The sequence below is a fragment of the Capricornis sumatraensis genome, chromosome 10 (assembly GCF_032405125.1).
Source record: "Capricornis sumatraensis isolate serow.1 chromosome 10, serow.2, whole genome shotgun sequence".
NCBI lineage: Eukaryota > Metazoa > Chordata > Mammalia > Artiodactyla > Bovidae > Capricornis > Capricornis sumatraensis.
In genome coordinates this window covers 3,193,195-3,265,283 of record NC_091078.1, presented here as the reverse complement: position 1 = coordinate 3,265,283, position 72,089 = coordinate 3,193,195, and the positions used below count along the sequence as shown (strand labels likewise).

The 72,089-nt window shown below is 43.3% G+C and overlaps 1 protein-coding gene across 1 annotated transcript; it reads right to left on the bottom strand.

The window, feature by feature from the left end:
* Positions 1–33,941: 33,941 nt before the first annotated feature.
* PTPN20 (protein tyrosine phosphatase non-receptor type 20) lies at positions 33,942–65,019 on the bottom strand. The gene is made up of 9 exons (XM_068982295.1): positions 65,014–65,019; positions 64,796–64,896; positions 60,911–61,023; positions 58,680–58,828; positions 55,901–55,991; positions 49,853–50,187; positions 45,065–45,280; positions 34,851–34,913; positions 33,942–34,007 (listed from the first exon to the last, which is right to left on the bottom strand). Exons 1-9 carry the CDS (start codon positions 65,017–65,019, stop codon positions 33,942–33,944), a joined length of 1,140 nt encoding a protein of 379 aa, XP_068838396.1.
* Between the last annotated feature and the right edge of the window lie 7,070 nt (positions 65,020–72,089).

Genomic DNA, 72,089 nt, shown 5'->3' with positions numbered 1-72,089 from the left:
CACAGGGATGGGAACTGGAGCGTCTAGGCCTGGGGTCTGTGACTGCATTCCCGTTACACCATTTGGAATTCTTTATGGACTGGAGAGCTTACAACAGCATCATCAAAACACGTTTTTGTGATTTTCCAATAGCCCTGATTCCTGCTACCATGTCCTGTTCCCATTTCCTGTTCCCATTTCCAGTCCACTGCCAAGCTTGGAGGACAAAAGCCAGCAAGCCTCAGAGCTCTCAAATGCTCACAGCAGTCCCTTCTCATGGAAGGAGTCTGGAGAATGGAAAACAGGATGTGAAAGACCCAGAAAATGCTAGACAAGGTTCTTAGTGAGCCAGCCTGTAACCAGACAAGCAGGAACTGTGCAGACACCATGCCTGCCAGATCAGTTTAAACAAGACCTCACTGTCCAGAACAGCCATGCCAGCCACCAAGGCCCCCTGCTTCACTCGTCCATCACATGCCCTGAGCCCCAAGCTGGTCCACTTTGACTGTGAAGCAGTGAACCTGACTGGAGGAACACCTGTTATCTCATTCCTCAGTTTACCTTGACTCCAGGCGCTGCCAACCGCTGGGACTTCACAGAGGTTGTGCGGGCGTGGCTGCTGTGTCCACGGCAGCTTGTCCCCTGGGCGCCACACAGCAGTCACTGTGGGAGCCCTTTCCCTGGCCTGAGACTTGGTGCTGAACCCTGGGCAAAGGGCGCTTCCCAGGTGGAGCAGTGGTAAGAAGTCTGCCTGCCAGTGCAGAAGAAGCAAGATGCGCAGGCTCAGTCCTTGTGTCGGGAGGATCCCCTGGAGTAGGAAAGGGCAATCCCCCCCTCCCCCGCCCGCAGTATTCTTGCTTGGAGAATCCCCGTGGACAGAGGAGCCTGGGGGGCTACAAAGAGGGGTCACAAAGAGTCAGACATGACTGGGTGACTAAGAACCTGAGACAGCACTTGGGCAAGGGAAGCCCTCCCCAGGGGATTGTCTCAGTCCACTCTCCCTCCTCCGGGTAACTCCAGGTGACTCCACCACAGAAGGATGCGTCGCCCCTGTGCTCCCTGCTTTTTCTTCCATAATGCTTGGGAGTTCACTTTGCCTCAGGATGGCACCTGGATCACACACCAGTGTGTCTGGAACATCGTCATGGAGGGGATGAATGTAGGTGAGGTTGGTGAAGAAGGCTGCAGGCTTGCACCGTTCCAACACCAGCTCTCCACATTGATGGGGTGCCTACAATTCAATTCATTTCTGAAGCCAACTGCCTGATGTCAGAGCAGACCCCACACGATAAGGACTTAGTCCCCCAGGACTTCCTCCACTGTCGATGCCAGCCCCAAGTTGGCAGGTGTCCTTAGGCTACCCGCACTTCTGCTCAGCAGGCCACACATTGGGGATTCTCATGAACCACTCCCCAGGTGTGATACTTTGCTAGAACAACACAGAGAACTTGGGAAAATCCTATGCTGACTAATAGTTTAGAGAGGCCACAAATGAACAACCAGCAGAAGAGCATAGGACAAGACCGGGGTGGGGGGGTGCAGGGGTGCCAGGGGTCCCTCCCAACACATCCACACGCTCACCAGCCCACAAACTCTTCAGGCTGCCTTGGTTCAGGATCTTTTCTTGGGGTTTCATCACATAGAGAGATTGAGCAAATCACTGCTCAGCCCCCCCATGCCCACCCTCCAGGGGTCAGAACTGATAGGACTGAAAGTTCTCAACGTCTAATCTCTTGCTTGGTCTTTCTGATGGCCATCCACCCCCCGCCCCCACCATCCTGAAACTGTCTTGAGGGCCCACCAGGATGCCACGTGTCTCTGAGACATAATGTCAGGTACAGTCAAGATGCTCTTTACAAATAACCAAAGACACTCCTATGCTCAGGAAATTCCAAAGGTTTTAGAGCTGTGTGCCAGGAACTGGGGGAAAAGTCCAAATGTACGTCCAAATTTATCTTACCTCAAGGCCCCAAAGACAAATGTAGTGGGGTTCCTTCCCTTGCAAGGTGACCTCCCAGGTCCTACCCACAGCCTGCACATTCCCACTCCTTGACCCCCTGACAAGGCCCATCCAAGGCAGAGGCAGGAGCCCCACTGTGGCTCACAGCTCAGACGCAGACTGCCCAGACTGCTGGGATGCTGGGGCGGGGCGCAGGCTGCAGAGGCAGGCAGGGGCCAGAGGGCCTGGGCCTTCGGGGCCTGGAGAGACGCGCTAAGGCGTCCCCACTTTAGATTCTACGTGGCAAGCAGCCCCGGGAGCAGAGGCGCTGCAAGTGCAGAAAGGCCTCTTTCCTGCTGCGTGGGGACCATTCCTTGTGGGAACACGGAGCATGGCTTCAGAGCAGGTTCCCACTGAAGCTCTCGTGAGTGGAACTGGGCAGCTGAAGCCTGAGAGATGTGATCCTGGAGGGATCACCGACTAGGGAAACGTCCCCCCATTCAGGCAGAACGGTGGGGAACAGAGGGAAGGGATTGCCGTGTTTCAGTCAGAAAGCCAGGCATAGCTGGACAAACACTGTCGGGGGTGCGCAGGCAGAGGGCACTCCGGGTATCCAGCATGGGGCTCTGTGACAGGCCCTGGGGACGCAGAAGTGGGAAAGGAAGGGTGGCAGCGGCAGCTTCCTTGCAGCCAGGCCGAGGATGAGGAAAAGGGATGCTGAGCCTGGGTGGACAGGGCCAGGGGAACAGAGACCCTCACACGGAGGCCTGAGCCGGGCTCTCGCCCTCCCCCAGGGCAGCACGTGATCTTCTGTTGGCCGAGTGAGCCTGGGCGGCCCCCTCCCCGCCCTTGCTATGCCGTCCCTTCCTGGGGTAAGGTGGCTTTGTCATCAGGTCTCTCGCAGGAGTTAGCCAGGCAGCGTGCCCTGCACACCTGGCTCAGATCAGGTGTCCCCTCCCCCGCCCCCAGCGGCACTTGCTCAGGCCGGGGCTGGGTCCTGGTCACCTCCCCATCCAGCCACCTTTGCTCATCTCAGGCAACTCAGGGGAAGCCTGGATTCCCTGACTAGGGGACTCCAGAGTCTTCAGAAACGCAGAGGGATCAGCCTGCCTCTCCCCCTGCCCCAGCCCCCACCCCCAAACTCCCCAAAAGCTCCTTCCCAGCTCCATCACCTCTGAGCCCAGTCTGCCCGTGTGTGTCCCACTGGAAAGGGTCCTGCCTGGCTAGACTCAGGACTTCAGAACTGTGTCAGGGGCTCGAAGGGCAGCCCACATGGCAGGAACTAGCAGCTGCGGGAACAAGCTGGGCAACCCCAGGCCATGCCCATGGCTTCTTCCCCTTCAAGAAAGAGGCCATCAGTGTTCGCTCATTCTGCTCTGGGCTCCCAAGCCCTACAGTCACCCCCACCCCAGCAGACAGAGGACGAGCAAAGCCCTGATTACACAAGCCCCTCCGCCATCTGGCCTCTGTCTTCTCTTGGTCCGCGACCCCTGATGCACCCACAACTTCCCTGCCCTGCCCCCAGCACAGCCCCCTCCACTGAGCCCGGGGCAGGACCAAGGTGGGCCCATAGCAAGGAATGAAGGCACTCCAGGTTTCCTTCGCCTCCCGGCTGTGTGGCCCTGGGCGGTTGCTGAACCTCTAAACCTCAGTGTCCTCACTGCACAGGTTATTTGTGAAGATCCAAGTCAGTATTGCATGAAAAGTGCTTTCACGGTGCAAATGAAGGCTTCCTTCCTCCCAGAAATTAACAAGTGCAGCGCTGGGAAGTGGAATATTAAGCCCATCCTCAAATAGAATTCGGGTGGGTCTGGTGGCAGCAATTTCCAGATGAGGCTCCTTTGCTGGCCACAGACTTCTGCCTGGGAGCGCAGCTGGGAGCGCAGATCTGGCGCGCAGCAGTCAGGACTCACCCGGCGCTGGCGCTGACCTGCGGCTGCGCAGGCAAGCAGCGCCACCTACTGGATGTAGCTGACGCCACCAATCAGTACGCAGTTTTACGGGGCGGGGGTCCTGTTGCGCCCTCCTATCCCACCTCTCACGCGTGACAGGCACACGTACACCACAGCGAACACTTACCACAGCCCTTACCCACACCTGCACCCACACACAGATGTTTCCCAGCCTCCCCGCTGCTGGGTCCCGCCTTGGGCCTGGCCATCAGCAGCTGTAAAACAATGCTTCCTTTTTCTATCCAAAACTGATTCTGGGACTTGTGGGGACAGCCAAACTGTCTGAAAGGGAAATGGGGTGAGGTCACACTCGCTACGGGCCTGGCGCTGCCAGGCTTCAGGCCGGAACGTAGGTGTCACCATCACACAGAAAGGACGACCTGCCCAAGCCGGCCCGTCCAGGGAGGGGCTCCAAACCCCGGGCCCTGAGCGGATGCCCGCTCCTCTGAGCTCCACAAACTACTGCATTTTGTAAAATGTTGCTACGGAGCCTGTAACTTCCTTCTGGAACTAATATTTTTATTTGTGCTTGGCCCAGCATTCTATTTTTGGTCCCAAGATGACTTTCTAAGTGACAACAGAACCCCAGTTCTCAATGCCCATTGCTAACCCTACGTTGTGCTCAGCCTCCTCCTGACAATGGGGTGTGAGTGTGTACATGTACATGTATGTGGTTTGGTAAGAGTGTGTGTGTGTGTGTGTGTGTGTGTGTGTGTGGTTTGTGTACCTCTGAATGTGTGTACATATGTGTACATGCAGTATTGTGATGAGTGTGTGGAGAGTGGGGTGGGGTTTGTGGCACAAAGGCTGCAGTCAGAGACGGGTGGGGTCAAATTGGCTCTGGGTATCCCATCTCCTTTGTGTAATTCCTCTCCTTGAACAGAAGGTGCCCCTAGTGACTTGCTTCTAATGAAGAGAATATGGGAAAATGATGTGATGTCACTTCCAAAATTGTTACAAAAAAGACTCTGGGTTCCATCCTGAGTGCCCACTCTTGCTTTCTCGCTTACTTGTTCTGAAGGAAGCCAGCTGCCAGGCCCTGAGCTATCTTATGGAGAGGCCTGTGTGACAAGGAACCTCTCAAGAAGGGCTTCAGCCAATAAACAGCATGTAAGTGAAGGGTGCCAGCGTCACTGGGCAAGCTTGGAGGCAGGCCCACCCCAGTCGAGCCTCGAGATGATACCGCAGCCCCCGGCAACACGTGAATGAAGCCTGTGAGAGACCTCAGCCAGGGGCCAGCCAAGCCACACTTGGATTCCTGCCCCACACAACTGTGAGGTGATAAATGTTGTTTAAGTTGCCAAATTTGGAGTAATTTGCTGTGCAGCCTTAGATAACTAACACCTGGACCTTTCCTTTGCCTTGCTGAGTGCCAGTTTCCCTGCTATAAAACAGGCATTGGATCAGAGGACACGTTTAGCACAGTGCCTGGCACGAAGCAGAGACTCAACAAAAGTTTCCTTTTTCCTTTCCACGCCGGAGCCTGGCTTGGTGTATCGCTCCCCCAAACAGTTTGAAGTGATGGAAAACCCTAAGTCAGACCCTGTTTGCAGGCTGGAGGCTGATAGAGAGCCCACCCCTTCCCAGCTGGCGGCCGGAGAGCAGATTGCCATCTCTGGACAATCAGGACCTGGCAGCCCAGCCACCCGGAGAGCAGATCTGATGGCATCAGCATGGGCCTCCCTCTGCTGAGTGGGGCTGTGGGTCGCCTCCAGCCACAGACGCCCTTGACCTCTGCCCTTACTGGAGGGAGCAGGACCCTCTCCAGGATGAGGAGAGGGCCGGGGCTCCAGCACTCTGACAGCTGCTGGGAGTCCTCTGGACCAGTTGCTAACCCAATAGCGGGCTGACTGCCTTTCTCCCAGGGAGCCCAGGGATGCACTCAGTCACCACCCACAGCTGTGGGAGGTGCGCCTGTCCAGCTGCTGCTGCCCCAGCTGCACTCAGGCACCTCCAAGCCCCTCCGTGTGTCCTCCTGGCTAGAGTGGGAGAGGGGGAGGAAGCCTCCCAGCTTCCACCTCTGCTGCTCTAAAGCAGCCCACTGGCACGCCGACTGCTGCCTCTCTGTGGGCATCCCGGGATCTGGCTCTCCAAAACAGGCCCTGGGAGCCATGTTCAAGGTGGGCTATTGGGCCTCCCCTTGTGTGAGCCTAGCCCAGCCCCTTTTCTCCTGGGGCCCCTAAGGTCAGATACACTAGTGCCACAGCTCTGCAAAGTGCGAGTCCCAGGCTCCCAGACTGGGCTTGTGCCAGCTTCATCCTTCCTCCTAACAAGAGGAGAAAGTGTCTGTCCTATCTTCTAGATGAGGCTCAGAGTCTTTGGCTAGGCCACACAGCATGGGTGGCCCCTCTTAAACACTCTTTGTTCCCCCAATTCTATGATACTCCTGGCACCTAGAGGCTGGGATTCTGCCCTCTCTCCTTGCATCTGGTCCTGGAATGGCTCAACCAAGAGAACAGGGCAGGAGCAATCCTGTGCCAGTTCTTCGGGTGGGCTGCAAGGAGCTGGTAGCCTCCACTTGTTGGAATGCTGCTCTTGGAACTCAGTCACCATGCTGTGAGGAAGGCTGAGTGGAAGCACAAGGAGGAACCAAGACCCCGGCCCTCAGCTGCAGCCCAGCCCCTGCCACCAGCCAGCACCTGCTCATCAGCCACAAAGTGAGACTCCTTTGAAGCTGACCCTTAGTCCCAAGTCAAGCTGCCCCTGCTGACACCTCCATGTGGAGTCCTGTCCCAGCCCGCCCTGCAGTGTCCAAGCTGAATAGACATCGGTCTTCAAGCCAGTAGGTTCAGGATGACTTTAAGTAACAGATACAGCAAGAAGTGGTGTGCAGAGCTCAGCTGACAGCAAGATCCAGGCTTCCGTAGATTCCCAGCATGGCAGGAATATCCCCAAAATCAAACTCCCCAGCTCACCAGGGGCCAGGAAACTCCTTTCTGGCCCAACCTGAGTGCATTTCACCTCCAAGCCCTGTGGAAAGGGTAGAAGGCCGAGGTGAGCCTGAATCCCCTTGCCCTATACAACCTCCGACCCTTGAGTGTGGGTAAGACTTGTGACTATGATGAAATATCCCTCCCTCGATGAAGTTACTTATATGGCAGAGGGACTTTACAGATGGCGTTGAGGCTGCTAATCAGGTGACAAGACAGGGAGACTTGGAGGGATCTTGTCAACCCTAACATAATCGCCTGGGACCTCTAAAATGTGGTTTTCTCTGGTTGATGGGAGACAAGGCGTTCAGAAGTCTGACATGTCAGGGGGCTTAGGCATGAAGGAGGGGCTCCCTTGCTGAGAGGGAGGAGCAGGGGGCCAGGACCTGAGGATGGTTACTGCAAGCTTAAAGCAGAACCCAGATCACGGCCAGCAAGAACACAGGGACCTCAGATGGAAATTCACAAAGACCTAAATCCTTCCAACAACCTGAGGGAACTGGGAAGCAGAATCCGCCAAGAGCCTCCAGATAAGATTCTGGCCCGCTGATTTCAGACTCATGGACCCTAGGCAGGTGACCCAGCAGAGCCCACCTACACTTCTGACATACAAGAACTAAGATATGATAACTGGGTGTTCAGTTGCTAAATTTGTAGCTTGTTACACAGCATAGATAACATGACCTCATTCCTTTAGCTTCCAGATTCTTCCTTCCCTGGAAGTATCCTTTCTTTCTTCATTGAAAACGGAGTGTCATGTAGGCCTTCAAGCATTGGCTGGGGTGGGGATCTACAGCCTGAACCAGGGCCCCTGAACCAGCTCTCAGTAGTAAGTGGTTCCACACATCAGTGGGTTCAAGCGTGGGCACAGGATGGAGCCCCTTAGTGTCCCAGGGTCAAGCCTCTATGGCCTGGCAGAACCTTGGGGGATGGTAGCATCAAGTCCACTGGCCTCCAGCTATCAGGCTCCCAGACTTCCTGTTTGGGTGACTAAGCCCAACCTTAATTAGCTGGGCTCTGATGACCTGGACACTCCCAATTCCCTCATTTCCAGGACAATAATAGCTCCCTGTTCAAACCAGACTTTCCTCCCAAAGGACCAATTTCAAACTCTTCGTATGGCTGATTTATTCTGCTCCCTGTCTAACTAATCCAGCCATGACTGGTCTTGTAAACCTTCTGTGAACCCAGCAGCATTCTGGTCTGAATCCACAAGAACATCTCACAGCATCAGGACACTGGCATATGGATGGGACTTAATGGGCTCAAAGCCTGTTCCTTTCCTCCCCTCCCCTTGCCAGTCTGTACTCCCAGTTAGCAGACCGCACCATGGTTCCCATGCCCATTTTCCAGATGGGAATCCTGAGGCTCAGAGCACTAACCCCGAACATGGCACTTAGCCTTCCGTCCGGAGGGGTTCCTAGTTACTTCACGTCAGTGCCATTACTTCTTAGCTTTTGAAGGACAGGGATTTTTGTTTTCTATTACCAAGAAAGCCATCTCCATCAGAAAGAAGTGCCAGCCTGGATGTCCACCAGATTTTTAAGAGAACTGCCCCAACAATGATTCCAAGGTGGTATATTTATTTATCAGATTATGCAAGGGGATAGTGTTTGGATTCTCTGTGTACTAACTGATTTTCTTATCTGTTTATATAGAAGTGAATTAAAATCTCCCATTATGGTTATAGCTTTGCACTTTTTATCATTCTGTTGGGTTTTGCCGTATGCATATTGATACAATGTTGGTTTAGATAGGCCAGGGCTATGCTATTCAAGAACATACAGCTCATAACTGCAGAGAATTCTTTTGAGGATAGTGAATCCCATTACCCCCAAATGCCATTTGCCTTAAATTCTATTGTATCTGTGCTTAATATTGCTTCACCATCATTATTTAGGTTTGCACATGCCTGATATATGTATTTTTTCTACCCCTTAATTTTCTGCATAATTTTATTCAGTTCTGTCGCTTGTAACAGCATATGGATGGATTTTAAAAAATTTTAACCTGATGGCATCTATCTTTTAATAAGTAAGTTAATCTGTTTGCTTTTTTGTGATTACTGATGTAACTTGGACTTACTTCAGCTATCTTATTTTATAGCTTCTTTTTTCCATACCTTTCCGTTGCTTCTCTTTTTATTTATATTTTTCCTGCACAGGCAATTTTTGCTTTACTGATGGTTTTGAAATGATTACATTTTCCTGTTCTTGCAGTTGTTACCCTGATCTTTCCGATCTGTGTCCCTGACTTACCTTCTCCTTTGGGCTGAGAATACTCTACATTGTCATTCATCATCTCAAGCCTTCCTCTCAAGTACGATAAGGATCTTGCCAGGCTCAGCCACCCAGCCATGGAGCCCTCGTCTTCAATTTGTTATTTTTGTCTGAAGTCAGTTTTACCTCTTATCCTGAGATATAAAATATGACCTTCAATTTTTATAATCAAAAGTGCATTATAGATCCTGACATGCGTTACAGGTTCCATGCTGTATGACTGATGTGTTGTTTAAATTATTACCAGTTTCCCGGCCCAGCAGATCTTCTTAGTACTGCGCGCTCACATTTTCCTGACCATTAACTCTCGAGCCTTTGGAGATTCCGGGGAGGCCTGAAGCAAAGGCTTCTACTTCAGGAGAGGGGGACGTGGTTGGGGGGGAAGTATTCTTATACCCGAGAGAGTCGCAAAGTGTCCTGTCCAATTTCGATGCTAATATATCTGAAAACTGGAAAAAAAAAGGAAATCTTGAAAGCCGGGTAACAGACATTCATGCATATTAGACCCATGCAAAGTGAGGGCTACATGCACTTTCATAGAGCAAAACTGGCCTGAAAGGGACCCTCGGGGTAGAGGAAACCAAGGTGAGCACAGCAGCTTAAATATTGAGAATCACTCCATCGCCAGTCCCTCTGACGTAACCCTCATTGACCACAATCTGCTCCCAATTCCATCTCTCCCCAGCCCTCCTTCATCTGCTCTTCATCTCCCTAAAGACCACCCATTTTCCCATCCCACAAGTTCCTTTAGAAATCACTTCCAACTCTAAGCTCACATATGGTGCAAAGTCCCTGGCTCTCCTGGCATTTTGCCATTCCCGCGTTGCCAGGCTCCAACACCAGAGGAGCCGGCCCCTCGCTTCCCCTCTGCCGCGTGGTCCGTGCAGCGCAGAGAGGGAGGCTGTGGAACTGCACGCCTCAGCTCCTCAACAAGCCAGTCCTTGCAAACCTCCCCTGGCCCCTTGGGGCTGCTGCATAACCCAGTTTTTCATCCCTTGCTGGCCTCCAGCAGGTTCCTCCAGCAGCTGTTCCCAATCTTTCTCCTCTCTCCAAGCCCACACACCCACCCCCACTTCCTGAGGAATGAGCTTCGTAATTTATTGAGATTTCATCTGATAATGACGTTCTTACTTTCTCTCCCCTTTGCCTCAGAATGTCTCTATCTTCCCCCAGTGGGTCTTTACTGAAAAATAGTCTTCCTCTTTTCAAGACAAACTTTTCCTCCTGGACTCTGGATCCCTCACCTTCCTGATTCCTTCTTGACCTCTTTCCATGTTTCTGTCTTATAACTTTTTTTTTTTTTAGCTTTACTGAGATATAATTTTTATACAAAAGCGTGCATATATTTAATTTATACATCTTGATGAATTTGGACATATGCATACTCCTGTGACACCATCCCACAAGCACAGCACCAAGGCACTAAAAGTATACATCACTTTCAAGTAAGAATATAACATGAGATCAGTCTTCTTTACATATTTTGAAGAGTACAATACTATGAGGTTTCCCTGTCGGCTTAGTGGTACAGAACTTGCCTGCAATGCAGGAGATGCGGGAGACCCAAGTTAGATCCCTGGGCGGGAAGATCCCTTGAAGGAGAACATGGCAATCCACTCCAGTATTCTTGCCCGGAGAATCCCATGGACAGAGGAGCCTGGCAGGCTACAGTCCATAGGGTTGCAAAGACTCGAACACAACTGAAGTGACTTAGCAGCAGCAGCAGCAGCATGCGCACACACACGCGCACACACACAATACTATATTGTTAACTAACAGGTAAGATGTTGTATAACAAAATCTCTAGAACTTATTCATCTTGTATAATGAATTCTATTTCCATTGAAAACAACTCCTCATCCCCTCCTACACCCCAGCCTCTGACAACAACCGTTTTATTCTCTGCTTCTCTGAGGCTGGCTATTGTAGATGGCTCATGTAAGTGGGATCAGGCGGTATGTGTCCTGGGACTGGCTTACTTCACTTGGCATAATGTTCTCCAGGTCATCCACACAGTCACAAGTGGCAGAATCTCCTTTTTTAAAGATTCAGTACACACGTGTGTGTGTGTATATATGTATATATATATGATACATATCATTTCTTTGTCCATTCATCTGTTGATAAAATTTGATTTGCTTCCATATCATGACTATTGTGTGTAATGCTGTAGTGGACGTGGGGATAGAGGTATCTTTTAGACTTCTTGATTTCAATTTTTTTGGATATACCCCCAGAAGTGAGATCGCCAGATCACAGGGTAGCTCTGGTTTTAATTTCTTTGAGGAGCCTCTGTGCTGTTTTCCACAGCAGCTGTGCCATTCTGCGTTCCCACCAATACTGTATAAGCATTCCAGTTTCTCCACATTCTTGCCAACATTTATCTTTTGCTTTTGCTAATTATCATCCTAACAGACATGAGGTAATATCCCACTGTGGTTTTGATCATTTCCTTGATGATTAGGGATATTGAACACCTTTCCATACACCTGGTGGCCATCTGTATGCCTTCTTTGGAAAAATGTATACACAAGCCCTTTGACCATTTTCTGATTGGATTAGGGGGGCAGGGGTTGCTATTGAGTTGAAGGAGATATTTATGTTTGGGATAGTATCCTCTTATTAGATGGATGGTTTGCACGTATTTTCTCTCATTCCAGAGGATGCCATTTCACTGTTGTTTGCTGTTTCTTTCCATTTTAGTTTGATATAGTCCCACTTGTCTATTTTTGGTTTTATTTCCTGTACTTTTGGTATCAAATCCAAGAAGTCATTGCCAAGACCAATGTCAAGAAGTTACCCCCCCCCCCACCACCACTACCAATGGTTTCTTTGAGGAACTTTATAGTTTCAGATCTTATACTTACATATTTAATCCATTTTGCTTTGATTTTTATTTATGGTGTCAAACAGAAGTCCAATTTCACTCTTTTGCATGTGGAAATGGAGTTTCCCCAGCACCATTTTTTTTAAAGAGACGATCCTTTCTCGCTATGTTTTCTGTCTCGTGACTTCTCTTCCTCTACAAAATTCAGGAAAACCGAGTTTATCCCCTTAAAATAAACCATGTTCTTAGGCTTGTTGCCTTTCGGATTCCTGCCCATCTCCATCCCAGCTTCTCTTCTTGATTGTAAAGCTGGGCAGTGAGCTTCGCAGTCACCACTTCCCACTCTGCCGTGCATCCGCCCTCGGCCCACAGGCCCTGTGCCCCGCCCCCTCGGCCTGCAGGCCCTGTGCCCCGCCCCCTCGGCCCACAGGCACTGTGCCCCGCCCCCTTGGCCCACAGGCCCTGTGCCCCGCCCCCTCGGCCTGCAGGCCCTGTGCCCCGCCCCGCACACACCCCCGGAGGAGCGGGTGCAGGGGCTCCTTCGTGGTTCTCACTTCCTTTGGCTTCTTCACGAATTGTTACTCTTGTGACTTTCCAAGTCTGTTTCTCTGATGTGACAAGTTCTCCCACTTCACATTAACCCCCATTTCCGTCCCACAAATCTCTAGGGTTCTGCCCTGGACCCTCCTCTTTTGCTCCACATCGCCTAGGATTCTCAACGAGGAGACGTGGCCCTTTAAAACTTACCATCCAGACTGGGACACTTTGGAGAATTAAAGAAATTACGTAGAGCGATAGGTGTCAGGAAGGACTGTCCTGGTCAGACTACCCATAGGGCTGTGTAAGGGAACTGGGACTTGTTTTAATCAGGTGTGATAAGACATGCAGGCTTGGAAATGATTGTCTCGAAAGACTTTGTTACGTCCACGGGTCCCTAGAAACAGGAGACACAGCCTGCCGTGTGGGGCCACCAGCGTCAATCAGGAGGCAGAGGAAGGGGGAAATTGTGGGCAAATGCCTTTATTGTGGTTTTCGTGGGAATGATTAGACAGGGCAGAATGAGGTTGCTTAGGATTGGCTAGTCTGAACAGTTTTAGTAGTTCTGGGGCACGTTTCAAGTATGTGGCCCTGGGTGATTAAGGCAGATGGATGCTGGCCCAAAGTGTGAGAACCGCTAAAGGAGGCAGTCAGGGTATGGGCCCTGGACTGGTTGGTTTGCAGTTGAAAAACATCCTCTCAGGGGGGCTGTTTACTACCTTTAGGAACTGGCAGCAAGGTCCCAAGGTGTCCAAGCATCAGAATACAGAAGATGAAAGACAGGGTCAATGACTTGGCTCTGGGTTAAACAGTTACAGCTTTGCTGAACTACGGCACTTCTCGCAGCTTTAGATTCCAAGGAGACTTTAATAAAGACAGTCCTCCCAAGGAGAGAAAAAGGGAGTTTGGAGGCTGTTTTTGGTTCTTGTTTGTTTGTAATTTACTTGGCCATTTTTCTCAGACTCATTGGATTGATGATTCTGAGAAGCACTCTAGTCTAAGAGCAATGCTCTCAGGAGGCTGTGCACAAGCAGGTGAGTCCTCCTGCAACCCGCAAGCCCCATCAGCTGGACCAGCACCTATATCACTGGCATGCAGTCATCCCCAGCCTCCAATTAAGGTGACCTTTATCCTGAGAAGCTAATATGGCCCATCTGTTCTTTCTCTTTAGTTACCCTCAGGGACATAAACTAAGCCAGCCCCTCCCCCTCATCCTTGGCTCCAGTCAAGCTGATCAGCTTGCAGTTTCCACAATGCAACACATTTCTCTCTTCTGCACCTTTTCTCATACTACTTGCTTCAACTAAAAAAAAAAAATTATACATATATATGAAGAGCATAATCCTAATACATATAAAATCTAATATATATAATCATATATGTTCATCTGTATAAGGAACCATATATATATGAAGTTTGAGGTGCACATATATATGGAGATGTTCAGAAAAGGAAGAGAAAGTGGACTCCGCTATGGACCCACATTTCAGTATCCCAAAGTCCTGTACTTCACACCCACCATGTCTTTCTTATCAACTTGCTCTCCTGCTAAACTCTCCCACTGCGTACAGTCCCCCTCACTTCAAGCAGATGACACTGCCCCTACTTTCCAGGAGGAACCTTCTGGAAAGTTTCCAGGAGAAACTGTCTGGTACACAGTCCCCAGATGAGCCCCTGAGCCCAGCCACTACCCTCCCTCAGCTCTCACCCTCCACCCTCGCTTGACTAGCTGAACTGGTCTCTAGATTCCCTAGACATAGCCCACGCCCCCTGCACAGGCCCACTGCAGGCAGCTCTGTCTCTGCCCACTGCAGGCAGCTCTGTCTCTGCCATTTGGCACGTCTGGTGGGCCCTCAGCACACTAGCTCTTGTTTGCCCTGCAGATCTCAGTTCAGACGTCACTGCCCCCTTGTCACTAGCCCTGAACCCTGAGAACGGATCCCCTTCTTCTGTCATAGTCTCCAGGCACCTGCTTCCTTTCATACCTTACATCTCCTCAAATAATCAGCATGAGATGATGTTTAAACTATAGGCATTAAAATCTTCCTGAAGTGTTTGAAAGCACCATGGGAACAGGCACCTATCTGCTTCTGCTGCTTAGGTTGCCCCTGACACTTAAGAAAGACTCAATAATATTTACGACCTGAAAGAAAAGGAAAAGCAAGTAAGTCAATGAATTAATAAATGAAAGTAAAGTCTTTAATACCCTTGTTGGAGAATCTTGATCTGACAGGAAATAGAAGCTATGGCTTGGCAGAGACTCCCTCCTTAACCAGACTGTAGCCAGGCACCTCCGAGCTCTCCTCTGGACTTGGCCTTGTCTTTGGCTGGCAGAACCCAGGGTCAAGTGCCGACAGACTGAATGGGATGAGGAGACTCAGGAGCAAATTTTGGGACAAATTTATACTCGCTTACAGTAAACCCACCTGTCACGAACCCAAGATGGCCCTGGAGAGAGTGCCCTGGCCTCTTTCTGCCCTAGGTCTGGCTGGCCCTGGCCAGGCAGCCAGCCTGCCAGTTCAGAAGGTGCCTGGGGCCTGTGGAAATGGCCATTCTCACGCTCTCCGGTAAGGCTGACTGGGAGTGGAGATGTATCAGACTCCAAACCTCACCTTTCAAGCTTTCCTAGAACAGAGCCTCTGAGGCAAAAACACCTCCTGGTTGTTCTCATTCCCTAAACGGCTGTGTTTTATGATGTGTTAAGTTCGGGGGAAAAAAAGAAAATTCCTCCAGCTGTGCAGTTATCCCAGCCGAAGGCCTTGCAGGACGGTGATTTATGATCTGCTGAGTGCCAGCAGCGTGCTCAGCTGCACGAGAGAGCCCGAGAGGGGAGGCCGGGCCAGGGTACTGCACCGCACCCTGCTCAGCAGGTACGACCTCCATGGAGACCCTTCAGCTTGAGGCCCCTGTGGGCTCAGGGCTCTCCACACACTGGGACTGTCTCCAAGCCTGGCCTTGGTTTGTGGCGCTTCTTTGGCTTGAGCGACGGCCTCCTGAGCGGAAGGCCCCGTGGGCAGCTGTTCCTGGCCTGGGGCCCTTGCGGCTTGGCCCCCGTCTCAGTGCCTGGGCCCCAGGTAGGTAGGGCCTGTTTGTCCTGGAGGCTGACCTGGCGACCTCAGAGCAGACTGGGTTTGCCAGCTCCCCACTTCCAGACTGAGACGTGAGGGCTGCTGTCCGCCACTTTCCTTCCCCAGGAAGCAGAGGCTGTGCCAGTGGAGAAGGCTTCACAGTTGGCCTACCCAGCCGGTTTGGAGCTCTCTGGTTACATGGAGGGGAGCCAGGCCAGGATTTGAGCAGAGTAATCTCATTAGAGGTAACAGACTCTCCTAGATGGGCACACGCTGTGACTGCTGGCAGGGGTGAGTGGGTGCCCAGTGGTGGGGGGATGACAAAGGTGGGCTGCCTTAGTGGCAGGAAACCGTTTCGAGGTGGTTATAAAGGGTCCCGGCAAACACTGACCCAACGGCCTCCCACCTTCCTTGATAGAGCACATCCCACCCTCTCAAAGCTAACTTAGAAACTGCCTCTCATTCCAGATCAGTCTTTACCAGGGAGCGGGCTGAGCAGCCTGGAGGGATGAGAACTTGGGGCTTCCCGTCCCACAGAAGCCACCTGAGTTCAAAATAATAGGTGCCCTGGGCACTGTGGGCTCTGGGGGCAGTGTTGCTGGCAAGTGAAAAATCAGCCCACACAGGAAGCGTCAGCGTGGCTGTGTTTCTGTCCAAAGAGAGGTTCATTGTCAGCTCCAAATCCAAGCAGAAAAGCAGGGGAACCCTGAGCCCCACTGAAGAGCTCAGGGAGAGGGATGGAGAACCGTGGGGCCGGCTCTGGGTATAATTCCATGTGACTTAGAGTCCGCCTCTCCAACAAAGACCAATCGGGGGTTCCTGTGAGCTTCAGATGGGGTAACAGACCGAAGCAGCCACTCTGCTGAGATCTTGCTCCGCAAGGAGGCACTGCTCTCACACCCCAGGGTGGCTGTGGCTGCTCTCCCCGACCTGTCAAAAAAGAACAGGCATTTAATTACATTTAAAGGTAGAATAGACTCACCTTGCTGCCTCTTCTGTCATTTCTGTAACCACTCATTTAATTAACGCTTCAGGGCACAGAGACTACTTTAAGCACTAACAATACAGAGTGAATACAATGAAGTTGGAAATGCGTTAGATCAAGGTTAATCCAGAGGTGAGTAGTAAAATTATCACTCCAACAATAAACTTTTAATATTGTGGTCTGGTGTTTTTTTTTTTCCTTTCCTCAGGTGGGATGGATTGTTTAGTAAGAGAAAAATCACATGGAAAATTAGAGCGTAACAATTCTGAGAGGAGCTGTGCCTGTTCTAAGCCTGAGCCAGTGCTCACCTCCCCTGTCTGAAGGGACCCTGAGTTAGAAAGAGGTTGGGACACAACCAAGAAAGAGACAAATGACCGCTGATCCCAGCAACTGGGGCCTGCCGATTCTGGTACCCACCCTTCCTTTTCAGCGGCCTGGAGTACAGTGATGGCTTGTTCTCAGTGTGGATCTCTCGAGCCAGGAAAAGTCAGCACAAGGGACAGGCCTCAGGGCCTCACTACAGTCTGTGGAAAGACGAGCCACCACTTCCACCTAAAGGATGGCCGTGATCCTCCTCTCGTAGCAGGAGGAACCCACGTACAGACCACACCCACACGAGAGGACGCCGTGCTCTGCGCCTGTGCGAGGCCAGATGCACACAGCCGGGCCAGCGTGGACAGAGAGCCACAGCCGGCGGCAGGGTTCTGAAGGGGCCTGGTGAGCCCCGGGTCTGACTCAACGACTGTCACTTTCTCTCCTTGTTTTCCTTCTGATCATTCTCTGTGAGGGAGTCACGTCTTCTCAGGTTCCAGAGTGAAAAGGGCTCTGAATCAGAAGCTCACCTTCTTCCCCCTGTCTCTGGGACACACAGGGTTAGGCACTTTCAACATATCCAAGCACTATGCCTGTGGAGAGAAGAATCTGGGGTTGACCAACACTCTGACTTATTTTTAGCCAACAACCTTTGCTTTACCTATTACCAACACAAAAAGCTAAGCAAAAGGGAATCCCCAAGTCCAGAAGGATTCGCTTAACAGTGATTCCCAAAATGCCTTATACAAACAGCAACAGCAATCAAGATGGTGATTCATTGTTACCAGACTGTCTCTCTTGAGAGGTGGTCTGGGAGAGAATGTCAACTTAACAATTCTAGTCTTCAGCACTGCAGCGTGAGAAGGCAGTCTCTTTTCGCTTCATGAAGAAGGAGAACTCCTGAGGGCCCTCTGTGACAGCACTAAGCTGCTTATTCACTTGGTTTCTCTAACAGTAAATGAGCGTTTGTGGTGGCTGGCTTCACCAAAGCATTGGGAAAATGCACCCGAAAAGTAAGGTATGGATATTCATTCAGTCATTCAAATCTATGAACTACTCGAAACTGAGGGGCAGGGACACACGCAGAAGTCAGCGCTGATGAGGACAAGTTGAGAGGCAGCAGGGGGAGTCCAAGCTTCCAGCCCTGACAATGCCCACACCACCCTTGAGAGTTCACTGTAGACAGAAGGGTTTCCTGTCCGAGTGGAAAGGAGCAACCACAGGAACTATTCGAACACCAGAGGAGAGGAAACAGACAACCAGCAGCTGAAGAGTACTCGACAGATGAGAATTACGGATCCGCAAAACAAGAATTAACGGAGAGAGAAGCCCTCAAAGAGACGGAGGAGGAGAAGGAAAAGGTCATGGGAGGGCAACAGAGGTCTAAACGGGAGTACATGGTGCTTGGGGAAAAAATTTCTTGTTTCTTAAACCCAGCCAGCCCTTTCGTCTTCCTGCTGGTCTGGCCATTAACAAGTTAAATGGAACAATGAAATACGTTACCTGTCTGTTTGCGTGAGAATTATGTTTTCAACACAACAGCTTCCTCCACAGCAACATTCAATGCTATGAGGTTAAGTGAATATCTACAAAATGTCTACAAATATCTACAATATCTACAAAACCCTCCAAATGAGAAAAGAACGACATGTGAATTTTATGCAGAGCCTAACAAACATCATACTACATGAGAAAGACATTTTCAAATATTCCAGACATGGAATATAGAACTCATGAGCTCCTTTTGGAAAAGTTATTGGAGGATAAACACTAATAAACGCAATAGAATTCCTATATAACCACTAAAGAGACAAGTAAGTTTTCTATTACAATCCAATATTTAATTCATCCGTCCTTCTTCCTGTAACCATAATTTCACACCAAAGATCAAGAGAGATGGCATTTTCTGTGTGCCAAGTCCTTCTCCTGGTCTGTCTGATGCTAGTATGCTAATCTGTACTATGGAGCTCCCACAGAATGAAGTTAGTCAGTCATGTTCGACTCTTTGCGACCACATGGACTGTAGCGCCCCAGACTTCTCTGCCCATGGAATTCTCCAGGCAAGAATACTGGTGTGGGTAGCCATTCCCTTCTCCAGGGGATCTTGCCAACCCAGGGATCGAATCCAGGTCTCCTGCGTTGTACACAGATTTGTTACCCTCTGAGCCACCAGGAAGCCTGTGGGATGCAGTATGTCCCAGGGACTCTCCTCTTGTTGACTCTCGTGGGACTGGTTTCTGTGGAACATGCCTGAGCATGTCTGGATAGTATGCTCATGTCGTAAACCAAAGCCTATGATACGAACATTGCTCCCAAATATTGACATTCCATGATAGGCGTGCAATGACAGCTTTTCCGTTCATCCATTCTCCATTCGTCTAACTTTTATGAGAACTTACTCCATTTAGGCATCGCACTTGGCAATAATGACTCAAAGCAGAGGAAAGCACAGTTGAGCCTATGACAGCTCATAAGAAAGTCACCCATCAACAGTTACGATGTTGTTTGCTGTAGTAGTGACACAAACAATCACTCTAACAGTCTAGGGGTTAGAGTGAAAGCAGTGTATACTGCTTCATAAGTCTGCGCCTATTTCAAGGAGAGGGCCTCAAGTGGGATATGACACTGTCCCTTCCTGCTCTGCTCAGAAGAAAGGTGGGTGGAGGGGAGAGCAGGGAAGTAGCAGGAGGTCACACCTGCGTGACTACCCGTGTATCTGGGTGGGACGACTAGGGAACTTGGGAGTGAGAGCAGACAGAGAGGGCACGAGTAGTGTACACTTGTGATTCCCAGGGTGCCCCTGCCCACAGATCTGGGGAGGCTCTCGCTGTCCCCCAGCATTGCCGCTCAGGTTGCTGCACTTCCCCAGCACTCCTTCTGGGTGGGACACCGTCCTGGCCACAGGCACAGGTCTAGTCCTGGCCTCGTTTTACAGTGATGAGCAGAGGCCTCTTTTCTTCTCACTTAATGAATCCCCACAAAGGTGTATTCCCAGATTATCTGTTATTATTGCACTGCTTTCTGTGACTTGCTTCTATAGCTTATGTTTCCATCAACATACCTCCCCTGAAGGTCAAGAGCCAGAGGAGATGTGAGTGGCCCCGCTCAACCCCAGGCCTCCCTTACAAATGCCTCACTCAGGCCCCTTGGCTCCGGCAGGAGCCTGGCAGTCTCTCTGCCCCCTCTACCTGCACAGGACTTGATCAGAGGACCTAGGGCTGGCCATTGCGGCCAAATGCCATCACTCAGCTCTGAGGGTAGCAGTTAGCGCCAGTGGGCAGAGACATTGTCTCCCCTTAGAGGTCATTAGAACACTCATTAAAAATAAGCTGCTCACATAAGTATGCCAGCTCAGGCATCCCGGGCAGGCCACAACAGACCCCGATGCCCAATGGCAAGCCAGCTTGGAGAGTCACTAAGGGACTCACGCACCATCTTGTTCTGTAGGGCCGGAACTGCTCAGACTCTGGACTGCTGTGTCTCTTGGATCTGGCCCTTTGTCGCAAACGGCTTTAATGTTCTGCTTTTTCTGCTTCGTACCGGCGAAATTCCCTGTAAACAAGCACTTTAACGCTAGAGTACTGAGCTCTTCAGATGTATTTTTTGAGAGGATAAAAATACTAACAGGCATTTCTGTGAAGTAAGTTTTCTACGTTGGATTTGTGAGAAGATTGGTTCTGGATTGCTGACATCCCAAGTGCTGATACTGAGCAGAAAGGATACTGTTTGAAAATGCTGAAGGTGTTCTATGGTGTATAGTTAGCCAAAGCCCTCAACATCTAGAAACGACTTAAGAATCATCAGCGGTAAGGAAGGCATGATCTCTTACCTGAAGGGATACTTAGTCATTTCCTTGGAGCTACTATCCAAGCTTGACTGTGTAGCGGACTCAGTTTCCCCAGTTCCACAGCTACCCAACATTTCAGAAGACAAGTCCAAAATAGCCCTTGACTTGTCCGAGGGCTACCATGTCTCACTATTGAATGAATATTTCCTGTAAGTTTGCTGCAGCTGTTTGCTAGCAGATTAAAGCAATTCTCTTTGGTTCCTAGTTTGCTAAGAACTTTCTTTTTAAAAATCAAAAGTGATATAAAATTTCATCAACTTTTTTTCCTGCATTTATTGAGCTGTGTGTAGGATTTTTCCCTTTTAATCCATTTATGTGATGAATCACATTCATTGATTTTACATTGTTAAACCAATTTGGCATTTCTAGAATAAGCCAGATTTGATCATGATAGCTGATTCTTTTTATATTGCCATGAAAATTTGTGAAAGGCTTTCAAGTGGACCAAAAGGATTACTTGGTATTTTCAATGGAGGTTATAATCCATTTATATTAATAGTTATTGTAAAATATTGACTATGTACCCTATACTATAAATTTATTCTTGTAGCTTAGATTTTACTTAATTATGAATGATTTTTTAATGTTTCCTGAGAACTAGGTTAGGGGTTCCCTCATTAATTGACAAGATAAACACAAATTTTGACTTGTGTATATTTTCTGTTATTAAAGTAATAATTACTCTGTCTTTAAAACTGTCTTCTAACAGTTTTTTCCTGGGCTCGGTTCGCTGCCACTTTGGATATGTGCATCCATGTTCATGCGTCAGACTGACCTGGTGTGTTCTCATAGTTCCTCTCTGGGTTTTGCTAGCAACATTATGCTAATCTTTTTTTCTATCGGAGAACTGGATAAGATTGGAGAAATTTCTAATTATTTTTTTAGAACTTCCCAGTGAAGCTACCTACCTGAAGTTTTTATTGAGGAATGGTTCTAATTAGGAATCCGTTTCTATGACATTTTAAACCTACTTACGATGAATTTCTATTTTGATTTTAGCTTTAGTATTTTTCTAGGAATCTGTCCATTTCAAGTGCATTGGCACAAACTTATTGATATGCTTTCATTTTCTTTTTTGAACACTTTTATTGAGGGATAATTGACATATAACATTATATAAGTTTTCAGGTAGACAACATAATGGTTCTATATTTGTATACACTGCAAAATGATCCCCAGAATAAGTCTTTAGTTAACATCCTTACCATACAAGTTTACATTTTTTTTCCTGTGATGAGCACTTTAAATATCTGCTCTCTTAGCAGTTTTCAGATATTATACTGGTGGCCATATCATCATCACTGGTCACCAAACTGCATATTATATCCCCATGACTTATTTTCTGACTGGAAACTTGTACCTTTGACCCCCTTCACTCATTTCGTCCACCCCCCATGGCTTCTAGTAGACACCAATCTGTTTTCTGTATCCATGGGCTTGGTTTTCGTTTTGCTTCATTTTTCAGATTCCACATTTAAGTGAGGTCATGTAGTATTTGTCTTTCTCTGACCTATTTCACTTAGCATAATGTCCTCAGGGTCCACTCATGCTGCTGCGAATAGCGAGATCTCCTTCTTTCCTGTTGCTGAGTAGTATTCCATCGTGTGTATGTGGATCCGTGTGTGTGTGTGTGTGTGTGTGTGTGTGTGTCTCACATCTATATCCATTCATCCATCTATGGATGGACACTGCTTCTTTCCATATCTTGGCTATAGTAAATAATGCTGCTGTGGACACGAGGGCACATATATTGTTCCAGGTAGTGCTCAGTTTTCTTTGGATGGATACCTAGGCGTGGAGCTGCTGGATCACGGAGTAGCTCTCTTTTTAACTCCTTAAGTTCTTCCCTTGTGGTTCTGCTGGTGAAAAATCCGCCTGCAATGCAGGAGACCTGGGTTCAGTCCCTGGGTTGGGAAGATCCCCAGAGAAGGGAAAGGCTCCCCACTCCAGTATTCTGGCCTGGAGAACGCTACGGACTGTAGAGTCCATGGAGCAGCATGGCGGCTGGAGCTGCAGCTGCGTGGTGCTTGAGTGGCAGCTGTGTGGCGCTGGAGTGACTTGAAGGAGATACCCCATGTCCAGGGGCAAAGGAGAAGCCCCAGCAAGATGGTAGGAGGGGCGAGATTGCATTTAGAATCAAACTCCATACCCGCCAGAGATGCTCAGAGGGCTCAAACAAACCTTGTGCAAACCAAGACCCAGAGACCCCACAGAGACTGAGACAGAACTGTGTGTGGGTGTCTCCTGTGGGGTCTGGGTCAGCAGTGGACTGCTGCGGGGGCACGGGCTCTGGGTGCAGCAGGCCTGGGTGTGGCGCAAGCCCTCTTGGAGGAGGTCGCCATTAACCCACCATAGAGCCACCAGAACTTACACAGAACTGGGGAAACAGATTCTGGGAGAGTACAAACAGAACCTTGTGTGCATCAGGACCCAGGAGAAAGGAGCAGTGATCCCTCGAGAGACTGACCCAGACTTGCCCGTGAGTGTCCAGGAGTCTCTGGTGGAGATGTGGGTCAGCGGGGGCTGCTGCAGGGCTGGGGGCACTGAGGGCAGCAGTGCCTGCATGGGACCCTTTGAAGGAGGACGCCAGCATCTTCACTACCTCCACCATAGTTTGTCCTCAGGTCAAATAACAAGGAGGGAACACAGCCCTGCCCTTCAACAGAAAATTAGATAAAAGATTTACTGAGCATGGCCCCGCCCATCAGAACAAGACCCAGTTTCCCCCTCGGTCAGTCTCTCCCATCAGGAAGATTCCATAAGCCTCTTACCTTCTCCATCAGAGGGCAGACAGACTGAAAATCACAATCAGAGAAAACTAACCAATCTGATCATATGGACCGCAGCCTGGTCTAACTCAATGAAACTATGAGCCATGCCACGTAGGGCCACCCAAGACGGATGGGTCTGGGTGATGGAGAGGTCTGACAAAACGTGGTTCTCTGGCGAAGGGAACAGCAAGCCACTTCAGTATTCTTGCCTTAAGAACCCCATGAACAGTATGAAAAGGCAAAAAGACAGGACACTGAACGAGGAACTCCCCAGGTCAGTAGGTGCCCAATATGCTACTGGAGATCAGTGGAGAAATAACTCCACAAAGAATGAAGGGATGGAGCCAAAGCAAAAACAACACCCAGTTGTGGGTGTGACTGGTGATGGAAGTAAGTCCAATGCTGTAAAGAGTAATACTGCATAGGAACCTGGAATGTTAGGTCCATGAATGAGGCAAACTGGAAATGGTCAAACAGGAGATGGCAAGAGTGAAGGTCAACATTTTAGGAATCAGTGAACTAAAATGAGCTGGAATGGGTGAATTTAACTCAGATGACCATTATATCTACTACTGTGGGCAAGAATCCCTTAGAAGAAATGGAGTAGCCATCATAGTCAACAAAAGAGTCCGAAATGCAGTACTTGGATGCAATGTCAAAAACAACAGAATGATCTCTGTTTGTTTCCAAAGCAAACCATTCATTATCACAGTAATCCAAGTCTACTCCCTGACCAATAATGCTGAAGAAGTTGAATGGTTCTATGAAGACCTATAAGACCTTCTAGAACTAACACCCCCAAAAGATGTCCTTTTCATTACAGGGGACTGGAATGCAAAAGTAGGAAGTCAAGAAACAGCTGGAATAACAGGCAAATTTGGCCTTGGAGTACAGAATGAAGCAGGGGAAAGGCTAATAGAGTTTTGCCAAGAGAACGCACTGTTCATAGCAAACACCCTCTTCCAACAACACAAGAGAAGACTCTACACATGGACACCACTAGATGGTCAACACTGAAACCAGATTCATTATCTTCTTTGCAGCCAAAGGTGGAGAAGCTGTATACAGTTAGAAAAAACAAGACCGGGAGCTGACTGTGGCGCTAAATTCAGACTTAAATTGAAGAAAGCAGGGAAAACCACTAGACCATTCAGGTATGACCTAAATGAAATCGCTTATGACTATACAGTGGAAGTGAGAAATAGATTTAAGGGACTAGATCTGATAGAGTTCCTGAAGAAATATGGACAGAGTTTCGTGACATTGTACAGGAAGCAGTGATCAAGACCATCCCCAAGAAAACGAAATGCAAAAAGGCAAAATGGTTGTCTGAGGAGGGCTTACAAACAGTCGAGAAAAGAAGAGAAGCGAAAAGCAAAGGAGAAGAGGAAAGATATACCCATTTGAATGCAGAGTTCCAAAGAATAGGAAGGAGAGATAAGAAAGCCTTCTTCAGTGATCAGTGCAAAGAAATAGAGGAAAACAATGGAATGGGAAAGACTAAAGATCTCTTCAAGGAAATTAGAGATACCAAAGGAATATTTCATGCAAAGATGGACACAATAAAGGACAGAAATGGTATGCACCTAACAGAAGCAGAAGATATTAAGAGGTGGCAAGAATACACAGAAGAACTATACAAAAAAGATCTTCATGGCCCAGATAATCACGATGGTGTGATCACTCACCGAGAGCCAGGATTTGTGTAAGGTGAAGCCAAGTGGGCCTTAGGAAGCATCACTATGAACAAACCTAGTGGAGGTGATGGAATTCCAGTGGAGCTATTTCAAATCCTAAAAGATGATGCTGTGAAAGTGCTGCACTCAATGTGCCAGCAAATTTGGAAAACTCAGCAGTAGCCACAGGACTGGAAAAGGTCAGTTTTCATTCCAATCCCAAAGAAAGGCAATGCCAAAGAATGCTCAAATTACCGCACAATTGCACTCATCTCACACACCAGCAAAGTAATGCTCAAAATTCTCCAAGCCAGGCTTCAGCAATACATGAACCATGAACTTCCAGATGCTCAAGCTGGATTTAGAAAAGGCAGAGGAGTCAAAGTTCAAATTGCCAACATCTGTTGGATCATAGAAAAAGCAAGAGAGTTTCAGAAAAACCATCTACTTCTGCTTTATTGACTATGCCAAAGCCTTTGACTGTGTGGATCACAATCAACTGTGGAAAATTCTGAAAGAGATGGGAATACCAGACCACCTGACCTGCCTCCTGAGAAATCTGTATACAGGTCAAGAAGCAACAGTTAGAACTGGACATGAAACAACAGACTGGTTCCAAATAGGAAAAGGAGTACGTCAAGGCTGTATATTATCACCCTGCTTATTTAACTCATATACAGAGTACATCATGAGAAATGCTGGAATGGAAAGCTGGAATCAAGATTGCCAGGAGAAATACAAGAACCTCAGATATGCAGATGACACCACCCTTAAGCACAAAATGAAGAACTAAAGAGCCTCTTGATGAAAGTGAAAGAGAAGAATGAAAAAGTTGGCTTAAAACTCAACATTCAGAAAACTAAGATCATGGCATCGGGTCCCATCACTTCATGGAAAATAGATGGGGAAACGGTGGAAACAGTGAGAGACTTTATTTTCTTAGGCTCCAAAGTCACTGCAGATGGTGTCTGCAGCCATGAAATTAAAAGACACTTGCTCCTTTGAAGAAAAGCTATGACCAACCTAGACAGCTTATAAAAAGCAGAGACATTACTTTGCCAACAAAGGTCCATCTAGTTAAGGCTATGGTTTTTCCAGTAGTCATGTATGGATGTGACAGTTGGACTATAAAGAAAGATGAGAGCCAAGAATTGATGCTTTTGGACTGTGGTGTTGGAGAAGACCCTTGAGAGTCCCTTACACAGCAAGGAGATCCAACCAGTCCATCCCAAAAGAAATCAGTCCTGAATATTCATTGGAAGGACTGATGCTGAAGCTGAAACTCCAATACTTTGGCCACCTGATGTGAAGAGATGACTCATCTGAAAAGACCCTGACGCTGAAAGATTGAAGGCAGGAGGAGAAGGGGACGACAGAGAAAGAAAATGTTGGATGGCATCACCGACTCAACGGACATGAGTCTGAGTGAACTCCGAGAGCTGGTGATGGTCAGGGAGGCCTCGCTTGTTGCAGTTCATGGGGTTGCAGAGTCAGACACAACTGAGCGACTTTCACTTTCGCTTTAAGGAGGCTCCGTGGTGTATTCTGTGATGGCTGCAGTTTACATCCCATCAATATTGTACACAGGTTCCCGTTTGTCCAAAACTTATTTATCTTTTTGATAATAGCCAATCTATCAGGTGTGAGGTGTTGTTTCATTGTGGTTTTGATATGCGCTTCCCTGCTGATTAGTGATGCTGAGCATCTTTTCTTGTACCAGTAGGACATCCTCTTTGGAAAAAATGTCTATTCAGATCTGCTCATTTTTTAAAAATCAGCTTCCTTTTTTGTTTGTTGTTACTGTTGTTTTTGAGCTGTATGAGTTCTTTATAAATTTTGGACATTAACTCATTTTCAGGCATGATTTAGAAATATTTTATCTCATCCTATAGGTTGCCTTTTTCATTCTGTTGACAGTGTGCTGTGCAGTAGCTTTTTAGTTTGATACATTCTCACTTTTGTTTTTGCTTTTGTTGCCTTTGCTTGGAGGCTGCATTTTCTTTCTATAAAGTCTCCAGATTCTATAATAATCTTTTTCCATCCATGCGCTTCATTATTTGTGCCTTCTCTCAGCTTTCTAGATGTCTCACTATTAATAGAATCAATGTTGATCAAGCCATATCGATTCCCCTTATTATACATTTGTTACGTCATTCGTTTCTAGGCCTAACTTCCTCCAACGTTACTTTGGCTAATTTTGCTGCCCTTTACCTTCTTGAGATTAATGCTTGTTTACCTTACTAACTTTGCCCTTTCTTTCCTAACATATGTATTTAAGGCCACAGATTCCCCTCTAAATATTGCTCTAGCTCTCTCGAAAAAGTTTTTCAAGTTTCCCCCTAAACTTTCTCACTGCATCTTACAAGCTGATATTGTTTTGTTTTCATTCATTTCAAAATATTTTCTAATTTCTCTTTTTTGTTTGACTCATAAGTTATTTAGAAGTACCTTGTTAAGTTTCCAAATACCTTGGAATTTTCAAAATACTTTTATATTATCGATCTCCATTTAATTCCATAAACATATAGTTCTTTTCTTTTTAATTATATTGAGACTATTTTGAACCCCAAATATAATCTGTTGGTGAATATTCCACATGCACTTTAAAAAGTGTGTATTCTGCTATAGTTTGGTAGTACAGCACTCTACAAATGTCAGTTAGGTCAAGCAGGTGGATATTGCTCCACAGCTCTTTTACATCCTTACTGATATTCCGTCTACTTATTCCTATCAACTATCAAGAGGTAAAACCTTTAACTATACTTGAAGATTTTTCCATCTTTCGAGTTTTGTCAGTTCTATCAGTTTTCGGCTTCATATATTTTGAAGCTCTGGATTTGAAATGCCATTTTTCACATACAACATGTATTAAATGCAGACGGTGCTAGTGGTAAAGAACCTGCTTACCAATGCAGGAGACTTAAGAGATGGAGGTTCAATCCCTGGGTCAGGAAGATCCTCTGGAGAAGGACATAGCAACCCACTTCAGTATTCTTGCCAGGAGATCCCCATGGACAGAGGAGCCTGGCAGGGACTATCATCAATAGGGTTGCAAAGAGTCAGACATAACTGAAGCAACTTAGCATGCACACACATGTACTCAGTTCAGTTCAGTCCAGTTCAGTCGCTCAGTCATGTCCGACTCTTTGCGATCCCATGAATCGCAGCACGCCAGGCCTCCTTGTTCATCACCATCTCCCGGAGTTCACTCAAACTCACGTCCATCAAGGCGGTGATGCCATCCAGTCATCTCACCCTCTGTCGTCCTCCTCTCCTCCTGCCTCCAATTCCTCCCAGCATCAGAGTCTTTTCCAAAGAGTCAACTCTTCGCATGAGGTGGCCAGAGTACTGGAGTTTCAGCTTTAGCATCATTCCTTCCAAAGAAATCCCAGGGTTGATCTCCTTCAGAATGGACTGGTTGGATCTCCTTGCAGTCCAAGGGACTCTCAAGAGTCTTCTCCAACACCACAGCTTAAAAGCATTAATTCTTCGGTGCTCAGCCTTCTTCACAGTCCAACTCTTACATCCATACATGACCACAGGAAAAACCATAGCCTTGACTAGATGGACCTTAGTCGGCAAAGTAATATCTCTGCTTTTGAATATGCTATCTAGGTTGGTCATAACTTTTCTTCCAAGGAGTAAGTGTCTTTTAATTTCATGGTTGCAGTCACCATCTGCAGTGATTTTGGAGCCCCCAAAAATAAGGTCTGACACTGTTTCCACTGTTTCCCCATCTATTTCCCATGAAGTGATGGGACCAGATGCCATGATCTTCGTTTTCTGAATGTTGAGCTTTAAGCCAGCTTTTTCACTCTCCTCTTTGACTTTCATCAAGAGGCTTTTTAGCTCCTCTTTACTTTCTGCCATAAGGGTGGTGTCATCTGCATATCTGAGGTTCTTGATATTTCTCCCAGCAATCTTGATTCCAGCTTGTGTTTCTTCCAGTCCAGCGTTTCTCATGATGTACTCTGCATATAAGTTAAATAAGCAGGGTGATAATATACAGCCTTGACGTACTCCTTTTCCTATTTGGAACCAGTCTGTTGTTTCATGTCCAGTTCTAACTGTTGCTTCTTGACCTGCATACAGATTTCTCAAGAGGCAGGTCAGGTGGTCTGGTATTCCCATCTCTTTCAGAATTTTCCACAGTTGATTGTGATCCACACAGTCAAAGGCTTTGGCATAGTCAATAAAGCAGAAGTAGATGGTTTTTCTGGAACTCTTGCTTTTTCCATGATCCAGCAGATGTTAGCAATTTGACCTCTGGTTCCTCTGCCTTTTCTAAAACCAGTTTGAACATCTGGAAGTTCATGGTTCATGTATTGCTGAAGCCTGGCTTGGAGAAATTTGAGCATTACTTTGCTAGTGTGTGAGATGAGTGCAATTGTGCGGTAGTTTGAGCATTCTTTGGCATTGCCTTTCTTTGGGACTGGAATGAAAACTGACCTTTTCCAGTCCTGTGGCTACTGCTGAGTTTTCCAAATTTGCTGGCACAATTGAGTGCAGTACTTTCACAGCATCATCTTTCAGGATTTGAAATAGCTCCACTGGAATTCCATCACCTCCACTAGGTTTGTTCATAGTGATGCTTTTTATATGAGTCTATGGAGTCTATTTTTTGACTATTTTGTTCCACTGAACCATTTATGTGTCCCTATACCAGTATCGCATTGTTTTAATTACTGTGACTTTGGACAATACCTTGATTATTGCTAAGGCAAACCCTCTCCCTCACAATTTATTTTTCTTTACAAAATATCATGGTTCATGCATTTACTATTCATTCAGAATATCAGCATCATTTGGTCAAGTTCCCAATAAGTTTGATCTTCAGTATTTTATACATTTTATAAAATATATATGTTACATATCCCTTCATGGGAAATAGATGGGGAAACAGTGGAAACAGTGTCAGACTTTATTTTTTTGGACTCCAAAATCACTGCAGATGGTGACTGCAGCCATGAAATTAAAAGACGCTTACTCCTTGGAAGAAAAGTTATGACCAACCTAGATAGCATATTCAAAAGCAGAGACATTACTTGGCCGACTAAGGTCCGTCTAGTCAAGGCTATGGTTTTTCCTGTGGTCATGTATGGATGTAAGAGTTGGACTGTGAAGAAGGCTGAGAGCCGAAGAATTGATGCGTTTGAACTGTGGTGTTGGAGAAGACTCTTGAGAGTCCCTTGGACTGCAAGGAGATCCAACCAGTCCATTCTGAAGGAGATCAACCCTGGGATTTCTTTGGAAGAAATGATGCTAAAGCTGAAACTCCAGTACTTTGGCTACCTCATACGAACAGTTAACTCATTGGAAAAGACTGATGCTGGGAAGGACTGTGGGCAGGAAGAGAAGGGGACAACAGAGGATGAGATGGCTGGATGGCATCACCGCCTCGATGGACGTGAGTTTGAGTGAACTCTGGGAGATGGTGATGGACAGGGAGGCCTGGCGTGCTGTGATTCATGGGGTCGCAAAGAGTCGGACATGACTGAGCGACTGAACTGAACTGATCCCTATTGCTCAGAGATACTTTTCCCATTAGAGATACGTATCTGAGGTTAGCTAACTTCTTCTTTAAAGAGTCATGATGATAAATATTTCAGACTTTATGGGCCATATGATCTCTACCACCTTGCCACTGCCATTGCAGCACAAAAGCAGCTACAGACAATATTCAAAGAAATGGTCCTGGAACTCTATTTACAAAAATAGGCAATAGGTCAGATCTGGCTGCAGGCTAGTTTGCTGACTCTTGATATGCTGCTGCTGCTGCTAAGTTGCTTCAGTCGTGTCCGACTCTGTGCAACTCCATAGACGGCAGCCCACCAGGCTCCACCATCCCTGGGATTCTAGGCAAGAACACTGGAGTGGGTTGCCATTTCCTTCTCCAATGCATGAAAGTGAGAAGTGAAAGTGAAGTCATTCAGTCTTGTCCGACTCTTGGCAACCCCATGGACTGCAGCCCACCAGGCTCCTCCATCCATGGGATCTTCCAGGCAAGAGTACTGGAGTGGGGTGCCATTGCCTCCTCCGGACCCTTGATATAGAGAAAGATTAATTTCTGGTGCACAGATATCTTTTTATCCATACTTCATAATGAGTTTTCTAATACTATACTTGAGTTCACTATTTCTAGGTGGGCAAAATATCCAAAAGATTATATGTTCCAATTTTCTAACATTTATGTCAATTATACCATTTTGTAATCTTATTGCATTGGCTGGATAACTGTAGACCAGTGCTCACCTATAGTGCTAACAGGAGGTTCTGTTTTATTAATCAGAAGACTATTTTTTTTCATCTCCAAATATGATGTTGCTTGCTGGTAGTATTTAAAAAATGTTGAGGTTTCAGATATGATGGTTGCATCAGATATCTTTTAAAATTCCTTCTAATTTAAACTGTTTCATTATGAGGTCATTGGTTATTAGTTTTTCATTGTTGCAGTGGACAAATTGAGTGCTCCACTGAATGATTCATCATCCCATCATTGAGCTATTGAATGAATACTTTCCAATCTTCTGGTTTAGTTACTTGAACTTCAAGATAACATTGAAGAAAATTAATTTTTTCTGGAGATTAAGAAAAAATAAGTAGAATGAAACTCATTTGTTTTGAAGTTATTTAAGGTGTTTTCCTTGAAATTTTTCAGTGTAAATAAATCACTGAAATGATCTTGGAGTAACAATTGTAAACTTAATTGAAAATTCAATAGTCCTTTAGACAAATTGGGGATGAAAGGTCCAAAAGAAAAATAAATTGGTAAGGCTTACATGAGCATACAATCTACATTTATTTCTGAAAAGGTTGGGTCCAGTATATAAATTCACCAAGAGCATATGATTTAAACTATGTATTTAAAGTTGAAAGCTAATATGTACATATATGCTTCTATTTAAATGTTGTAAAAGTTCCTCTAAATAAGTATTTATATACTCATATAGATGTTAGTGGGGGTTTCATATTCATATCCTAGGCAACAATTGATTTATTATTGGTATAAATCTTAGTATTTCAATTAGTCAAAAATTTCAATTTGGGATTCACTTCCCCAAAATGAAATAAAAACAAATGCAATTAGTATTTTCATATTTACTTATTTCCCTGAAAAACTAAAAATTAGTCCAGCTATAAAAATATGAGGCACACATTAAAGAAGAGACATGTTTACCATCAAGAATTCTGGAAATTTTCTTTATAAGAACATTTCAAGGTCCAAATAATAAAAATACTTCAGGCAATACATAGTAAACCTTTCAATTTAAATAATAGCATAGAATCCTTTTCAGAAATATTATTGTACATTATATTTATTATTTTACTATGACAGAAAAGAAAATTAGTAATATAAACATTAAAAGCCAATCATCAAAATTAATGTTTTGCACAGATTATTATTTATAAAAATAATATAATTAGGTAAAATCAATTCATTTAATATAAATTACATTTCCAGCATTTAATTATTTTTAAAATGAGAAGTATCAATTTGAATTCAACCTATTCAAGTGTTCATTCAGCTAAGGGAACAAAATAAGCTCTTAAAAATTCAAGACTTATGGATTAATATTATAAACTTTCTCAGTACAATGCAAAGACTACTCTGATCTCAACTGAATTACATCATACAAAGACACGTATCACTTGCTTTATAGTTTAGAATCAAGTATAACTGGTCACTAAAATTCCTTGACAAAAATATCACTGTAACTGTATGAGGCAAAGTCCTATAATAAGACGGATTTAATAATGGCCACATCTTTTCAAAAACAGAATATGGAAGTTTTCATTTTCACAACTATAAATTTTGTTCTCCAAAATCTGGTTCCCAAAGCCAACTTCTAAATGTCACGGCAGAGGTGGGGCAGTAATGGAAATAAATGATTTAATGGAAAGCTGAAGAAAAAAATAATAATCATAGATTTTAGTTTGAAAAATATATCTGGCGTAACAGATACCTAGAAGTACGTAATAAAGCTTATATCAAAGTTTATTGCCCTCTAAAGCTAAAGAGCAGAGATTAAGAGGCAAGTTAAATGTAATGTTTGCTTTTAACAAAGCAGACTAATATGTTAAGTGTTAGGGTGGGATAGGAAAGAACTCAAGAACGGGCAAAAGTTTCCTCTTGGACTTTCTACATAAACATCTATTTTAGTTTTGGACTGTTCACCAGTGTGCTCAAGTGATGGAGAGGAGGAACTCTGCCCACCCATGAAAATTCCCAGACCTTGTCCAGCTGCTCTAGAAAGGCAGCTTGTCCTTTGAGGTCCCTGGGGCTCCACAGGAGTAGAGAAGTACAGGGGAAGGGAATCCAATTTGCATAGAAAGCTGACCCTTTCTAACTGGGTTCTTTAGTGACCTAAGCTATTCAAATACCACCTAAAAGTACAGACTCTAGCTAGAAAACATGGATACGTATCTGTCTTGAAAATGCTTGTAAGAAATCATGATATAATCTCACCATCTTGTGATCCTGAAAATTCTCAGCTCCCTCCAGCTGTCTTTCCAAATAAAATCTTAAATAATACAGTTTAAATCCTTTACTGGGTTCTGTAATCTCTTCAACCAAATAGACAGAAGTTGTTTTACATAACTTTCATTTCATGGGAAAATATGGGAAGGTATTTGATATTACCTAAGATCAGTGGGTAAACACCGTTTACCTCAAACCAAATGGTACTGCCTTCAGGGAATTGTCAGAAAGTCAAATGATATACCAAGAAAGCACATTTGTATAAGCAAAGCCCTTCAAGCACAGCTCGAACATGTTCTTTAAGAGGAGGCTCCAAGCCACTTGCTAATAATTTCAAGTGTGAGGCAACAGAAGTCTTTCTTACTTTACAGTCCAAAGCTTCTGAAGAACTTCAAGCACAATTTTATAACAAAACATATACTGCTCCTAAACACACACATATATGAAAAACAATGGAATGTTAATTGAATACCAATATCCACTTTCAGAAAAGACATTTGTACTTTTTAACCACAAAGTGCCTAAAAAGAGTGCCTTAACCTAAAGAGAAGTTAACATTTAACCAAAAACTTCTTTAAAGCATCAGGAAGATAAACGATAATAATATAGTCTTTGGTCTAGAATTAGTTAACTGAACATAGGGGAATCTGGCTCAATATCAGTCTCTTTATATCTTCATTGGATGAATCAAATTTAAACTTTTTTAAGATGCAGCCTCAGATCTCTTAGGTAACCCTCGTTCAAAGGAAATACTTCATATCATTGAACATTGCCTTAAAACACCATGAAAAAGATTTAGGGGTAGCTATTTCCATTATCCATATTCTCTCGACCCTTCAATGATTAGTATAACTATTACCTGTGATATTTATGCTTTCTTTTTTATGACATGCCAATGACTGATACTTTAGTGGCAAATAAATGTCCTAAAATTGCCATTCATAAATTTATGGAAAATAACTTTAGATATGTTACTTAAATAACATGGCATTATGGACTAAGCATGTGTTTGGGCATTAGGAGACTTTAGTTTCAGATGTGGCTCTTACACTTGCTCTCTGATAAAACAAACTTCATTGCTCTGAACTTGAGTTACGTCATCAGTAATGTCAGAGCATAACTTATGTTTACCTCAAACTGAGAATTCAATGAAATTGTGTAGGTAAAAGAGCTTTACAAATTGCAATGTGCTATACAATGTATGTTACAATGTAATACTCATCTTTATATCATTATTGTTCTTAAGAGAATTTATGTGGTGTGACTTACCTTTGTTTGGATCATTCCATGACGTTGTTCTCTCATTTGGCCCACTATATTCATGATGTCGAACTGTAACAGGATGACAGTAATTTTGTATTATTCAGAGAGGGGGAGAACACAAAACCCCCAGATGCCTAAGGAGTACGCCGTACTTCTTTCCAGTAAAAGATATCTCAAGATTTAACTAGCAAGTTCTCGTTTTCAGTCATAAGAACATGTACTATGTTTAACCTAGTCTAGTGGATAAGAAAGACTTGTTCAAATGGGTTTCCAGGAAAAAAACAGGAAGCAATCATTTATAATAAGAAATGCTCTCCAAAAGAAATAACAACAAATTTGCCCCTGTGTGTACTTTTCTGTTCTCCAAAGGGAGAACTTAAAGCAGCATTGTGATTCTGCAAGAGTCTGAAGCATAGAAACCTTTTCTGGCCACAACAGTAACACAGCTGTTTCTCATATAAAGAACCCTCTCAACTCAAATGGAGACCCTGAGCAGCAGTTGGCCCAACCCCAGATTCTGCACCTGTGCATGGAGAACACCCCTACCCAGTGTGGCCACTGAGCTGCCGCAGGTCTGCAAAAGGCTGTTGCTAGACCAACGTGAGCTAAGTCCAGAAACCGGTAATAACTGTTTAGAAAATCTTAATGGCAATCTGACAGCAATGCAGCACCAAGCAGCCTCATCAGTGGAACAGGATACAGACCAGCTCAGGTGCTGTTCAACTTGCTTGAAAAGTCACATGTGGTGCAAGCTGAGGACCAGTCATGTGCAGTAAGACCACATGAAATTTAAGGTTTGTCAACTGTCAACTATCATCCAAAAGTACATGCAAATCAGAGAAATGTTAAGTGTTCCTTTATTTTTACAACTTTTTGTTACTATAACTTAAAATTTTAATTAATCCTTAAAATATTTTTATATTGAAATAACTATAGATACATAGTTGCAAAAAATGTACAGGGATACTGTGTATCTTTTCACCTGGTATTATACCACCCTATACAACTAGAATATAATATTGAAACCAGGAAATTGACACTGGTATAATTTGCCAGCCTTTTCAGATTTTGCAGTTTTACATGCAATCATTCGTCAGCATAGGCATACGTATATTATTATATACGAAGTTATCACATGTGAAGATTCATGTAACTGCAGCCACAACCAAGATACATAACTATACCACCATAAGCCTTCCTCCTGTTGTCTATTAGAACTACCCACCCACTCCAATCCTCTACCCTTGGCGACCAGTAATCTGTTCTGAATCTCTACAGTTTTGTTATTTCAAGCAGATTACATAATCTGTTCAGTTCAGTTCAGTCGCTCAGTTGTGTCCGACTCTTTGCGACCCCATGAATCGCAGCACGCCAGGCCTCCCTGTCCATCACCAACTCCTGGAGTTCACCCAAACTCATGTTCATCGAGTCGGTGATGCCATCCAGCCATCTCATCCTCTGTCGTCCCCTTCTCCTCCTGTCCACAATCCCTCCCAGCATCAGAGTCTTTTCCAATGAGTCAACACTTTGCATGAGGTGGCCAAAGTATTGGAGTTTCAGCTTTAGCATCAGTCCTTCCATTGAATACCCAGGACTGATCTCCTTTAGAAAGGACTGGTTGGATCTCCTTGCATCATGTAATATCCAACTTTTTGAGACTTTTTGTCATTGCTAATTGCTTTGAGATTTATGCAACTTGGGTATATCAATAGTTCATTCCTTTCTGTTACTAAATGGTACCCCACAGTATGGATGTGTTGAAGGACATTTAGGCTGTTTTCCAGTTTGGGGTGGTGATAAATAGATCTGCTATGAACACATACATACAGGGTTTTATGTGAACTGAAGTTTTCATTTCCATGGAATAAACACCCAAGAGTGTTACTGCTAGGATTATATGGTAAGATTAGTTTAGTTCTGCTTTTGTTTTGTTTTTTAAGAAATTTAAAACTATTTTCCAGCCTGGATACACCATTTCACACTCACTCCTATAAGTGATGCATGCTGCTGCTGCTCACTTGCGTCTGACTCTGAGACCCCATGGACTGTAGTCCCCCAGGCTCCTCTGTCCGTGGGATTTTCCAGGCAGGAATACTGGAGTGGGTTGCCACTGCTCCTCCAGGGGTCTTCCTGCCCCAAGGATCAATCCCATGTCTCCTGCATTGGTAGGCAGGTTCTTTACCACTGAGCCACCTGGGAAGCATAAGCAACGTATAACTAATCCAGCTTTTTTCAAATCTTCACCAGCATTTGGTGCTGTCATTATTTTTCATATTGGCCTTTCTAATCAATATCTAGTGATATTTCATCACGGTTTTAATTTCGTTCTCTTGTTGTTGTTCAGTTGCCAAGTTGTGTCCGACTATTCTCAATCCCATGGACTGCAGCATGCCAGGCTTCCCCATCCCTCAGCATTTCCTGGACTTTGCTCAAACTCTTGTCCATTGAGTCAGTGATGCCATCCAACCATCTCATCCTCTGTCGCCCTCTTCCCCTTCTGCCTATAATCTTCTCCAGCAACAGGGTCTTTTCTAATGAGTCAGCTATTTGCATCATGTGGCCAAAGCATTGAGCTTCAACATCAGTCCTTCCAAAGAGTATTCAGGGTTGATTTCCTTTAACATTGACTGGTTTGAAATCTCCTTGATTTCATTTACCTAAAGGCTAGTGAAGTTGAGCCTGTTTTCATGTGATTGTCACTGAAACATCCTTATCATTGAAATTCCATGCCTTTTACCTATTTTCTAACTGAACTGCTTGCTTACTTATACGTTTTGAGGTCTTTACAAATTCTAGGTGTGAGACCTTTGTTGGACATGTGGTTGCAAACAGTTTCTCCAAGTCTGTAGCTTGTCTTTTCATCTACTTCATGGGGTCTTTCACAGAACAAATGATCTTAATTTGCTTTCTCCCTAATATCAGTGATGGCAAGAATGTATGCTCTGACTACCTGTTTTCAATACAACGCTTGAAGTTCCAGGTAGTACAATAAGACCAGATAAAGAAATAAGAAACAAATGCATTGGGAAGGAAGAGATGTGTGTCCCTACTTGCAGCTGGAATGACCATCTATGTAGAAAATCTCAAGGAATGTAAAAACAGAACAAAACTGGGCAAAAAAAAAACCCTCTTAGAACCAATAAGTGAGTTCAACAAGATCACAGGATACAAGATCAACATGAAAAAATCAGCTGCTTTTGTATATACATGTACATACAATGAACATGATAGTAAAAACACAATACCATTTACAGCTTGAAAGCAAATGAAATAAGACAAATCTAGCAAAACACGTACAGAAGCTGTATGATGAAAATAACAAAATGCTGATCAAAGAAATCAAAGAAGATCAAAGACAACCTAAATAAGCTGACATGCCACATTCACCTTGGAAGATCCAACATAGTAAAATTCATCCTATCAAAACTCATCAAGCTTTTTTTTATAAACATCGAAAAGCTATTTTTAGAATTTATATTGAAAGGCACAGACTTATAAGAGCTGAAACAACTTTGGAAGAGAAAGAATCACTCTTCCTGAAGACTTCCTGTATAGCTACGGGAATCCCAAGTGTGGAAATGGCAGAAGGAGAGATACGTAGATCAGGGAAACGGAATACGGAACTAGAAAGAGGCCCCAAACAAACGTTCAAAATCATTTCTGACAAAGGTGCAAAAGCAGTTCAGTGGAGGAAGAACAGCCTTTTCAACAAAAGAAACTTAACAGCTGGACATCTTTAGGCAAAAAAAAAAAAAAAAGTGAACCTTGACTTAAACCTCAACCCTTATAAAAACATTTAACTCGAAATGGACCACAGACTTAAAGATAAAGCATGAAACTACAGAACTTGAAGAAATGACACAGGGAAGATTCTTTAGGACCTAGGGAAGGTGAAGAGTTCTTAAACTTGACACCAAAAGAATGATCCATAAAGGGAAATACGATAAAAATCCAACTTCACTGAATTTAGAGTCCATTGTTTCTTGAAAGTCTGTTTTATAATTTATATTTTAAGATTAGGCAAATTGTGGAAATAACTTTGCATTATTCATTTTTAACCTTACTTTACTTTACTTTACTTTTTAAGCTTAATTTACTGATAGCAAAAGAAGCGCCACTGGATCGTCATCTCAAGAAAAGCGCAGCTTTCCTGCATATGGCTTTAGTGGCCAACCAAACCATAATAATGGAAGTAACTGCAAAGAAATGAAGACCAAAAGAGTTCATGTGAATTTTACCTAGAATTATGATTCCTTATATATTGAGTTTTAGAGCCATTATTGAGTGTGAATTGCTAAAACCACACTTGTATTAATCGCAAAGATGTTCTGGCTAACATAGCAAAGAAACAATTAAAATTTACTTGTCACATACAGAACAAAAGAAATAGGCTCCAAGACAAAAGAATTATTTTAAAGAATACTAAATTAAAAAGCTCATGTTCAATATTTCACATGAAACATAAATACCTTGCAGACTTACAAAACAGAGCTTTGAACGGCTAAGATTAAAAACACATACACGACAACCAGACAATGGTGACAGACATCATACTGAAAGTTTTTTACTGAAAATTTGGGGTGAAGTTGTGGCAGAAAAAGATAAAGTCCCACTTTCCTGATGAAATCACAGTGTGACAAATTCAGGGACTGGCTAGTGACGCAGAGCAGCACCAACTCACAAAACAAAAGCAGCAAAGCATTTAGCATCGCAACTTACTGAGTAAAAGGTACTGCTAACATAATGACTCAGTATATGTGTGATTCGAACATGAAGTGATAAGAAGGACGAATTTTTCCTCTTCCGTTTTATTACTGGCAATCACAACTAACTAATTTTAAACAGCACAAAATTGCTCACAAATATGGTTTTTCCAGTAGTCATGTATGGATATGAAAGTTGGACCATAAAGAAAGCTGAGCACTGAAGAACTGATGCCTTTGAACTGTCGTGTTGAAGAAGACTCTTGAGAGTCCCTTGGACTGCAAGGAGATCAAATCAGTCAATCCTAAAGAAAATCAGTCCTGGACATTCATTGGAAGGACTGATGCTGAAGCTGAAATTCCAATACTTTGGCCACCTGATGCGAAGAACTGACTCATTGCAAAAGACCATGATGCTGGGAAAGACTGAAGGCAGGAGGAGAAGAGGACAGAGGATGAGATGGTTGGATGGCATCACCGACTCAATGGACATGAGTTTGAGCAGGCTCAGGGAGTTGGTGATGGACAGGGAAGCCTGGCATGCTGCAGTCCATGGGGTTGTAAAGAGTCAGACATGACTGAGCAACTGAACTGAACTAATTTTAAAGGGCATGAAATTACAAAGTACTACATTGTCATCAAATGTAATTTGGAGCTTGTTTTGTGTAGGATTATGTTCTGATCATAGAATTGCAATGACAAGAAAACCGTCTGAGATAGCTACATAGATTAAAGAATTTACCCCAAATTTGAGTCAGTTCTAGTGAGGTGGATGAACCTAGAGACTGGCACACAAAGTGAAGTAAGTCGGAGAGAGGAAAACAAGTATCATATGTTAACGCATATACGTGGAATCCAGAAAAATGGTACTGATGAACCTATTTGCAAAGCAGGAACAGAGACACGGACATAGAGAACAGACTTGTAGACACAGTGAAGGAAGGAGAGGTTGGGACAAGCTGAGAGAGTAGCCCTGAAACATGTAAGTTACCATATGCAAAACAGACAGCATGGGAAGTTGCCGTATAACGCAGGGAGCTCAACTAGGTGCTCTGTGACCGCCTAGAGCGGTATGGGGCGGTGGGTGGGAGAGAGGTTCCAGAAGGAGGATACGTATGTATACTTATGACTGATTCACGTTGTTGTATGTCAGAAACCAATACAACATTGTAAAGCAATTATCCTCCAATTAATAATTTTTTAAAACAGTCTTGCTACCAAAAAAAAAAGCAAAACAAAAACCAAAGAACCCCTTCCAGATGAACCAGACAGTGTGTTTAGTGATATGGTAAGTATTTTTGGATTTTGTGAAGGTTAATGTGTTAAATTTTGGACTATTCACTTCATTACATAATAATATGGTAACTGATATTTAACTGTTGCTGTATGCTGAAGATGGTTAGAGGGGAAAGTTCTATCAAGAATGTTTCAACTACAGAACAATCTCAGTTTTTCGTCAAGAGAAGAGCCAGCTTGTTCCCAGTGTTTTAAAGATTTTTAAGCAACCTTACTTAAAAACAAAACCGACATCTGCAAACAGTGAGAGTTTCACTTCTTCTTTTCCAATTTGGATTCCTTTTATTTCTTTTTCAGGGACTTCCCTGGTGGCTCAGATGGTAAAGTGTCTGTCTACAATGTGGGAGACCAGGGTTCAATCCCTGGTTTGGGAAGATCCCCTGGAGAAGGAAATGGCAATCCACTACAGTACTATTGCCTGGAAAATCCCAAGGACAGAGGAGCCTGGTAGGGTACAGTCCATGGGGTTGCAAAGAGTTGGACACGACTGAGCGACTTCACTTTCACTATTTCTTTTTCTGCTCTGATTGCTATGGCCAAAACTTCCAGAACTATGTTCAATAGTAGCGGTGAAAGTGGGCACCCTTGTCTTGTTCCTGACTTTAGGGGAAATGCTTTCAATTTTTCACCATTGAGGATAATGTTTGCTGGGGGTTTGTCATATATAGCTTTTATTATGTTGAGGTATGTTCCTTCTATTCCTGCTTTCTGGAGAGTTTTTATCATAAATGGATGTTGAATTTTGTCAAAGGCTTTCTCTGCATCTATGGAGATAATCATATGGTTTTTATTTTTCAATTTGTTAATGTGGTGAATTACACTGATTGATTTGCGGATATTGAAGAATCCTTGCATCCCTGGGATAAAGCCCACTTGGTCATGGTGTATGATCTTTTTAATGTGTTGTTGGATTCTGATTGCTAGAATTTTGTTAAGGATTTTTGCATCTATGTTCATCAGTGATATTGGCCTATAGTTTTCTTTTTGTGTGGCATCTTTGTCAGGTTTTGGTATTAGGGTGATGGTGGCCTCATAGAATGAGTTTGGAAGTTTACCTTCCTCTGCAATTTTCTGGAAGAGTTTGAGTAGGATAGGTGTCAGCTCTTCTCTAAATTTTTGGTAGAATTCAGCTGTGAAGCCGTCTGGACCTGGGCTGGAGAGGGTGTGGAGAAAAGGGAACCCTCTTACACTGTTGGTGGGAATGCAGACTAGTACAGCCACTATGGAGAACAGTGTGGAGATTCCTTAAAAAACTGCAAATAGAACTGCCTTATGACCCACCAATCCCACTGCTGGGCATATACACCGAGGAAACCAGAACTGAAAGAGACACATGTACCCCAATGTTCATCGCAGCACTGTTTATAATAGCCAGGACATGGAAACAACCTAGATGTCCATCAGCAGATGAATGGATAAGAAAGCTGTGGTATATATACACAATGGAGTATTACTCAGCCATTAAAAAGAATACATTTGAATCAGTTCTAATGAGGTGGATGAAACTGGAGCTGATTATACAGAGTGAAGTAAGCCAGAAAGAAAAACACCAATACAGTATACTAATACCTATATATGGAATTTAGTAAGATGGTAATGATAACCCTGTATGCAAGACAGCAAAAGAGACACAGATGTATAGAACAGACGTTTGGACTCTGAGGGAGAGGGAGAGGGTGGGATGATTTGGGAGAATGGCATTGAAACATGTATACTATCATGTAAGAAACGATTTGCCAGTCTATGTTCGATACAGGATACAGGATGCTTGGGGCTGGTGCACGGGGATAGTCCAGAGAGATGATATGGGGTGGGAGGTGGGAGGGGGGTTCAGGACTGGGAACTCATGTACACCCGTGGCGGATTCATGTCAATGTATGGCAAAACCAATACAGTATTGTAAAGTAAAATAAAGTAAAAATAAAAATTTAAAAATAAATAAATAAATAAAACTGACTATAAAATAACAGGAAAAAAATAAAAAAATAAAATAAAATAACAGGAAAAAGAAATAAATCATTATATTTTCTCAGATCTTCATACCCTTTAGAGTTATAATTGATACCCTAATCTTAAAGCGTCAGTCACATATGGCTGAGAAGCAGCTTGCAGCATGGAAGACTCTCTGCGTGAGCTCCACACACACACACACTGGTCTGCATCCTGCTTACCAAGACCAGCCCACTGCCATGCTCTTGGATGTCTCTGAAATAGGTCAGACTGCTTTGAAAGTTTCTAAATGCTTACTCTCAATTTCAGAAAACTTATCTCTCTGCAACTAACAAACAGTCACAGATTGGTGCTGGTCCCAGACCATACTTTGAGTAGCTCTGGTGAACAAAATTTCTGAAAAGAGTAGAGATGGGCATCAGTGAGGATACTGGACATCTCAAGCCTCTATGGAAAGCCAATAAGGCAACAATGGACGCATTTCCTATCTCTGAACCATCAAATCTAAGCACCCTTAACTGTAAAATACATCACTATTTTACATACTGCTAAGAAAAACACTGTTATTTAAGCTGACAGATGACTTATTATAGAGCACATTTTGAGTTTATAAAAGGCATAACGACAGGGGAAAGTGCTCCGTAGAAACATAAAATACAATATTTATAGTTTTTACAATTTCTATAAGTTATATAAAATAAGAACAAATATAAACAAATTAATTATGATGAAGAATATATAAAATAAAAATTATGCTAATGTATTTTCTGTTAAAAGGATAAAACAACATTAATTACAGGAACAGGTAACATCAGATTCATGCTACTGAAATTTTCAGCATTTTTTAGTATTTTTGTCATTTTTTTGACCACTGAGTTTATATTCATTGTTTGTAATAAAACTCTCAGTTTGCTTTGGGAAACCGTTGCTTTTTTATTCTCAACCTTATAGCCTGGAGTAGTCCTGACTGACTTTCATGGGCCAGTATCCCCCACAGTGCTTAGTTTAAAGGAAGGATTATAACTGAATCAGAAACAGGGAAATGCTGGGAGATATTGGCTCACGCTTCTGAGAGGAAGAGATCACCTCTGTCCTTTAGAAATTCCCTGGAAGAGCCCATTTTTCTATCCCCGACATAATGAGACCTTAGGGTGTAAACATGTAGAATTTATGCAACCAATTTGTTGTCACAGGGGAGACCTGGTCAGTGTTGGGGTATAACTACGTATAGAATGAGAGAGCAGTGGTGTAACATTTATGCTGATAATAAGATAACCACAGGATTTGCCTATCAGGGCAAAAGCCTCCCAGCCCTTATTGCCTTATGACTGAGCTGTGGACTTTCCTATTCCTTGGAGACAGGGTAAGAGGCACCACCCTCCCCAACCCAAGTGCCTGCTAAGTAAACAATGTCCTCCCCTCCTCACTTCTGCAGCACAGGGAAGCAGTTCAGGAAAGGCAGGGCTTCTGCGGCACAAATCTAAAGTCATGTTCCCTAATTAATCAATCATAAAGGTAACAGTAAAATCACTACATGTCTAATTCTTGTGTCTATCTCTTAGGTGGTTCCAAATTTAGGAAGAAAGTAAAGAACTGTTAATGGTTGACTCAAACCCAGCAATATTATTATCCGTATTTTATGTAAGAGAAAACTAGATTTCAGAGAAAATGAGCAGTTTGTACAAAGTCACCAAAATCTAAAGTGTGTGGCAAACTAGCAGTCAGACCCAGGGGCCTCTCATTAGCTCTGAGGCCTGCTTTTCCCCCAGTGTGCTCACATGCATGTATTTCTATTCATTAAAAACAGACACACTTTGGGCCTTCCCCAGTGATGCACTGGTTAAGAATCCATGTTTTCACTGCAAAGAGCACAGGTTTGAGCGCTGGTCAGGGAAGCAAGATCCCGCATGCTGTGCAGTGCAACCAAAAACCAGGCAGGCACACAGCACTGCCATTCTTTAACAAGGCTCTAAAAGCTGTGCATGTGCATGGAAGCAAGAAAAGAGAAACGAGCTCGCATTCACTGTGTACTTACGGCACTCCAGACATTGTCTGAAGCCGTTCATTCGCATTATCTGTTTAGTTTAATCCTCATAACCGCCTCCAAGAACCTGCAGCAGCTAAGTCAGAAGCAGGTATCCAAAGCTGACACGCTTCCTATTGACTCAGTTGCTCTTGAAGGCCGAATATTAGTCTCCAGCTATGAGAAGACTGTTAAAAATACAGTGTTTACTAACAGCATCAGTTTATCTGCTTAATTCACACACTTACTGAAAAGTTATTTTCAATGGCGCAGAATACAACATCCACACACAGGAACACCCCTGTCCGACCCACGCCTGCGCTGCAGTGAACAACGATGGGTCCTGTAAGGTGGCTCTTCCTCACGTAACGAGCATACTTTATAAAACCTTCTGCTGAAGTAGGAGTGCCGTGGTCTGGCCAGTCGGTGAACTGCAAGTGTTTTACAAAGTGACTAGCTCCTGTCTGTGGGGGCGGGGTGGGGAGGGAGAGAGACAGGGAAGGGGAGAGAGAGAAGAGAGATTTATCAACTTCTCATATTAGAGATCTTCTTTTAATTTCTAATATGCCACAAATAGGAATAATAATGGCTATATGGTAAAACAATAGTAAAAATAAGACTGCTAAAGGTAACATGAGTTTAGGACTTGCTCTGTAGGAACGGTACTGAAGACTTCACACGCATTATCTCATTTAATCCTCACATCAGCCCTGGGGTGGCAGACACTGTGTTATCCTCATTTTACAGATGAAAAAGTAAGAATTTGAGTGACTGATAGATGTATGCTAGGTCAGGAGGCTCATACGTTTAGAGCTGGGGCAATAAGGTAGTCCTTCCAAATCTAAAGCTACCATCTGTCTTCTGCACCGTGAGAATGCAGAAGAAAGCAAACAAACCAGGAATCCAAAACAGAGTGGAAATGAGCTAACATGTTGGGAATAATATAGAAAAGCGATATACCTTGGTTTCAATATTATGATGTGCTGTGCTTAGTCACTCAGTCGTGTCCAACTCTTTGCGACTCTATGGACTGTAGCCCGTCAGGTTCCTTGGTCCATGGGGATTCTCCAGACAAGAATACTAGAGTGGATTGCCATGCCCTCCTCCAGGGGATCTTCCCAACCCAGGGATATAACCGAGGTCTCCCGCATTGCAGGTGGATTCTTTATAGTCTGCACCAGCAGAGAAGCCCAAATACGATACTAAGTTTAATTAAAACAGGTAGGTGCTGTCAAGTTGCTTAATCAGGGTTTGATGGGAAGCAACCTCCTCTGGCAACCAGGGCAGGGTGGTTAACGACCATGTGAGTAGACTTTGGTCCTTATTCTTTCTCTGAGCCCCCTGAAAGTGGAGTTATGGAACTCTCCCTGGGGTTGACAGGTAAGATGCTTTGAGTTCACCCATCATTCTTCCAGAGGGTTCACCCCTTCCCTAATTTGGAGCCCTCATTTTACTTCACCGGGCACTATTGTGGAAAAATTCAGGAAGGATTTCTCACTCCTTCTCTACTTCTCCCTAATGCACCACTTTTTTCTCCTAAATTCCAAATAAAAATACCACTTTCTATGGTGCTAGAAAATAGAAAGACTCAAGTTTGAATCATTGGTACATAAAATTGGATGAGGCAAATGATGCTTAAAAATCATGTGAAGGAACCAAATTGAGGATAGGTCTCACTTCATCACATATTTCAGGAATTAAATCTTTCCTACACTGCTGACCACTGAGAATCTGCACAAAGGTGGGCATCACTGCTTTCCTGACCCAGTACCATGAGGCAGACTCTTCAAACGTCAGCCCCATGGTTTTGAGATCTGGGAACATCAGCCCAAAGGCCACCATTCTGGACCCCCTTGCCAACTCCACAGGTGGACCTGAGCATTTGAATCTTCTCAGACAGATCACTCCTCTGGGCCTCCCACCTGACCTATATTCTCCAAGCATGCTCCCCTTCTCCTGCCATAGCGCATATTGCATGCCACTTAGAGCTGGTGTCTTCCGTCCCCACTAGACTGTGAGTACTCTAAGAGCTGAGACTGTGTCTGCTTTCTGTCTCCAGCATCTGACACAGTACTTGGTTCATATCAGGGAATCAAGTGTTAGGAGAGTGAGGCATCAGGCAAATCCTTGGGTGTACAGAGCAAACACAGGCCCTCACACACAGCTAGCAAGCCCGACGTCAGTGTCAAACATTATTGTTATTCTTGGCCTTCCTGGTCACACCACCGTGTACTGTGATCCTCATACTCCCGAATTCTATCTTTCTGTCTCTCTCCTGACTTTATCTTTTCAACATCTCCCTTCTCACTCAGACCCCCAGTTCAGTTCAGTCGCTCAGTCATGTCTGACTCTTTGCCACCCCATGGACTGCAGCTTGCCAGGCTTCCCTGCCCATCATCAACTCCTGAGCTTGCTCAAACTCATGTCCATTGAGTCAGTGATGCCATCCAACCATCTCATCCTCTGTCATCCCCTTCTCCTCCTGCCTTCAATCTTCCCCAGCATCAGGGTCTTTTGCAATGAGTCAGTTCTTCGCATCAGGTGGCCAAAGTATTGGAATTTCAGCTTCAGCATCAGTCCTCCCAGTGACTATTCAGGACTGACTTCCTTTAGGATGGACTGGTGTGCTCCTCAGGCCCCCATGCTACAGTACACTCTTGGAAGGCATCATCACTTCCCTAAAGGCTTCCTCTACTTCCTTGCCTTGCCTCCATGGGTACTGCACTCTGCAGCTCTCTCTAATCCAGGCCACCTGTTCTGTGCTCCAGGCACTACAGAGTCTAGAGATTGGCTGCACACTCCTTGCTGCCCAACACGATTTCCAATTCATTAGTTCTTCTCCTTGTACAAAAACTCCCCTTCAAGTTTCATACCTCTTAACTTCGTCTTCTCATCACTATCACCTTACCACAGATTCTGACGGCAAATTTGGGATCTCAACAGCCAGACAGACACTCTAGCCTCACGTTTTTATTTCTCTCTCACAGAGGAGACCGTCCATGTCTTCTAGCCCTCACAATGTGATTAGTCTTTGGACTCACCATCACCTATAATGGCCAGTATCAAAAAGCTCCCAGTTCTTAGATTCCAACATCATTTTCTGAGCAGAAACTCTTATGCTACCACCTTATCTGTGCTTCACCTCTAACAATGTGACTAGATGGAATTCTGCCCTTGTCGTCCTGTTTCCTCCTAGCTGCTGATTCCATTCATCTCCCTAAGTTTAGACTTTATGACTGATTATCTAAATCATTCTCTTACCAAACTGTCCACTCCATTCGCCCTTTGAATCTTGCCACATATCCTGAGCAACGTCCCTCCCTGAATCAGTCCCATAATCTCTATTCAGGAATCCTATGGTTAGGAAAACAAAAATCACATAGTTGCATACTTTATGGTTATTGCAAATTATGGGCTCCACCCTCAGCACCTTCAGCAACCTTTTCCTGATCACTGCCTGTGCTCCAACCAACTTCTTTGGTGATGATTCCAAATCTCATCACTCTTCAAGTTTCCAATTTAACTCCCACCTCCTTCACTCCTATAGAACACATGTATTGCCTACTTGCTAATCAAATCCACTTAGAGCAATGTAACACCACTTTCTCCTATAAATCATTCCTTTGCTATTTTCCGAGTCTGTTAGAGCAAGAAATGAATTGTTCTATGGATTATTCTAGACCAAGACTTCCCAATCTTACTTTCTACAAGGATGCAAATGCTCTGTATCTGTGCTGCCCATACGGTGGTCACTAGTAATATGTGATTAAACACTAGAAGTACAGCTATTGCAAGTGAGGAACTAAATTTGACATTTTATATAAGTTTAAATAATTTAAATCTAAAACAGTCAAATGTGGCGATCACATTGGACAGCATAATTTCTGAACACTCCTTATAAGTCACAAGTCATAAGTCATATAAAGTCTGCCAATTTTATAGGAAAAGCATCAAAGTCTTTGCTTTCTATCGAGTTGCTAGTTGCCCTAAGTTGATCATAAACCCTTCTTACTAAAATTCTTCAATGTCTCCTAATTATCTTCACAATAAAGTTTGTGCTCCTTAGCTGAAATCCAAAACATTTCATGTGCCAGCTTTCTCTACTGATTTTCTCTGCTGCTGCTGCTGCTAAGTCGCTTCAGTCATGTCCGACTCTGTGCGACCCCACAGACGGCAGCCCACCAGGCTCCCCCATCCCTGGGATTCTCCAGCCAAGAACACTGGCGTGGGTTGCCATTTCCTTCTCCAATGCATGAAAGTGGAAAGTGAAAGTGAAGTTGCTCAGTTGTGCCCGACTCTTCACGACCCCATGGACTGCAGCCCACCAGGCTCCTCCGCCCCTGGGATTCTCCAGGCAGGAGTACGGGAGTGGGGGCCGCTGCCTCCTCCGCTGATTTTCTACAGCCCCATCTCATCTCTCATTTCTCCCTGGCATTTGAACTTTTACATTCCAGAAACTTGACTACTTACAGCTCTCTGTACATGTGCCCCATGCTGTTTATACCTTCATCGTCTACTTACTGTTTTCATTTTTCTCACTTGGGTAAATTCTCAATTCAGATGTCACCTCCTCTAGCAAATATTCTGTCCAAACCAAAAGAGAACCTCCTTTCTGCACCCCATACACATCTCAATATTACCATCCATTGAGCGCAGTAACTCCAAGTACCAGTGAGTGCACCGAACAGTTTGCTACCATGCCTAGCCCAGTGATTATCAGCGTATCTCAAGGACTTCGTCGTGTCTGTCCCTCTCAGCAGAGGTAGCCAAAGTACACCCCAGGATTAGGTGCCTTCCAGTACTCTTTCTCAACCGCCCCGACTCCCCTTTTCAGTCATTGCATCTCCCCAGTCAGAGTCTGGAGGCAGAAGAAGAAATGGCGCTGTCTTAGTTTCTGGTACCAGAGAGAAGTGAAAACAAGTTACTTTAAACAAGCGTCCCCAGCTGCGGCCCACCTTACTCCTAACTTCCTATCCTGACATGCGTGCATATGTAAGGAAATATATATCTAACACTGATTTTATTTTTTAACTTACAGACTTCTTGACAACTTGAAACATTCGAATGATGAAATACCGAAGTATCTGGTAGTTCTCCAGGAAGATATGACAGCTATTCAATTCCAAAGGTTTCTTCATAGAAATAGGCCAGTAATGGTGGCATTTGGTAACTCCACCTTCTTTCTCTTTGGTTATCATGGCAATAACATTAGAGTTATTTTCCAAAACCATTTGCCAAAAGTCATCCGTGGTAGTTGGCAGTGGTCCTTGGGTAGCAATATAGTAATACTCTGCTCCAGAATTGGCTATTTTAATATAACTGGCATTGATGTAGTCCTTGTTTTCTCCGAGAGGAACACGTGTTGAATCATCTATTACAAAAACAGAAACATATAGTAAAGGAAAAGCAGGATATGCAATACACGCAGATTTCATGAAACCATTTCACAAAAGTAAATCTGTTTATCTCTTTGACTAATAGCAAAGATGGCATAGGAGTTACTAGAAATATACAATTAGGGTAAGGTTTTAAAAAAAATCAGTTTCTACTAAAAAGAGAAGAATCCCATCAGTATCCAGACACCTTGAGAGATTGCTGTTATATATGGCACAAGTAGGAAAAGGCCAGGGGAGGTATCTCCTAGCCTATAACCAGACCCAGCAGAGGAGGAGCCCTCTGAAGGAACGAGTGAATGAATGGCATTCTCCTGCAAATCCAGAGAACCTGAAAGCTCAGAGCAGCAACGGCCAGAAAGGAACTAATGTTTTTGAGAAAAGAAAAAAAGATTCGGATAGTTTAGTAGATACAATTCTAGGATTATTAGAATTCTATCAACTCCCTGCACACAAAGTAGCCATCTTTTATGTCCATTCTCAGCTTTCACCTGGTGAAGAAGCATGCTCATCAAAGCAAAAGTATTGTGGCAAAAAGATGCTACAACAGGGATTTGTTCAAAATATGGACTATTATTAACAAATATGAGAGGGGAAAAGCCAATTACGTGGCTCAGTGGCCCAGGAACTCTCTCTTCACTTTACACAGACATCTGGAGCTCTGGTTCCACAACTGCTCCCACAGAGAGAATAAAGAGGATCTTTCCCTGCCATGCAGCGGTCTCACCAGTAGCTCATCCCTAGTACTCAAGTCAGGAGGCCCACTCATCTACCAAAAACACTATGACAAAGATCTCTGAACAGGGCTTACACCAGTTCTGACAGAACCTTTCTCAAATCCAAAAATAGCAAACACAAATCTCTCCTTGTAAATATGAATAGACAAAACAATCACTAGATATATAAAGATACCTAGTACTCCACAAAAGAATGCCATTCTGAGAAGTCACAGCAAATGTCTTCCTTTCTTTAAGAGAAGAATACTTTAAAAACTCTTATTTGTATTTTAAATGAAATCTGAGCAAACTATTTTATTATTTAAAAGGATGATATACATATATATGTCTGTTTATTGACATAAACTTGTTACATTATTAAATTACAAAGGAGGTAAAAGAGCATTACAGTGAGATCTTCCGTCATATAGATGTACCTATACATATATATCATATATAGGAGCTTCTCTGGTAGCTCAGAAGTGAAGGACCTGCCTGCCAGTGCAGGAGATGAGGGTTCGATTCCTGGCTGGGGAAGATTCCCTGCAGAAGGAGATGACAACCCCCTCCAGTAATCTTGCCTGAAAAATCCCATGGACGGGGAGACTGGCAGGCTGCCGGAAGTCCAAGGGCCACAAAGAGTCCGACGCGACAGCAGAACACAGCACAGCGTTTATCCAAATGCTAGTAGGGACTGTTTTATTACCTAAATTTTTACAGTGAAGATGTACCATTTTGTAGTAGGAAGTAACTTTTTTATTTTTCAAAGGGGGAATTTAGTAAGTAAAAATTAAACAATATAAAGCAATAAAAGCTTGCTTTCAAATAAAAACCACAATTTATCAATTAAAAATCCCTAAAGTGAGAAGAAAACAGGAAAACAAATTAGTGATTTAGAAAACAGCTTAAGGAATTGTCCCAGAACCAAAAAAATAAAAGATGAAAAAAAGGAAAATAATTATTAAAACACTGAAGGACGCAGAACATACAAAGGGAAAATATAAAGCGGAAGGATTTCAGGAGCAGACCACGGGACTCAGGCATAGCTCGGCGGCCACACAGGCTTGGTTCCGGACCACCGCAGCAAAGGGACTATCGCAATAAGAAAGCCACATGAGTTTTTCTGTCCCCTAGAGCATATAGAAGTCACGCTTACACTACACTGCAGTCTATCACTGCACTGTAAATGTGCAATAATAACACTGAAGTGAAGTGAAGTGAAGTCGCTCGGTCGTGTCTGACTGACTCTTTGCGACCCCATGGACAGTAGCCTGCACCAGGCTCCTCCATCCATGGATTTTCTAGACAAGTACTGGAGTGGGTTGCCATTTCCTTCTCCAGGGAATCTTCCCGACCCAGGGATTGAACCCAGGTCTCCCACATTGTAGACAGACACTTTACCGTCTGAGCCACCGGGGAAGTCCAATAATAACATTATGTTTGTATAAAACGAAGTACATATTTTAATTTAAAAAATACTCTACTGCTAAAAAAAAATGCTAACCATCATCTGAGCCTGCAGCAAGTTTAATCTTTTTGCGATAGCAACGTCACACATCACTGATAGTAGATCACTGTAACAGATACAACGATGATGAAAGCGTTTGACACATTGCAGAAATTACCAAAACATGACACAGAGACATGACGTGAAGAAATGCTGTTGGAAAAAGGGTGTTCAACACAGAGTTGTCACAAACTTTCAATCTATTAAAAAAACACAGTATCTGCAAAGTACAATAACGTGTAGCACTATAAAACCAGGCATGCTTGTGTTTAGCAGGAAAGAAATAGCTCTGGTGGCGAGAGGAGAAAGGCGGAGGTGGTTCAGTCTCAGTTCCCCTCAAAAACAGAATTTAGCGCAAGCATGCAAGCCGTGCATCACCTCATCTGAACTTCAAAACAGTCCTTTGAAGAGTCATATTATTATCCACGCCTTTCAGATAAGGAGTCTTTATTCAAAGCGCCTAAGTCATTTGTTCCATATTGTGCAGCAATTCTTCTAGACTCCAAAATCTACAAATAATTCCATGATTTGCTGCCCTTCAAGGAAGACTCAAGTTTTCAGGTGGAAAGTCCTTACCAAATGCCAGATGCCAGTAATGAAGAGAGCCACTAAGACCTTGAGACCAGCAGAGCATAAGGTCACAGCGACAGGAAGCAAAAAGTGTCACCAGCGGTGACAGCGTGGAGAAGGCAGTGGCACCCACTCCAGTGCCCTTGCCTGGAAGCTCCCATGGACGGGGGAGCCAGGTGGGCTGCAGTCCATGGGGTCGCCAAGAGTCGGACACGACTGAGCAACTTCCCTTTCACTTTTCACTTTCATGCATTGGAGAAGGAAATGGCAACGCAGTCCAGTGTTCTTGCCTGGAGAATCCCAGGGACAGGAGAGCCTGGTGGGCTGCTGTCGATGGGGTCGCACAGAGTCGGACACAACTGAGTGACTTCACTTTCACTTTTCACTTTCATGCATTGGAGAAGGAAATGGCAACCCAGTCCAGTGTTCTTGCCTGGAGAATCCCAGGGACGGGGGAGCCTGGTGGGCTGCCGTCGATGGGGTCGCACAGAGTCGGACACGACTGAAGCGACTTAGCAGCAACAGCAACAGTGAGGCTTCCCTGGTGGCTCAGACAGTAAAGAGTCTGACTGCAATGCAGGAGACAGGGATTCGATCCCTGAGGTGAGAAGATCCCCTGGAGAAGGGAATGGCTACCCACGTGACAGTCCATGGAATCACAAAGAGTCAGACACGACTGAGCTACTTTCACTTTCTGCTTTCACTTCAGAGGTGACAGTGACTGGGGCCACTCTCATCTCCATCCCTTGACTCCTGACTTCTGGCTGTGGCAGAAATAGCATCATGCATTGGACCCTAATTTGGAGCAAATATAACCTCTTGGCGAACACTGCTCCAACCCTGTGAGGTACTGCCACCTAGCTGGCACTGTTACTCTGTCTACAAAAGGTCATTCCGTTGCTCTATCAAGCCAGCTGCCTCGGAATGATGAGGAGTGTGTCAAGACCAGTGAATTACATGATCATGGGCCCACTGCCACAAATAATTTGCCTCTACGTGAGCTCCTTGGTCAGAAGCAAGGCTGTGTGGACTACCATGATGGTGGTAAAGTGTCCTTCAGGTCCACTGGTAGATTTGGAAGAAGTTTGTATGCGGGGAAGGCAAATCCATATTGTGTCTATTTTAGTATGCGAAAAAGTGTTGTTCCTTCCATGACAGAAGCAATTCAATGTAATCAACCTGTCATCAGGTAGCTAGGGGGCTGATCACGCTTGGAAATGGTGTCATATTAGGGCCTCAGTGTCGGTCTCTGCTACTGGCAGATTGGGCGTTGGGAAATGGCCATAGCGAGGTCAGCCTGGTGAGAAGTCCACGCTGATGAGTCCATGCACAGCCTCTATTCCTGCCAGCATGTCTACCTTATCCACTAATCCATTGGGAAATGACAGGAGTATTTGGGAAAGAGGCTGACTAGTATCCACAGAATAGGTCATCCTATCCACTTGATTGTTAAAACCTCTTCTTAAATCACCCTTCAATGAACGTTCACAAAAGACACAAATATATTCATGTTTTTGTCCTTTCAGAGAGCTCTACACACACTTATCTCTCGCAAATTTCCTTGTAATCAACTTCTAGTTATGTTTCTTCTAAGTCTCTGACAATCCAGCCAAACACCTGACTGCAGCCCATGAAATTAATAAAGACTTGTACCTCTGGCCATTTCTGCTTCCAAGCAAAATGAACAACCAAGTACACTGCTTAAAGTTCCACCAACTGAGAGGATTCCCCTTCACCACTGTCTTTCAGGCATGCCCCAGAAAAGGCACTGTGGTACAGCTGCTATCTACTTCTGGGTGGTGCCTGCACATCACACAGATCCATCTGTTACCCGGGCCCCGTTTTCCTGTCCTCGGTCAACTGATCTTAGGGAAGCGGTCATGAAGCCACAGGCACAGGCTGGGAAAGGGAAGGTCAGGCAGCAGAAGGGGGAGATTTTGGCCACTTCATGTAACTTATTGGTGCCTTCAGAGCTTTTAGAGGAATTATTTCAGCAGCGACTGTGAGTAGATGGGAGTAGAGGCAGTGAAGAAGACGGAGACTGGCCGAGAGAGAGAGCAGGCTCGATCTAGGCTGGCGGCAGTGGCAATCAGGAGATGCGCGAGGACTCTTGCGGTATTAAGAAGGCAGAATTGAAAGGACTTTGTGACCACTTTGGATACTGCAGGTGACTCGGGTTCTCTGGCTTGAACAAATGAGTGGTTAAATTAAACAAGATACAGGATAAAGAAGAAGGTCATTTTGTAGGAAGAAAAATGGTCATTTAATGTGGGAAAATTTTTTTGACTTTGAAAGGAATATGAGGCATAAAAATGAGATTTCCATCCTAAGAGTAAAATTGTGTTGCTTTCTTTCTGCTCTTTGGAAGGTCTTAGCCAGATGAATCTGTAACTGGGCGGGGAAGAGACTAGCCCCGAAAAGCAATGAGAAAGTCTGCGGCAACAATCAAAGGGAAGCCTCCTGTTGGAGGGTAGATTGGCAGCTTTCTTGTTCAGGACAAAGGATATAAATAGTACCATTGTATTTGTGTGTCTAAACAAAATGATCAGGGAAGGTGGTAAGGGTAGCAAAAGTGAAAGATGTCTCAGAGTATTAAACTTTCTGTTTTAGATGCGACAATGCATACGATGTTTTAGAAGCAGTAATGCATAAGAACAGGGTTGAAGGACTTGTGAAAAGAATCCGGTGACAGTGAGTAGACGATTTACCTGGGGTAGAAGACTTGACCTTCTTCATGATCTAAGCTAACCAAGAATATGCCCAGGTCACCCAGTGCTAGCTTCCAGAGTCTTCATCATGGTCACAGGTCAAAATGGCTAGTACTGAAAGCCATACAACCCACTTCTTACCTTTTATCAAACATAAACAGGAAAATAATTAAAACCATTGTTAGCTTACATGGAAGAATATCTCGATATCTATTTTTGTCTCTGTTGTGTAGTTCATTCCCAGAGTGGAAAACAGCAGGCAGATTCTTAACTTTCAAAGCCTTTAAAAGGTAAGAAATATAAGTAATATATTTACTATGACAGAAAAAAGAAGGAGAGAAAAAATATCTGTCTTTGTGTAGCGTTTATGATTCTCAAGTCCCTTTGTGACATATCCTGATATTAAATGTGCTCTATGGTAAGCAAAAAAGTCAGAACTCCACTGGAAAAGTCCTATATAAAATATCTCAGATTTGAGATGTGAATCCTATATAAAATATCTCAGATTTGAGATGTGAATCAATCAACAAGTTGCTTGATAAGGAAATGCTCAACTCTCTGGAGATACTTTTTCCCTTGAACTCCAAGATTTTTCCTTTTTCATTGAAAAAAAAAAATTAGAAAGCCAATACAGAACATTAACTTCTTAGGACCAACCCCTTAATCTATCATTTTATAAATGAAAATAATAAACTAACAGAAACAAAAATATAAACTCTCACAATTTACTCCTTGCCCCATGAAGAAATTAGAGTTAGAACACTAAAGAATTCTTCTTTTCAAAAACTTTATTACCAACTGTGAATTCGACATTAAGTGAACATTTAGCATGTACTCATCACTGTTGCACATTCTGCAATACAAAGATGAATCTGAAAATGGCTTTACACTTAAGAAGTTCACAACAGCTAGAGAGGTGGCCAAGGGATCAGCGTAGAGACACACCAGCATAAAGGACAGCACTAGACTGTACTGGAAGGCATGGGAAGGAGAGCTCCCAGAGGGAAAGCAGCACCTGAACTGAGCCTTCCCGAGGCTCGGAGGTTAGCAGCACGGAAAGCTGTGTGTGAAAGGAAAGGAGAGGTGAATGGGTATCACACCAGGTAGGAGAACAGTAATCAAGGCATGGACGTATACAGTCCTCTTTGGAAGACAATGAACAGTATGGTAACAACAGCACAGAACACATGAAGACAGAACACAAGCGACTGAAACTAACCAGGAAGGCCTTGCTTCACACTCAAAGGGGACTGATGCGCGTCCAGCCCTGCCCTATTTGAACGATTGCGGATAAAGCCTGAGGGTGCATACTTCTTAAAAACTCTTCAGTAGCTCTTGGGTAGCCAACTTGGCACTACCATAAGTTAATGCTGGCCACTACTGCAATGGAGAATGAGGATCCAGGTTTTAAGCCATAAGATAAAATCAGGGTCACATATAGATCTTGGTTAAAACCAAAATATTTACCACAAATTCCTGGGTGATTACATATTCTGATACTTTTTTTTGGTAAGTATTTTAAAATAATCCCCGATGGTTGACTGTTCCTGGTATTGAATATTAATGGTCGAACCACAGCTAACTGAACTAGCTCCTTTTCAGAAACAATTTCCACACCTATTTTTACAGTTTAATCTTTGTACAAACCAATTCTAAAAGTAGTCTAGAAAAAAGCAACTGTAGAAAGAAGCAAAACAATTCTATAAATGAAGAGTAATGAGGGAAGATGAGTCTTAATCGATGGTAAAATATAATACAAAGCTAGGTTAATTTTAAAAGTTTGGTACATGAATAAACAAATCAGTTTTAAAAACCACCAAAATAAAATACACATGGTGCTTCAGTATATGAAAAAGTAGCATTTCACATCACTGAAGAGAAGCTGGGACAAGAGGATCATTGAACAACTGATTAGCTATAGGGTGTTGGATCCCTACCAAATATCTTATAACAAATTAATGCTAGCTGGATGAAAGATTTATGCATTGACAAAAATCACAAAATATTAGGGAAAAAAGCAAGAAATAATTGCTATGTTCCTAGAGTGAAAGGGGAATCCCTAAAGGATACAGAAAACCCTGAAGCCCCCCAAAGAAAGAATGACATTCAACCATTAAAAATTAGCTATTTCTTCACAGTAAATGTATATGCAAACACATGTAACACAAAAAACAAAGTGGCAAATTTTACTATATTTACAAAACACATACAAAAAGGATAATTCCTTCATTATATAAAGAGTTAATAATGGATAAGAAAAGGAATAAATAGAAAATCAGGCAAACAACTGGAATTAGTTCACTGAAAATAAATATGAAAGGCTTAAAAGCATATGGAAAGCTATCTGTTCTCAAATTAAGAAATGCCAATTAGAACATCAACAAGAAATCATCTGTCACTTAAAAGATGAGTAAAGACCCAAAAATCTGACAGCACAAAATACTGGTTGTCTTTCCAGGAATTCGTTCTCAAGACTATGCATAGGAACGTGAATGAAGAGGGGCAATGTTTTTCGTAATAACAACATCTGTAATAAACTAAATGTTCATCATAGAGGACTATTTAAAGAAAAAAAGTCTTCATTCATATAACTACCATGCAATACTTAAAAAGAATGAGATAGAACTATATATGCTCATAATATATTTGGGAATTACTTATTGGAGTTCTTTATAAAAGGAAAGAAAGAGCAAAATAATAAAGTACATGTAAGCAATTTTTTTGAAAGTTTATATGACAGATTTAATAGTGGTATAGGGAATCAAGAGAGAAAAAGAGACTTTATCTGCTTTATAACATTTTATGTTATTTTATTCTTTTACTATGTACATCCAGTACTTTAGAAACAAATTTAATATTTAAAAATAAAAACAATATATTCAACCTGAAAAGAAAAGAACAGATATTCTCTGATTGAGAAGTAGAAAAACAAATCACATATAGGCCTTGGTTAAAACCAAAATATTTACGTTAAATTCCTGGGTGATTTCATCTTCTGATACTTTTTTTGTAAGTATTTTAAAATAATCCCTGATGGTTGATTGCTCCTGTGTATTGAATATTAATGGTCGAATCAGAGCTAACTGAGCTAGCTCCTTTTCAGAAACAATTTCCATACCTAAGAAAAAGAAAAATTCACATCTCTAAGTTACTTACATATGTGTGAAGGGAGATTTTATTTTTATCGTTTTCTTTTAAGTAAAGATCCAGCCATTTAAGAATTAATGAAATTTTATTTTTCCAGAGATGAAGAGTCTATTATTACTTTTAAAGGAAGGGTCCTTATTTTGGAAAAATCATGACTGTACACCTTGAAATCACACAAAACCCACAATTCTTAGAAAAAACTACTGTGTTATAAATAGATATGATAGACGGAGAAGTGATCTGTTGTATAATGTGACTGAGCGTATATACTGACAATTACGCCAAGGCAAGCAAGGCAAGAGAACCAGAGATCAAACTGCCAACATCTGCTGGATCACAGAAAAAGCAAGGGAATTCCAGAAAACCATCTATTTTTGTTTCATTGTCTATACTAAGTTCTCTGTGTGGATCACAACAAACTGCGGAAGATTCTTAAAGAGATGGGAATATCAGACCACTTTAGCTGCCTCCTGAGAAACCTGTACGCAGATCAAGAAGCAACAATTAGAACCAGACATGGAACAACGGACTGGTTGCAAATTGGAAAAGGAGTACGTCAAGGCTGTATATTGTCACCCTGCTCATGTAACTTATATGCAGAGTACATCAGGCGAAATGCTGGGCTGGATGAAGCACAAGCTGGAATCAAGATTGCTGGGAGAAATATCAATAACCTCAGACATGCAGATGACACCAACCTAATGGCAGAAAGCAAAGAGGAACTAAAGAGCTGCTTGATGAAGGTGAAAGAGGAGAGTGAAAAGCTGGCTTAAAACTCAACATTCAAAAATGAGGATCATGGCATCTGGTCCCATGACTTCATGGCAAATAAATGGGAAGCAATGGAAACAGCGACAGACTTTATTTTGGAGGGCTCCAAAAGCACTGCAGACAGTGACAGCAGGCATGAAATTAAAAGGTGCTTGCTCCTTGGAAGGAAAGCTACGACAAGCCTAAACAGCACATTATAAAGTAGAGACATTACTTTGGGGACAAAGAGACATTGCTTTTGCTGCTACAGTCAAAGTTAGGTTTTTCCAGTAGTCATGTACAGATGTGAGAGTTGGACCATAAAGAAGGCTGTGTGCTATAAAGAATTGATGCTTTTGAACTGTGGTGTTGGAGAAGGCTTGAGACAACAAGGAGATCAAACCAGTCCATCCTAAAGGAAATCAGTCCTGAATATTCATTGGAAGGACTTAGGCTGAAGCTGAAGCTCCAATACTTTGGCCACCTGATGCAAAGAGCCGACTTATTGGAAAAGACGGTGATGCTGGGAAAGACTGAGGGCAGGAGGAGAAGGGGGCAACGGAGGATAAGCTGGTTGGATGACATCACTGACTCAATGGACGTGAGTTTTAGCAAACTCTGGGAGATACAGACGGTGTCCCTGGTGGCTCAAATGGTGAAGAATCTGCCTGCAGTGGGGAGATACAGAAGGACAGGGAAGCCTGGCACGCTGCAGTCTATGGGCTCACAAAGCATCAAACACAACTGAGCGACTGGACAAAAACAAAACACATACAAGACATGGATGGGAACAAGAAAGAACTTTTGTCCTCTCTGGGACCAAGTGTTTAGAAGCCCCTGGACCCTGGAGTCTGAGATGAGAGGATATGCAGAGTCTAACACACCTCTAGCTCTAATTCTAAAACAGATCAAGCATGCACCTGTGCATACACACACACACATCACAAGCATTAAAAGGATCTATATAACTGATAGCACTAAACTAAATGTATAACATATCTCTCTATATGCTATATACAATTGTAAGTAATTTGGATGGCATCACCGACTCAATGGGCATGAGTTTGCGCAAGCTCAGGGAGACGATGGAGGACAGGGAAAGAATAGAAATGTACCTTTTATTAATGTGAGGTATGGAACAGTTTCTTCATTTTTAAAGGAAAATCCTAGAAAGTCATCTTTTTCTCTTTTGAAAAAGTTTTTCCTAGCTCTTTTCCTGCATCACTATTAGAAATTTCTTTGTGCATGCCTCTGAAATATAGCCTCATCAAGGATCTGCTAATGAAGTGGGATGAGGTCATACCCTGAAGTGCAGGAATCTCAGGACGGGAAGGCCCTGCAAGCTCTTCGTCCTCGCTGCTCGACTTCTGCTTTAGAAAGAAGCTACTGGTTTTCTGCAAGGTACCGTCATTCTCCCTAGAAAAGAAACTTATGTTTGTCCCTGGCTTAGAGAATGCATGTGTATTTAAGAGAGAATCTCTGATAATCTATATTAACTATTCAATTGACATTCACCTCCATTTCAGTCCAACCACCCGCTTCCATTGTCAACCCCAGGAACTGGCCCACTTTCAAAGAGAGAATTCCAAAGTCCCAACATCTGATCACAAACCCCAACTTCAGCTTTCACTTCGCTTGCCAACCAGCCGCCTTAGATCAATCCCCCTATTCATTTCTTTCGTCCTTTATCTAGGCTGTGGTAGAAGAAAAGTACTGGGGTCAGTGGGCTTTCTAGTGTCAGCAGGGAACCATCTGGAAAGCGCTGGTACGTTTCTAGCCCATTTCCTCTACCATCCCTAGTTTCTGAGCTACCATCCTCAAGCACTGCCTTTCCCGATGCTCTGCTTTAGTAACAGTGCAGCCCCTTCTGTGAATGTGAGCCAGAAAGTAAGAACTTTCTCAGCTTACTCTCTTTTAAAATGTATACTTAAGTGCATCGACATTCTTCATTATTCCTTGTTTTCTCCATGCTCAGAATTAATCCTCTCAGGTTTTCAACTCTATGCTGTCTCCTCTGAGACATTTTCCTAAAATTATGTTTTCTTCAGTTCAGTTTACCTCAATTCAGTTGTTCAGTCACATCCGACTCTTTGCGACCACACGGACTGCAGCACGCCAGGATTCCCTGTCCATCACCAATTCCCCGAGCTTGCTCAAACACATGTCCGTTGAGTCGGTGATGCCATCCAACCATCTCATCCTCTGTCATCCCCTTCTCCTCCTCCCTTCAACCTTCCCCAGCATCAGGGTCTTTTCCAGTGAGTCAGTTCTTTGCATCACCTGGCCAAAGTACTGGAGTTTCAGCTTCAGCATCAGTCCTTCCAATGAACATTCAGGACTGATTTCCTTTAGGATTGACTGGTTGGATCTCCTTGCAGTCCAAGGGACTCTCAAGAGTCTTCTCCAACACCACAGTTCAAAAACATCAATTCTTCCACACTCAGCTTTCTTTATAGTCCAGCTCTCACATCCATACATGACTACTGGTAAAACCATAGTTTTGACAAGATGGACCTTCGTTGGCAAACTAATGTCTCTGCTTTTTAAAATGCTGTCTAGGTTGGTCATAGCTTTTCTACCAAGGAGCAAGCGTGTTTTAATTTCATGGCTGCAGTCATCATCTGCAGTGCTCTTGGAGCCCTCCAAAATAAAGTCTGTCACTGTTTCCATTATTTCCCCATGTATTTGCCATGAAGTGATGGGACCAGATGCCATGATCTTAGTTTTCTGAATGTTGAATATTTTCTTAAATATAACTAATTTCTCCCTACCTACAAATTCTTCCATAAGAATAAATATGAATCAACTGATTCTCTCTCACCTTAAAAACAGGAAACCCTTTAATCTTTCTATCTCCATCGAAATACTGTTCTATATACTCTAACAGGTTCTCAAATACTAGCCCACTTTTCCTTTCTGCTTCCTTTCCAACTTCTCACTACTCAGTTTACTCACTTACGCTATCAGTTTGGGTCTTTTTGCACTTTCATTTGCAACCCCATTTAGCAAAAGGCTCCTAATCTGATTTCTGGGTCTGCTCTCCAATTCCTGAGAAAATTCTCCCCTAAATGAAAATTTAAGTGTTATACTTGCCCACCAACCTCAGGATAAACTCAGGCTCCTCCCTGAACTCATAAATCCAGGAGGCTGACAGTCTCACCCTTGCCTACTTTTCTGTCCTCATCTCTATTAACTTCCTTTATGTATTTTATGCCTCAGCCTCAACAAAGTAACTGCCTTTCCCTTTCGTTTCTGTGGGTAATAACAGGCTTCTCACTCTTTGCTCCTCCCCCTTTTTTTGAGTTACTGTAAACATCCACTTGCTCTCCATTTCCTACCAGCTGTCTTTCACCATCAAGCCTCCTTCCTGATAGGTAACGGATAGATGGAGGAGTGAGAGAGAGACAGGAAGACGCAAAAAGGCTCCGTCTGTGAGCAACGTCACTTTCACTTTTCACTTTCATGCACTGGAGAAGGCGATGGCACCCCACTCCAGTGCTCTTGCCTGGAAAATCCCATGGATGGAGGAGACTGGTAGGCTGCAGTCCATGGGGTCACTGAGAGTTGGACACGACTGAGCGACTTCACTTTCACTTTTCACTCTCATGCATTGGAGAAGGCAATGGCAACCCACTCCAGTGCTCTTGCCTGGAGAATCCCAGGGATGGGGGAGGCTGGTGGGCTGCCGTCTATGGGGCCGCACAGAGTTGGACACGACTGAAGCGACTTAGCAGCAGCAGCAGCAGCAGTACTTCATTTTCATTCTAACAGACTGAATAAAATGTGTACTCCTTGCTCTCACATATATTCAGTTCATTCAAACTATGGCCCACATTGTATTTTCTGTTCTGCCTTTCATCTTCCCAAGCTTCCTGGCATTCCAAGAAACGTACACCCTGTAACTCTTGACACATAACATTTCTCACCAATGATAAGATATTTTCACGGCTCCTTATTTTTGCTCAAACTTCTTCCCACAGCTTGAAATTTTCTTCCCTTGCTTTTCACCTGCTGAATCTCTGTTTATTTAAGATCCTAAACCCAACCAAAATCTCCTTTCCTCAAAGGAACTCTCCCCCTTGCACGGTTTTATTCTGTACCCACAATCCCTGGACTCTGATTCTATAACAATATTCACTACTGTCTTTAACTTTGCCTTTCATGTGTCTGGGCCCCAACAGTAAACTGCAGAGCAAGAACTATTAACACTTTGTATTTATATCCAGGGCTTCCCTGGTGGCTCAGAGGCTAAAGCGTCTGCCTGGAATGCGGGAGACCCGGGTTCGATTCCTGGCTCCGGAAGATCCCCTGGAGAAGGAAATGGCAACCCACTCCAGTACTCTTGCCTGGAGAATTCCATGGAGGGAGAAGCCTGGTATTCTTAAGTCCATGGGGTCGCAAAGAGTTGGACACAACTGAGCGACTTCACTTTCTATACAGTGCTTAGCATGTAATTAGTATCTAATAATTAGTATATATTAGTAACATATAATATTATCTCAAAACACTTTTGAGTTAACGTTATTTCTTGTTCATCTAATGCACTTCTGAAAGGTGTTTATACAGCTGTATACTATACACATTATTATGCAGTGCTCTTCTAGTTACTGTAGCTAATATTACTTACAAATCTCTAAGAAAATATGACTCAATAAAATATTTTCTTATTTAATGTCTTTGTACATAACACCTAAATTTGAATATTTTATAAGCATCAAAGTTGCTGTTTCCTTTGTTTCTAATGGAAATTTACTTTTTCTCTGAGTTTTAAAATTTTTTTCATATATAGTATTCACCATGCTAATAGTTCCATTTCTAGTATACATTATTTTCTTTCTGGAAACATGTAATGTCTTATAGAACTTAGTTGTGTACTAAGCTTTACCTTCATTCAAGTACACTGCCCCATCCAAGAACTCAAAACACACTTACAAAGGTTTAGGAACAGTAATTGTTGAGATGATAGAGAAGCTGAATTCTTTAGGAATACCTTTTTCTTGTGTTAATGTCATATTTATGAGATCATAAATACATCCTATTTCTAGATAAGTCAGATTGTACTTACTACAAAGTACTATATTTTTAAAATTAATCAAACATTTGAGGGCCATTATTCAGCCTCCACTCAAAGGTCTAGCTATGAATATGAATAAGTAGAAAACTTACTAAATAAGTATATGAGTTATACCTTTCAGCCTCATCTTTAAACTGATCTTCAAAATCATCACTATGTTGGAAATCTCGAAAAAAGACTTTCAGCTTCCTTGAGTTAACTTCATTTTGAAAAACCTACAGGCATATGAAAAAAATTATAGCTATATTTCAGGAATCCATAGTTTAAAAGAAAATGATTTCTATAGCTTCTCAAGAAGAGCAGTAAGATCTTCAATAATAGAATGAAATCACAATCATGGTGTGATTTTCTATACTTGAAATGTATATCTCCCTTTCAATATTTTCCAATCCATCAAAACAGCATGTTTTTCTATTGAATCACCCAAGTTTTAATCATCCAAATTATTTTCCAAAAGTTCATTAAAAGAAAGCTTATTTTTCTTTAAAAAAAAAAAAGATTATTATTGCACCCCAGAGGAGATTCTTACAATGAGTGCTTATCTCATTTAGCTTATTGTTAATATAAGATTACTAACACACTAATAAATAAAGATCATTCATCTTTATTTCAGTGCTTGTGTAATTAAATCCAGTGATTCTAGGAATGTCTCTGCCATGAGATGTTGCGCTACTAAATGGGCTTTAGTCCACACTGCTGACTTTGCACTCTCCTGTACAGTACCCAGACCACAGGTAGATAAACTGAATATAATTAAATGAAAAAAACTCCTTGAAATAAGGATTCAGTAATCAATGTTTTTGCCCTCAATTCTGCTTCAATTAACCCACTCATCTGACAGTTCTTTTCTGGGGTGTAAATACAAGCAAATACTGTTCTAAGTGCCACAGATAAAACACTGAATAAGACGCATGATGTGCTCCGCCCTTGTGGAATGTATACATTCTCATGGGGAAAGAGAAAATACACAAGCAAACGTATAAAAGCTACACCTGTGATAAACAACAATGCGGTAACAAAGTACGGTGATACCTAATCACCGTGTGCCTAAAAGGTAGAGGGACGGTTAGACAAAGAGACGGGAAAGCATCCTGGGCAAAAGGAGCAGCAGGTCCAAAGTCCAGAGGCCTGCCACGGTCTGGCCCCTGCCTAATTTTCCACCCTCAGCTCCCAGCTATTTCTTAGGCAGCATCTCCAGCCATCCACTGTGTTATGTCTTGTCATCTCTTTTGAAGCATCATCTCTTTTGATGATTCTTATTTTGTGAAACATTCATCCTTTCCCCTCTTCTTAGTCCATATCCATGTGTATGTGTTTTGCTTAATTCCACAAAATTTCCTAGACTTGAAATACTTCTTGTGGGTATATATATGCTTGTGGGCATATATACAGCTGACATTCTAGAACAGGGGCCCAAGCACAATCAATTTTAAATGCAAGCATATTAATGGAATAACTACCTAGAACTCTTATCAAGCACATTCATTTTGCAGTATAAGTCAAAACATATAACTTATTAAGTTTTAACTTCACATAAATAACCACTAGTGGATGTGATGGAATCCCAGCTGAGCTATTTAAAATCCTAAAAGAGGATGCTGTTAAAGTGCTGCACTCAATATGTCAGCAAATTTGCAAAACTCAGCAGTGGTCACAGGACTGGAAAAGGTCAGAAGGGCAATGCCAAAGAATATTCAAACTACCCTAAATTGTATTCGTTTCATATACTATAAGGTTATGCTCAAAACCCTTCAAGCTAGGCTTCAGCAGTAAATGAACTGAAAACTTCCAGATGTACAAGCCGGGTTTAGAAAAGGCAGAGGAACCAGAGATCAAATTGGCAACATTCGTCGGATCATGGAGGAAATGAGGGAATTCCAGAAGAATACTACTTCTGCTTCATTGACTACACGAAGCCTTTGACTGTGAGGATCCCAACAAACTGTGGAAAATTCTTAGAGGTGGGAATACCAGACCACCTTGCCTGTCTCCTACGAAACCTGTACGCAGGCCTAGAAGCAACAGTAAGAACCGGAGTGGAGAAACAGACTGGTTCCAGATTGGGGAAGGAGTGCAAGGGTGTTTACCGTCACCCTGCTTATTTAACTTATATGCAGAGGACATCATGGGAAAATGCCAGACTGGATAAACCACAAGCCGGTCTGGTTGGTGACGGCCAGGGATGCCTGGCGTGCTGCAGTCCATGTGGTCACAAAGAATCGGACATGACTGAGCGACAGAGCTGCATCGCTAGCCAGTCCCTGAATTCGTCGCACTGTGATTTCATTAGTAAATGGGACTTTACCTTTTTCTGCCACACCTTCACCCTAAATTTTCTAAATAAAAAACCCTTTCAGTACAACCTATCACCACTGTCTAGCTGTTGTATATGAGTTTTTAGTCTTAGCAGTTCAAAGCACTATTTTTCCTCTTGGAATAACCAATTGTACCCACACCATAAATTGCACAGACCATTCTATCCACAATGCCACCTGTCACAGAAAAAGTTCCCATATATACATAGGTCATCTTCTGTAATCTCTAAGCAGTTTCATCTGTCTTATTTGCCACTTCCTAAATTACTACCACGTTTCCGCAATTCTTAAGGTTTATAATGAGTCTTGATAACCTGCAGTTATCCCAGTTCTCATTCCGCCACATACACACTTTGCCTTCCTTTCCTTGTACTCCGTACTTCTGGCCTTCTGTTTCCCCAAGTTTGATTCAGCTGATTAAATCTCTCTTTCTCCCTCACCTACAAACACACAAAATTTGAAATCTGTATTAAAAGCAGGTTAAATTAACTTTGCATTTTAAATTAAGAAAAACTGTTATCTTCATTATATTAAGTCTTATTATCCATTAATATGATATCAGTTCAGTTCAGTCGCTCAGTCATGTCTGACTCTTTGCGACCCCATGGACTGCAGCACGCCAGGCCTCCCTGTCCCTCACCAACTCCTGGAGTTTTCTCAAACTCTTGTTCATCAAGTCGCTGATGCCATCCAGCCATCTCATCCTCTGTCATCCCTTTCTCCTCCTGCCTTCAATCTTCTCCAGCATCAGGATCTTTTCAAATGACTCAGCTCTTCACATCAGGTGGCCAAAATATTGGAGTTTCAACTTCAACATCAGTCCTTCCAATGAACATTCAGGACTGATTTCCTTTAGGATGGACTGGTTGGGCCTCCTTGCAGTCCAAGGGACTCTCAAGAGTCTTCTCCAACACCACTGTTCAAAAGCGCCAATTCTTAGGTGCTCTGCTTTCTTTATAATCCAACTCTCACATCCATACATGACCACTGGAAAAACCATAGCCTTGACTAGATGGACCTTTGTTGGCAAAGTAATGTCTCTGCTTTTCAATATGCTGTCTAGGTTGGTCATAACTTTCCTTCCAAGGAGCAAGCGTCTTTTTATTTCATGGGTGCAGTCATCATCTGCAGTGATTTTGGAGCCCAAGAAAATAAAGTCTCCCACTGGTTCCTCATCTATTTGCCATGAAGTGATGGGACCGGATGCCATGATCTTTGTTTTCTGAATGTTGAGCTTTAAGCCAACTTTTTCACTCTTCTCTTGCACTTTCATCAAGAGGCTCTTTAGTTCTTCACTTTCTGCCATAAGGGTGGTGTCATCTGCATATCTGAGGTTATTGATATTTCTCCCGACAATCTTGATTCCAGCTTGTGCTTCTTCCAGACCAGCATTTCTCATGATGTACTCTGCATATAAGTTAAATAAAGCGGGGTGACAATGTACAGACCTGACGTACTCCTTTTCCTATTTGGAAGCAGTCTGCTGTTCCACGTCCAGTTCGAACTGTTGTTTCCTGACCTGCATATAGGTTTCTCAGGAGGCAGGTCAGGTGGTCTGGTAGTTCCATCTCTTTCAGAATTTTCCAAAGTTTATTGTGATCCACACAGTCAAAGGCTTTTGAATAGTCAATAAAGCAGAAGTAGATGGTTTTCTAGGATTCTCTTGCTTTTTTGATGATACAGCACATGTTGGCAATTTGATCTGCCTTTTCTAAAACCACCTGAACATCTGGAAGTTCATGATTCACATATTGCTGAAGCCTGGCTTGGAGAATTTTGAACATTTCTCTGCTAACATGTGAGATGAGTGCGATTGTGTGGTAGTTTGAGCATTCTTTGGCATTGCCTTTCTTTGGGATTGGAGTGAAAACTGACCTTTTCCAGTCCTGTGGCCACTGCTGCATTCTCCAAATTTGCTGCCATATTGAGTTCAGCACTTTCACAGCATCATCTTTTAGGATTTGAAAGAACTCAACTGGAATTCCATTACCTCCATTTGCTTTGTTCATAGTGATGCTTCCTTCGGCCCACTTGACTTCATGTTCCAGGATGTCTGGCTCTAGGTGAGTGATCACACCATCATGATTATCTTAGTCATGAAGATCTTTTTTGTACAGTTCTTCTGTATATTCTTGCCATCTCTTAATATCTTCTGTTTCTGTTAGGTCCATACCGTTTCTGTCCTTTATCGAGCCCATCTTTGCATAAAATGTTCCCTTGGTATCTCTAAATTTCCTGAAGAGACCTCTAGTCTTTCCCATTCTATTGTTTTCCTCTATTTCTTTGCAATGATCACTGAGGAAGGCTTTCTTATCTCTCCTTGCTATTCTTTAGGCTAATAGAGTTTTGCCGAGAGAACTCACTGGTCATAGCAAACACCCTCTTCCAACAACACAGGAGAAGACTCTACACATGGACATCACCAGATGGTCATCACTGAAATTAGATTGATTATATTCTTTGCAGCCAAAGATGGAGAAGCTCCATACAGCCAGCAAAAACAAGACCTGGAGCTAACTGTGGCTCAGATCATGAACTCCTTATTGTCAAATTCAGACTTAAATTGAAGAAAGTAGGGAAAACCACTAGACCATTCAGGCATGACCTAAATCAAATCCTTAATGATAATACAGCAGAAGTGAGAAATAGATTTAAGAGACTAGATCTGATAGAGTGTTTGACAAACTACGTACAGAGGTTTGTGACATTGTACACAAGACCGGGATCAAGACCATCCCCAAGGAAAAGAAATGCAAAAGAAGAAATGGGGCCATGCTTACACTTTGACAAGATCCCTCTCATCTCCAAAAAGACATGCTAAAAAACCATTTGTATACAACTCATTTGCTGAGAAAAAGTGACATCACCTGAATGAGAAGTCCTAGCATAATTTAAACCTGAGATATACTTCAAGCCATGCTTCAAAATAAACTAGATTATATTTATCAAAGAAGCAAACTGTTCTAGATAGCTGTAATTCAAATAAGGTTCACTCAGGACTCTAACATGCCTTTGATGGAATGAAATGTGATTTGGTTAACAATGGCAAGAAGGCACAAAAAGAAATATTTTAAATTATCAAGATGCCAGGTCTTTTTGGAGAGTGCTCTTTTTGTCAAATTAATACCAAAGAAAAGATTGGGTACATTTTCCCAAGGAGCCTAAGTCAACTGTTCTGCACTACGTATGCCAGAGATTTATGAGTGAAACTTGACAATAGTCATGCTAAGAGACTGAAGCCTGGCTTCTAGTCTTTTTTCTGTGACTTGAAGAGCTGTATGATCACAGACAAATCATTTCAGCTCCCTGGGACTTAGTTTTTTCACCTTTAAAATGAGTGTTGGAATAAAAATTTATTTATCTATCTACTAAATCTAATCATCAACACACAAGTCAATGAAGTCTAGACAATTCCTAGGGACAGCATCATAACTGAAAGGCTATCAAGTGACTATAACACCAAATTAATTCATGAAATGTAAGCAAGGCAAATTCTAATAAAACTAGCTGATTTTCACAACATATTCTAAAAACACCTGGAAGTATTCTAAGATATTCTTTTCTAAAAGGCAACTTTAAAGAGAATCATAACTCATCCTAGAAAAGTCAAGTCATAAAATACAGAGGAAAAATCCAAACCATAAAATATACTCAGTTCCTCAAAAAAAAAAAATCATATACGTTTTCTTTAAATAGATAACTTATAAAAAAATTTAAAAAATAAGGTATACTCAGTTCTAGGAGACAGTCAAGTATAGTTATGTGAAGGATCTACTCAAGACATCCTATGAAGTTTCTCACTTCCAGATATCTCTCCAAGTAGAAACTCATTCAGATCAGAGAGAAGTATCAACAGCGGGACTGAGAACCCTGGGTTACACCAAGGAAGACTGCCAGCCACAAATGTGATGGTTGCTTTGCTTACATGTCACAGAGGAACGGACAGACCTCTACATGAGAGAACAATCAAGCTACAATGATTTTTTTCAATGCAGGAGCACACCTGTCAGCCCTGGGTGGCAGTGGCAATCAAATTGGGAAAGCGGGGGAGACAGTTCCTGCTCTGGGTACTGATTTTTATCTCTATTAATTCTGGAACCTACTGGAAGTGAATATGAGGACAGCAACATGACTGAAGTCCCAAAGCTCCAACAGATCAGATAAGAAAAAAGTGCAAGGCACCCACGAGATGAAAATGTATTTCCCTTTTCATAAAGGACAGAAATGGTGTGGACCTAACAGAAGCAGAAGATGTTAAGAAAAGGTGGCAAGACTACACAGAAGAACTATACAGAAAAGATCTAATAATCCAGATAACCACGATGGTGCGATCACTCACCTAGAGCCAGACATCATGGAGTCCGAAGTCAGGTGGGCCTCAGGAAGCATTGCTGCGAACAAAGCTAGTGGAGGTGACGGAGTTCCAGGTGAGCTGTTTAAAATCCTGAGAGATGATGCTGTGAAAGTGCTGCACTTAATAAGCCATCAAATTTGGAGAATGCAGCAGTGGCCACAGGACTGGAAAAGGTCAGTTTTCATTCCAATCCCTAAGAAAGGCAATGCCAAAGAATGCTCAAACTACCGCACAATTGCACTCATGTCACACGCTAGCAGAGTATGCTCAAAATTCTCCAAGGCAGGCTTCAACAATACGTGAATTGAGAACTTCCAAATGTTCAAGCTGGATTTAGGAAAGGCAGAGGAATCAGAGATCAAATTGCCAACATCCACTGGATCACAAAAAAGCAAGAAAATTCCAGAAAACCATCTACTTCTGCTTTATTGACCATGCCAAATCCTTTGACTGTGTGGATCACAACAAACTGGAAAATTCTTATAGATATGGGAATACCAGACCACCTTACTTGCTTCCTGAGAAACCTGTATGCAGGTCAAGAAGCAACAGTTAGAACCAGACAGGGAACAATGGACTGGTTCCAAATTGGGAAAGGAGTACATCAAGGCTGTATACTGTTACCCTCCTTATTTAACTTATATGCAGAATACATCATGAGAAATGTTGGGCTGGATAAAGCACAACCTGGAATCAGGAATGCTGGGAGAAATATCAATAACCTCAGATATGCAGATGA

Bases quoted from the DNA above. Each gene is read 5' to 3' on its own strand.
- PTPN20 (XM_068982295.1), bottom strand. The intron at 50,188-55,900 runs GTAAGCTAACAA...TTTTTGTAATAG, and splicing joins ATATCGAGATATTCTTCCAT to ATGATTCAACACGTGTTCCT. The intron at 34,008-34,850 runs GTAAGTCACACC...GTGTGTGTTTAG, and splicing joins ATGGAATGATCCAAACAAAG to GAGCAGTATATGTTTTGTTA.